The sequence below is a fragment of the Opisthocomus hoazin genome, chromosome 6 (assembly GCF_030867145.1).
Source record: "Opisthocomus hoazin isolate bOpiHoa1 chromosome 6, bOpiHoa1.hap1, whole genome shotgun sequence".
Classification (NCBI taxonomy): domain Eukaryota; kingdom Metazoa; phylum Chordata; class Aves; order Opisthocomiformes; family Opisthocomidae; genus Opisthocomus; species Opisthocomus hoazin.
Genome location: NC_134419.1, coordinates 10,927,840 through 10,987,398, shown reverse-complemented (window position 1 = coordinate 10,987,398; position 59,559 = coordinate 10,927,840). Strand labels below are relative to the sequence as shown.

Sequence of the window (59,559 nt, the reverse complement as noted above, 5' to 3'; positions counted from 1 at the left end):
CAGGGGCAGCCGCTCGCTCCTACCCCACGCTCTGCTGCTGCCTCCAAGCTGCCTGGCTGGGCTGGGGCGGAAGCTGCTGGAAAAAGCCCAAGGAACATAAGGAAAGGCCCGGGGCTGGCGCTGGAGCTCTTTCCTGCACCTCTCTGCGGGGCTGGAGCTTCACCGCACGGCAGGCAACAGGAGCTGCCGGAGCTGGTGCCAGAGGAGAAACCGCAGGGCACGGCATCCCAGCGTGATACCAGGGACTGATGTCCCTCAGTGCCACCTCCCTGGGCAGCGGGCACCAGCGCACCCCGGTACCAAGCCCCGAGGTGGGACAGCTCCCGCACCTCGATCCGTGGCAGGAGAAGGCTCCATCAACCAGGCAGCTCCAGCCACCCTCGAGATGACGGAGGATGCAGCAGCCCCCAGAGCATCAGCGCTAGGGCACAAGGTTGTCCTGACGTGACCCAGCGGCACAGCCCTCCGCATCCCTAAACCCACCTGGCTCGGCTTGACGGCAGCTGGCGCCGCTGCATGGCTCTTGTTAATTAATTCGGGAGGGATTTACCAGCCTGGACACAGGTGAGAAACAAGAAAACCTTGTCTGGAGGGGCACGGGCAGGCGGTCAGCAGCAGGGCAGGCACGGGGGGGGGGCTCGCTGCAGGGGGTAAATGCACGGGAAGAAGCTCAGCCTGATACACAGGCAGGGGGATGTCATCGAGCCCCTCTTTAATTTCGTCATTAACACACAGCTGGAAACAGCATCATGGTTAAAACCATCTACGTAAGGCACAGGGCTGGATCCTTACCCTGAGGGCCTCACACTCGGGGGATGCACGGCTGGGACGCGCTTGCAGCCCCCGCTGATCGCCCCCGTGTTTACACCCCAGGCCCCTCGTGGCACAGATCGTGGCACCAGCTGGGGCAGCTCCTGTTTTCCGGACTTGAGTTGTGGTTTTGCACACAGCCACGGAAATGGGGAGGATTCCCCCAAAGTGGGAGCTGCAGCCGCGGGGAAATCGGTGTGGTCCCACTGCCTGGTCCCTCCCAGGGTGGGGGAACCGATGGTTTCCCCAGTCCTCCGGCCGAAATGCTTCGAGTCCTTTCAAAGCTGAGAACTGAAATATCTCATTTCTGAGATGTCAAAAACTTTTGGCTCCTGTAGATTTTTATTTCTCCCCAGCAGCAGGAGGGAAGTGATGAATTCAGCACAAATTTGCGACGTTCAGTAACTTCCACCTGCATTCCTGGAGCCAGGTTCATCTCTGGCACGTTGCAGCGTGTCCATCCACCCACCGCTCTCCAGACGACTGGATCTCCAGACAGCTGGACGGATGCTGCCAGCCCAAAGCACACACGTGAAAGCCCTTTGCAAGGGGCTCACCTGGCTGGGGCTGCCCTGAAATCCCGTCAGTCCTGGGCTGGGCTGGTCCCCGTGGCTGGCACTGCTCGGGGCTTGTTACCCGATGCTTTACCAGGAGGGAAACTGAGTCACGGGGGGGACGTTCCTTGTGCCCAGTGGAGTCCCTGTGGGTGGCATTAACCCGAGTGTGCCTGGCTCAGCACCCACCTGGCCACCTCGCTGGCGGGTTGCTCAGGCTCGTTAGCAACTGCTAATCCATGCAGGGGGCTGAGCAGGCTCCAGCAAGCCCCGCTGGCGGGAGGGCTGCCGGGGTCCCCTGTGCCCCGCTGCGTGCGAGATGCCAGTTTGGATTTCCCCCCACCTATGCCCAAGCAGATGCTCATTTGCCTGTGGAGAGGAGCAGATGGCTGCTCCGAAATGCCTCCTCGGAGCTGGAGCCCTGAGCAGGAGGGTCCCGACGCAGGGGGGGGAGGAACGGGGAGGGCCGTGCCCGCAGTGAGCCCGGGCATTGCCCAAAGGGTGCCGAGGCCCGGGAGCATCAGCACGGTGGAAATCCAGCACTCGGATGCCCAAAATGTGAGCGCGAGCTGGGAAAGGCCTGAGGCTGGGAGCAGAGCTTGCAGCTTTTTCTGAAGGGAAGCCCAGGGAGGGGGGCTTGGTGCAGACGCCATGGCCGGCTCCTGACGCCAGACGTGAGCTGGCTCCCGCGCTCCCTCGGGCACGGGCTCACAGCTGGGCTGGGGTCGGGGGACCGCGGGGATGACCGCTTATGGCCGCTTCCCTGCTCCCGGCCTCCCAGGGCCGGGTTACTGGGGAGGAGCAGCCGTGGTACCCACACTCCGGTGAGAGGCATCCCTGTGCTTCGGGGAAGGGGATGCTGGGGGTCCAGCCGGGCTGCGTGCGGGCGGGGATGGGGACAGCGGGGAGGTGGTGGTACCCTGCCGGGTAGGAGGGATGCAGGAATGTCACCGGGCTCGTCCCGCTGTGGTCAGGCCAGGCCTTCCCGGAGAGCCAGAAAATCCAGCCCTGGCTCCCTGATGGGGCTCCGGTGAGTGATGCTGGGGAGAGGCCAAACCCCGGGCTGCGTGGCCGGGCGCTGGGGAGGCGAGGGGAGCAGCCCGCAGCTCGTCCTTTGGGTTTCCCCGTGGCTGGGAACGCTTGGGAATGACAGCGAGTGTTTACGTGTTTGCCAAAATTATTTTCGGGGAGGTGGGACTGTGTGCAGCGGGTAGGGTCAGGCCGGGATGGGGCAGCTGTTGGGAGAGGGGCGATATGATGGGGGTCTTCCTTCACATTTAGGGGTCAGCAGTTCCCCTTTGGGAGAGGACTGACGGCTCAGCCCCTCGCTCCGAGCGGCTTCGTGGCAGCAGTGGATGGGCAGCTGCTGGGGGGGGGGGGGGGGGGGCTGCAGGCAGCGAGGGGGAAAGGGTTGAAGCCCCCGGCTCCAGCGCAGGTTGCGTTAACACCCAGGGAACCCGGGAGTCTTGAAGGCTTCCCCCAAATGCCACTGGGCTTTGGCTGGAGCCCAGCGGGGCTGACTTCATCCCGCTGAAAACTATGATTATGGCCGGGCAGGGAATTTGCTGTGGGGTTTCAGGGAACCAGGCGCGGGGCAGAGCTTGCTGAGCGCCCGGAGCCTGCGTTTGCTGCCTGCTGTCGCAGGGTGAGGGCTCCCCAGCCACCCGCGTTGTTTGGCCTTGGTCCGATGACGAGCTGAAGGCACACATGGTGGGTGCTGGGGAGGGGACCAACCCCGAGACCCTGACCCAAAGGCATGCTGGATGGGTGAGGACCACCCCCACGGTCAGGCCTGGGGACTCAGCATCCCGCCCATGCACTGCTCGGCTCGCTGCTGCGGGAAACCAGCCCCGCTTCAGAGAAAACAATTTTTGGCAGCCCTTAGGCGATGGCAGGTCCCTGCTGACCTGCTCCAGCACTGGCATCTGTTGTGGCTGTCACTGTCCTCTCCTGCCGTCACCCTGCGGTGTCCCCGCCAGCAAAAATCTGCCTCCCTGTGCAACAGTCAGGGATGGCTTGTAAATCACAGAATCACAGAATCACAGAATGGTAGGGGTTGGAAGGGACCTCTGTGGGTCATCTAGTCCAACCCCCCTGCCGAAGCAGGGTCACCTACAGCAAGCTGCACAGGACCTCGTCCAGGTGGGTCTTGAATATCTCCAGAGAAGGAGACTCCACAACTTCCCTGGGCAGCCTGTGCCAGGGCTCCGTCACCCTCAGAGGGAAGAAGTTCTTCCTCATGTTCAGACGGAACTTCCTGTGCTTCAGTTTGTGCCTGTTGCCACTTGTCCTGTTGCTGGGCACCACTGAAAAGAGTCTGGTCCCATCCTCCTGACACCCACCCTTGAGATATTTATAAGCATTTTTAAGGTCCCCTCGCAGCCTTCTCTTCTTCAGGCTGAACAAGCCCAGCTCCCTCAGCCTTTCCTCATAGGAGAGATGTTCCAGTTCCCTCATCATCCTTGTAGCCCTCTGCTGGACTCTCTCCAGTAGCTCCTCATCTTTCTTGAAGTGGGGAGCCCAGAACTGGACACAGTACTCCAGATGGGGCCTCACTAGGGCAGAGCAGAGGGGAAAGAGAACCTCCCTCGACCTGCTGGCCACACTCCTCCTAATGCACCCCAGGATCCCATTGGCCTTCTTGGCAGCCAGGGCACACTGCTGGCTCATGGTTAAGCTGTCGTCCACCAGCACACCCACGTCCTGCGAGCCACCTCGCACAGCCGTTCCCCTGGGCCCTCCTCTGCCTGCTCCGGTTTTGGCCCAGCAGGTTGGAGATTCGGGTTTTGGGGAGACCCCTGCCCACGCAATGAGGCCGGCAGCGCGCCCGCAGCGTCACCCACCCCGGGATGATGAGGTCACTCAACACACGGTCGTACCGGGCGTGGGTGGCAGAGACGGGGCAGGGGTCTCTGACCCGTGGGGCTGGGCACGGCTGGAAAACCCCATGCAGAGACCCCCGGGACCACCGCCCTCGCCCCCCCACCCTCCAAAGCCCCTATCCCGGGGGTCGCAGCCTCCCGCTCCGCGGGGCTCTGTCGGGTGGAGACCCGGCGAGGACGCGTGGCCGCGCGTTCAGCTCCGCCGCGGCAGCGGGACAGGGACACCGCGTCCCCCCCCCCGCCCCACGCCCGGCGATGGGCGCGGGCGGCAGAGGGCAGCACCCCCGGGGACACGCGCGGCCCCGCCACCCGCGGGGGTGGACCCGACGGGGCGGGGGCGGGGGGGTCCAGCGGCAGAGGCGGCCCCGGGGCCGCGCTCGCTTAAAGGGCGGTGGCGGGGAGGGGTGAGGTGGCAGTGCGGGCTGGGACGGGACGCAGGGACCTGCTCTCCGCTCAGGTAGGCTGGGCGCGGGGTGTGGACCTCGTGGGTTTTCCCCGCCGTGGGGACCCCCCCGTGCTCCCCTGCCGGGGGGGGGGGGGGTGGGGGAGAGCCCCGCTCGCAGCAGGGCAGCGGCTGTGTCGGGGTGGGAGCTCCCTCTGATGACCTCTCTCTGCTCTCCCCAGGCGCAAAGATGGGGTTCTTCACCTTTATCAAGGTCATGATGATCCTCTTCAACCTGGTCATATTTGTAAGTGCACCCCAGCTGCCGTCTCTGCCCGGGGGGGGCCCGAGCCTGGCCACCCCCTCCTCTGCCCTGGGATACTGGGGTGAGGGGCTGGGGTCCGCGAGAGCAACTCCTGGGGACAACCCTGGCCCGGGCACTCTCCTGCTCCTCCATGTCCCCCTCGGCCGGGGACAGAGCGGTGGAGGTGGGCGGTTGGGTGCAGGTGGGACCCCGGTGGGGTGTGAGATCCGATCTCCGGCCTCGCACTGAGGGCTGAAGCTCTGGGCTTGAGGGGGTCTCTTGCTCCGGTGGCATGCCCTGCTCTGGCCAAAGTCCAGGGGACCGTGGTGGGCTCTGGGGACAGTGGCTGTTGCATCAGCCACCCATGTCCCTCCCTGTGCTGAAGCTCCAGCGAGGGGTGTTTTGTACCCCAGAGCAGGGGCGTTTGCTGGGTCCCTGCCTGGGGGGCTCCATCTCCGACAGTGACCTGCGGTGTTGGGGATCTCTAGAGCACTCACGGCCCCTGCTTCTGCCCAGGGCAAAGGGTGGTGGAGCTCCTGAGAGCTACTTTGGCTATGCAGGAGCAATGGAGCCACCTGGAAGGGGGTGCGGTGGGATGTAGGCTTGGGAAGGGGGAGTGCAGACCCTCCACACTCACCCTGGTGAAATGCTCCCTCCTGAAAGCTCCTGGGGCTGGTGGGGAAGGTTAAGCGGGTGGAGAGCAGGGCTCGGGCAGGCTGGAAGTAGCCTCGAGCTGACCTTGTCAGGAGCATGTGAGCGTCTGGGGCTGGGGGCTGCTCAGTCGCTCCCCTGGGTGAGTGGGCAGCTTCCTCGGATGGTGGAACTTGTGGCAGCATGATGGTGGCCAGCGTCTGAGCTGGGCATGTGGGCCCCTCTGGGGTCAGGGGGTGGCTGGTGGCACTGCTAGCTTGGCTGCCTGCCATGGGGGTTCCTGTCCCGCTCCTGGCACCGAAACCCCTTGGGCTGGGGAAGGGGGCAGCTGCGACACCGCAGCGGGGAATGTGCCGGTGGTGGGGTGTGTTTCGGGGTAGTGACCCATCTGGCCACCCCAGGTGTGCAGCGTCGACACCCTGAGCTGCCCTCAGTGGTCACAAAGTCTTGCTTCATTATGGCGACAACTTGTAGCGGGGAGAAACACCTGTGCCAGAACCTTTCCCAGATCCCAGACCTCGGCCTGCCTGGGAGCTGACACTGTCTTTCTCCTCCCAGCTCAGTGGCGGGACCCTCCTGGGAGTTGGCATCTGGGTCACAGTGGATGAACAGTCATTCCTGGATATATTTGGGATGCTCTCGTCTAGCGTGTTTCAGGTTGTGTATGTGAGCTACTTCCTCATCGCCATTGGTGCTGTCCTGCTGGTGATCGGCTTCCTTGGGTGCTACGGCGCCCAAAAGGACAGCAAGTGTCTCCTGATGATGGTATGAACCTGACTTATCTGCTTATCAAGCCTCATCTGAGCTGGGTCTCTGGTAGGGCAGATCTGAGGGATAGTTTTCTCTGTGGAGATGTGCTCCTTAGATTTTCCCATGTGGTGGAAGGCTGGGTGGACCTTGGAAAGGCAGTGCTGGACCCAAGTCTGCCCCAGGCAAGGGTGAAAGTGAGCAGAAGCTGATGCTGAGCAGAGGTGTCTCTTGGAGCATGTCCGGAGAGGTCAGCCCCAGGCAGGTGGAGGGCTGGAGGCCCCCAGAGTTGTGCTGCTTCTGCCTTGGAGCAGAGCTGAAGGCAATGAAGGACTTGAGCCCTGAAGTAGGGTCCTGCGGCCCTTGGAAAGCAGATGGGTTCCTTGGGGCCCTGTGGACTCTAGCTGTTGCTTTGACCTCCCTCCTCTTGCTGTATCCTAGTTCTTCTCGGTGGTGCTGATCATCTTCATTGCCGAAATTGCTGCTGCCGTGGTGGTTCTGGTCTACACAGGTTTTGTGAGTACCATATCTGAGCCTCGGGCTGGGCTAATCTGGGACTTGTTCTGCCCCTTGGGAAAATAGGAGACTGGGGGGCTGGCAGCGCTGCCAGTGGGTGGGGAAGCTGAGAGGTGGGCACTGCTGCAGGAGGAAGGGATGCTGGTCCCTGCTGGCACCAGCTACATGGGCAGGCTGGAGAGTGGAGGGAACAGGGGTTTCCACTGCCCAAAAGAGATGAGGGTTTGGTACAAGTTTCGCCTGCTTCTTTCTTTCAAACCCCTTAGTCCAGCACCAGCTGAGGCTTGACACCTCTCCACCTCTGATGGTAGGAGCCACACAGGGCAGGAAGTCCCAAATGCTGAGCAAACTCAAACCCTTATTTAAGCACTTGAGAAACCACCTGGGGAGAAAGGTGACTGCTTCCACCCTCATGGACCTTGCATCATTAGGCACAGGAGAAGTCAACTGCAGGGCAAGCGTCATTCCTGGCTCTCTCGGTTGTGCTGCTTATCAGATGACTCACTGTCCTAAGTAGCCTTGGTGCCATAAAGCATTGGTTATTGGGAAAGGGGCCAAGCTGTCCTCGGGCCAAAGGGACAGGGTGTGACGTGCTTGCTCGTGGCCATGCTGGGTCTAGTTAGCCTCCTCCCCATGGGCTGAGACCAAGACGGGGGCTCTCGGCTCTGTGGTGCTCCCCAGAACCTTCTCTGATGGTGTTTTTCTGACTCTTTGTCCAGGCGGAGACGCTGCTGACAGCCGTGGTGACCCCTGTGCTGAAGGAGAAGTATGGGGAGGATGACGGTTTCACGCACATCTGGAATGTCACCATGAAGGAGGTGTGCTGAGCCCTGGGGCCCCCATCCATGGGTCAGGATGCTCCTAGCACAGGCCTGGTGGTGCACACCTGGGTGGGCCAGCAGGAAGGGAGTGGGGACATCATCGCAGTCCTGGATGTGCAGAGCCATCACCACCCCATCAGCTTCCCAGGTGCCTGGGACCTACCCACTTAGGATCTAGAAGTCCCGTTGCTGGGGTGAGAGCTGTGCATGCTGGAGTGTGGGGCAAAACCCTGGTCCTGAGAAGGCCCTTGAGCACCCCTCCCAGAGCTGGGCTGAGCTGGGTGACCCCCACCATGGGGCAGCGGGGTCCAGATGGTGTCTGAGCCAGGAGGGAGACCTGCAGGAGGCTCTTCCCCATCCTCTCTCTCTCCCTCTTAGGTCCATTGCTGTGGCCTGAATAACTACACAGACTTCACCGACTCCCCCTGGTACCAGCAACATGGAACCTACCCGTTGCCCTGCTGCGACGACGAGCTGCCCTGCACCGGCGCGCTGGCCGCAGAAAAAAATGTGACGGTATGGACGCGCCGGCGGCTTTGCCTTCTGGCAGAACCTGGTTTGGGGTGTGCCCTGGCACGGGGAGGGAGACCTGTCCTGTAGCTCCAGCCCCAGCTCTGGACGCGGTGGTCCCATGGGCTTGAAGTCCTGGGCGATGCTGTGGTGGCCTTGGCTTGTCCCTGGTGGAGACAAGCAAAGCTGCTACCATCGCTCCCTCCTAAAGCAAGCTCTGCAGCGGGGTGGTGTGCCTGGAGCTGAGCATGAGCCCAGGCACCACTCTGCCTTTTTGGTGATTTCCCTGCCTCCTTCCTCCCCCTCCACCCTGTGCTTTGGCCTGAGAAGTGACTGTGATGAGTTGCCTGCTGAAGCCCCCAGACCTTCTCCATGGCCGTGCAGCTCTGGGCTGGAGAGCCATACCTCCGCTTCCGGGGAAGCTGTTACCCAGTGGTTAGGGGCATCACTGCCCCTTGCTCCTGCTCACCTGCGTGGTTGCCTCCCGCAGGGCTGTTTCGATCAGATCTTGGCAGAAATCAAGACTAACACAGGTGTGGTGGGTGGCGTGGCGGCCGGCATCGCTGCCTTGGAGGTGAGTGCCTGAGCATCGCTGTGCTGCCTCCTCCTTGTACCTGGGGGTGAGCGGTGGGGCTGGGACCAGCCTGGGTGAGGGCCATCATCTGCCCCAGGGTGGCTACTGAGCCTTCTTCCCTGGACACAGCCAGCTCTTCCTCGTCGTGTGTGCTGGGGACGGATGCTGTGGGCTGTGACCCAAACCCATGCTGGAGGGGGGGACTCTTGGGGGGTGGGGGCTGACTTGCCTCTTGCCACCCCCAGATCGCGGCCATGGCGGTTTCCATGTACCTGTACTGCCAGCTGGATCAGAAATGACCCCATGAGACGGGAGGATGATCCGCCCCCCACCCCGTGCTGGGGTGTGCCCGTGGCGTGCCGTTCTCTTGGAGGGGGACCCCATCGCTCCTTGGGCCTGATGCTGTCCTGTGCACTGTGATTTGTAGCTGTGTTTTGATCTACTGAGCTGGGATCTGTAGAGTTCGTGTGTATATTTTTGTACTGCTACGGCACACTGAGGCTGTACATAGAGATTTGGGGGGGGGGGGTTTGAAGGGGACGGCGGGGGGGAAGCCGCTTGGTCTGTTTGGGAGATAAAGCGGCACAGGAGCCGAGCAGGGCTGCTGATCCGGCAGCGGCGCAGCCATGTCTTGATGGGTGTCCCCATGGCGTCCCTGTGCGGGGGCTGGCACCGGGGCCGGTCTGTGACCCCCTGCGTCGCTCCGTGCGGGGCTGGTGAACTGAACTGGGGCTGGTGCCCAGCTGAGGTGTTGTAGGTGGTAACTACGCCCTCAGAGAGGGATGCATCTACCCCTACACCCATTTTTCTGCCAGCGCCGACCCTGTTGCTGTGTTGTCCCCTAAAAGAGGCGCTGGCTGGTCCCTGCCCTGCCCTGGCATGAAGCACAGCCCTGTCGGTCCCTGGCCCTGTGGTGGCCAGGGCTGCCCCGTTACCCCCTGACATTTCATGGCCGAGCCCCTCTCCGCGCTGTAAAGAAGAACAAATACATTTTTCATCTTGGATACAAATAATTTTCTGGAGTCGATCTCGGTGCTGCTTTCAATAAGTAGCGTCTGCCTGGGGGAACACAGCAGGGTGGGGGGCTGCCTTGCCTTCCCCCCGGCCCCATCAGCCCCACGCAGGCAGCCCAGCCCTGCCTGCAGCCTGCCTGCCCTCCGTCCGCTGCGGCTCCTCGCCCACTCGGGAGCTTGGAAACCACCAGCCCGGTGTTTGCACAACAGCCCGGGAGCGGCTGGGGCTGCCATCAGCCTTGCAAATCCACCCTGCCCTCCGCCAAAGCCGCCGCTCGCTCAGCAACGCGGGTTCGCCAGCTTGAAGGGCAGGGCTGGCTCCGGGGGGGTTGTACCGGTGTCCCCATCGGCCCCGGGAACCCAGGTGGGGTGCGTGGGGAGGGGGTCCTGCCAGCCCCATCTCCAAACCTCTCCGTGCCCCAGCTTGGTCCCACGCCACTCGTGTGATGCACCCACGGTCCCTCTACGTGTGGGGGGATGGTGGGGGTGTCATGGGTGGGCCGGGGGGGTTTCCAGCGACCCTCTTTCCCAGCGTCGCTCCCTCCCTGCTTTTGGCACAACCCCACCTTAAGCATCCACTTGCCGTGCCTCAGTTTCCCCATGTCAAAAGAGAGGCCGAGGCAGGTGGTTTGGAGGGTGGGTGCTGTCGAGGGCTGCTTCACCCCACGTTGGACCCCCCGGCTGTGGGGCAGAGCACGGTGGCAGTGAAGGACAGAGCGATTAGCAGCGGGGCGGGAGGCCAGTGTGCAAACAGCCTCCCCACGCACCGCTCTGCTCTGTGCCCGCCATGGCACCCCCTTATCAGCTCCTGCACCGGGTACGGGGCTGCACACGGGCACTGCCGCGGCCCCTCGGCGTCTGGCATCTCCCCAGCCCGTCCAGCACCCGGCGCGCTGGCAGGAGCTGCTGGGTGGCACTGGGATGGGTGCAGGGACTCGCTCCCCACCCCGAGTGACTCAGCCCCAGGGAAGTGGGTTCTGGCCCTGCCCCACAGCCAGGCGTGGGGGGAAGCTGCCAGAAAGTGGCCTTTGCTTCCTCCTCCTCACTGGACATGTGAAGGTCCCGGTTCCACCATAAAACAGTGACCTCATGAGTGACGTCAGGGGTTTTGTTCCTCTTTTTGCTCTCCGAGCACACAAGATCCGCCTGGACCCTGGCACTGCCCAAAGCCCTTCCCAGAGGTGTCATGGTGCCAGCAACCACACCAGGTCAGTTGGCACCAAGCTGGGCACTGCTGGGCACGCCTGGCCTGGCCGTGTCCCCTCTGCTCCCTCTTTGTGGGGCTGCCTTGCAACGCTGGGTCCTTGTGCCGTCACGGGGTGGAGTGGGCTGCCAGGCAATGCTGGGCTGGCCGGAGGCTCCTGGCTTCGCACCTTTTCCCTGCCGCAGGGTTTCTCCGGGACAGGGCAGGCAGTTTCTATGGCACTGAGTTTTGGCAATAAATCTGCCCTCGCCCTGCTGAGAGAACCCGAAGGACCAGTTTCTCCTCCCGGATGCGATTCCTCCCCATCGCCCTTCCCGGCTCCCCTGGCAGCAGCAGGGCAGCAGCCGGGGGTAAGCCAGCCTGGAGCAGCCTCCCCGGTGCTCCCGCTGCGCCCCTGCTCTCTGCTTCCCACTGCCCCGGCACCGCCGGAGCTTCTGGGCTCCCCAGAGGAGACCCCATCCCACCCAGACCCCACCAGCCCTAGGATGCGCCCCAGCTCACCACCCTGTGCCCATCAACCCGTGTGGGTGCCACCGGGCATCTCTGCACCTTGTAACCCTTAGGCTTGCCTGATTCCCCCAGACTGGCACCCCGTGGTGCCTGGTGGCACCCCAAAAGCTGACAGCTGTGCCGTCAGAGCACGAGGCCAAAAAGTCCCCGGGGGCACGTGGTAGCAAGCAGAAACTTCCTTATTGCCCCCAGGAAGGCACCCTTGGGCTCGAGGTGCCCAAGCAGCTGACGAGGGGCATGTGTGTGCTGGGGTGGGGATGGGGGGTTCCCCTTTTCCACCCATGACACGGGGTGGGGGAGAGCGGGAGGGTAAAGGCTCCCTGGCAGGGGCCGCAGGCAGTGCCTTGCCTGAGCCTGGGCCACCGCTGTCTGCAGCCACGCACCCTTCAGTGCTCCCTGGCCAGGGGCTGTGCCACCCACCGTCGGCAACAACCCCCGCGTGGGTGCCAACCAGCCCACGGTGGTGTGGGCAGAAGCCCTCCGAGATGGGCAGAGCCGGCAGGGTGAAGGGCAGGGTGGCTGGGTGGCTCTTCTCCTGGGTCAGGTTTGCCCCTCTCCAGGCTGGGGAGGCGATGAGGATGGCAGGGGAAGAGACTCGGTCATGCGGGGGGACGCTGGGCAGCAGAGCTGGCGTCATGGCCAGGGCCAGGCTCCGCAGACGGACCCTGGGGTTCGCTCTGTACAGGGAAACAGGGGTGTATGCTCCCACCCGCCTGGACCCCTGGGAACACTGTGGCATCTTCAGCCTTATTCCATCAAGCCCTGATGTGACAGGGACTGGCCTGATGTCGCTGTATTTCCGCCTCCTGCAGCAGCCTTGGACCTTGTCCTTGTGGGAAAGAGCCACTTTAGGAGCCGAAGCGGGGAATTTCCCCCTGCTGGGGAGCGGGATGGCTCAAGGCTGAGCTGCTCCCTCCGAAGTAATAAGGAAGGGGCTGGTGCATGGGCTGGGCTGGGGTGGATCTGGCTCCCCGGCAGCCTCCCACAGGGCAGCATCCCCGTGGGCACGGGGTGAGGACAAGGAGGGGCTGGAGCCCCTGGCCCTGTGGGGAAGGCAGATACCTGCAGAGCTGCCTTTTGCCTTGGCAGCCCCCCAGGGTGCTGGCTCACACGCTGCCCGGCCATGATGGGTGCTGCACGCCAGCCAAAGCCCCAGGGCATCTGCAGGGGGAGTTTGTCACCGGCATCACCTGCCCCGCAGCACAGAGGGAAAATCCTGCGTGGCACAGGGGTGCGTGCCGGCAGCGCTCAGCGCTTTCCGAAATGAGCTGCCCCCTCCCTTCTGGGAGTTAGTGGTGGTGGGGGACAGGGGTGTCGTGAGCGGGAGGAGGAATCGCAGCTCTTCAGGTTTGTGTGGATAAAAGGAGGGAATGGGAAGCAGAAGGAAACTCATCCAGCATCAGCTGCCCAAGGAGTGCCCGCTGCGGGATTTCCCCCGCCCGTGGTAACAACCCGGCCATGACGTTCCCGGACTGGGGAGGAGAGGACATCCTCGAAGGGCATGGGCTGGCCGGGGGAAAGAAGTGAGGCAATGCACTCTTTCCCCAGCACAGCCTTCCTCCCTGGCTCCCCTCCTCCTCCTCCTTGCCCCAGAGATCAACCATCCTGGGTGCACACCCAGTCCTGAGGCTGCTTTACGAGCAGCTCCGTGCCGCGGTTATTTGTCCCGGTTATTTGTCGGGATATCAGAGGTGGTGATGGAAGGGCTATTCAACAGGCAGCAGGCAGGAGCTGACATTGAACCTGGGGTGTTAATCATTAACACCGCGCCGGGCAGGACACAGCGTAATAAACATCACGGCAACAATCCCGGGTACCCAGTTGAAGATTAATTTGCTGCTGGGCTTTGCTGGGTACACGCAGAGGAGGTGTCAGCCCGCTGCTGGGAAGCACAGCAGGGGATGGGGATGGGTCAGGGCTGGGCTGGGCGCAGGGCAGGGACCCACCGCAGCTGGGACCGAGGGGAGAAGCCAAGCAGAGCCGCTTCCTGGGAGCAGTTTGAGCACCTCGGTGTTGCAGGGATCTTTATAAAGCAGAGAGTGCTGAAAATTTGGGATCAGGTCCCCGAGTGGGGGTGCAGGTGGCTTGGGCACAGCGTCTCTGCCTCCCTCCCACGCAGGGATGGGGACGGGGCCAGCACGCCCCAGGCACTGCCATCCCTCTCCAGCGCTGAGATCCCTCCATCCGAGAGGAACGTGTCTGCAGGGTGCTCTCCTCCATCTGCAGGGCACAGAGGGACCGATGTGCTGGGGGAAGGCTCAGCCTGGACCTTGTCTCCCACATCCCAGCCTGTCTTCGGAGCATGGGGACTCCCCACTCCCCCAGCACAGAGATCCCGGCCAAAAAAGCGTAATGCGTAAAAACAACCACCAGCAGAAATGATGCAAAATTCCCCTTCCCCCACAAGCTCCGGAAAGGTCAAGTTTCATGCCAAGGGTATTTTGCTTTTGTTTAATTATCAGCCAGCTCCTGGGACGCGGAGCAGCCCGGACAGGTTCTCCTTTGTACGGCTGCACAAAGCCGGGGAGGCCAGGCTGTGGGGGGCTGCGTGGGGCCCGGCGAGACCTGGGAACCGGCAACTTGGGCAGCACGTGCCAAGCTGGTGCTGCGTGGGGCTGAGCTGTGGGAGCTGGCCGGTCGGGCTTCCCAGGGAGGGCAGGCGATGGGCCAGTCGCCCGGCCAGCTCCTGGGCACCCAGGGATGCTCCAGCACCTCTGGGCTGAGCCAGGAGGTGAGTGGGATGGGGAGTGACCTGGCTGCCCTAACAAGCTCCCCGGGACTGAGCTCCTTCACACAAGCAACTTTGACATCACCATCACCTGGGGAGGACGAGCCAACGCTCTCCAGCAGCCTGGCACAGGCATTCCCCTTTGAGGTGGTTCACCTGCTTTTAGCATCACCCCTCTGTTTCGGGAGAGAATCACAGAATCAAGAGTCACAGCATGGTAGGGGTTGGAAGGGACCTCTGTGGGTCATCTAGTCCAACCCCCCCTGCCGAAGCAGGGTCACCTACAGCAGGCTGCACAGGACCTTGTCCAGGCGGGTCTTGAATATCTCCAGAGAAGGAGACTCCACAGCCTCCCTGGGCAGCCTGTGCCAGTGCTCCGTCACCCTCAGAGGGAAGAAGTTCTTCCTCATGTTCAGACGGAACTTCCTATGCTTCAGTTTGTGCCCATTGCCCCTTGTCCTGTCACTGGGCACCACTGAAAAGTGTTTGGCCCCATCCTCCTGACACCCACCTTTGAGATATTTATAAACGTTTATAAGGTCTCCTCACAGCCTTCTCTTCTTTAGGCTGAACAAGCCCAGATCCCTCAGCCTCTCCTTGTAGGAGAGATGTCCCAGTCCCCTCATCATCCTCATAGAATGCTGCTGTAAACGCAGCAGCTTGCAAACACTGGCTCCTCGAGGCGGGCAAGACATGGTGGGTCTCAAACCCGAGCCCACAGCACCCTGCATGGCTCTGCCCACGGGCATCGTACCCTCGCCTCACCCAGGGCTCCCTGGCAGGGGCTCAGCGCCACAGGGCTGAGGCCGAGGCCTCAACGGGGCTGCCAGGAGGCGAGAGCCTGCTCCGGCACTGCCAAGAGAAGCTCCTGGGACGGGGGCAAAAACCTCTGGCAAGGGGGTGGCCCCTAAAAGCTGTGCCTGGTGCCAGGGAGAGGCTGGCAGCCACTGAGGAAGAAGCCCAGCCCTGCTGCAGGGAGCAGGCGGCAGCTGGTACGGGATGCAGGTTGGGACCAGTCTGTCCCAGTGGGCGACGCTCCCATGGCGGTTTCGTTTGCCCCAGAAACAGGTGCACCCCCAACCTTCCCCAGGCTCCCTGCCCCACGCGGGCATAAACTTGGCAAGGTCTCTCGGGCTTCCTACAAACGTCACCCATGCAGGGCTGACCCAGCGGCTCGGCGGCTGTTTGTCCTCCTGGCAGGACCAAGCCTGCTCCTCACTTGGCTTCACTTCAGCCGTGCCTGCACCCACCCCACGGGGAGGAGCGAAGGCTGCTGCGCTGCAGGGTGGCTTTGCTGGAGGCCCCTCCTGCAGCCCCCGATTCCGCTTTGCCATCCCCAGCCACAGACAAGCAGGGGCTGAACAGCTCGGGAGCAGGGGGGAGGCCGACCCTGGTGTGGCATGACATGAGCTGGAAGGCCTCAGCTCGCACCGTGGCTGGCTGGTGGCCAGCTACAACGCCCCTTCCTCCTGCTGTGGCCTTGGGCAGGGGGTCCTCACTCCAAGACCCCATTCCCCTCAAAGGAAAGAAACCCAAACGCACCAGAGAGGCCTGACAGCTTGCTGCCCTCTCCCCAGGACAAGCGAGGGGACACCGAGCCGGGAGCTACGGGTCTGTGTTTCTCAGGGGACGGCAGCTGGAGGTGCCAGGGGAGAGCACAGGCGCTGGTGATGCCAAGAAAGAGTCCCCAGGCAGCCGGTCAGAGTTTCCATCGGTTACGGAACTGCAGATGGAAGCGATAAAGCTCGAGGAGGAAACAGCTCGCAAACCAGCGCCAGGCACTCCGGCACCGCACGGCACAGCTCGGAGGACCTCTGCCGGCACCGGAGCCGCAGGGCAGGAGCCCGGGGCCACTGCTAGCCCACGGCTAGCCCACCAGCTGGGCAGACACACCGCAGAGGGCAGGTGTCTGTCCTTTCCGGGCCATGCACGAGGCCAGCCATGAAACACACGAGGCTCAACAGCTTTGCAATGTTTACTCTTGAAAAAATAATTTGATTCCGAAAGCGGCAAGCCCTGGGGATGCCCACGCACCCAGCCCTGCCACAGCCACCACACCAGAGCCTTGCTGGAGGAACGGGGAGGGACAGGGAACAGCACCCAGCGGGCCCATCGCTGTGTGCGGAGAGCTCGGAGCCCACCGGGCAAGGCCTGCTGTTGCTGAGCAGGGAGCCATGGCCCCTCGGTCACAGCAGGGTGGGCAGCAGGGAGGGGAACTCGTGTTTAGCCATTCCCTATCTGCAGGACCACCTTCCCCAGCCCCAGGAAGAGCCGGGAGGAAGCCAAGCCCGAGCCCTGCCAGAGAAGAAAAGAGATTTAGTTTCAGAGGGAAGGGAAATGGGGCCTTAGAAACAGAAATGCCAAGGAAAAGGGCATGACAGGGAAGGGCTGTGGAAGCTTTTCCAAAGCAGGGTACGGCGAGTGAGCTGCTTTCCCTGGGAAGAAGCCGGGTCCCTTTCCCATCGCGCCGAGAGCCAGAGCAGAGTCCCAGCGCAGGGCAGCACTGGGGTGGCGGATGAGGGCAGGGCTGAACCCAAGCCCGGTACCGCAGTCTCAGGGGTGCCACCCTGCACCCTCTTGTTCCCCTCCTGCATCCATCCCCTCCCCACCGCTGGGACAGGCACGCAAGGGACCGCGAGGCCGAGTCCCTGGGGTCACACTAGAGCTGTGCTGTGTCCGCACAGGGCTCGTTCTGGCCAAAGAGGAGCAGAGCCCCCAGGTTCACGACTATTCCTACACTGGGCAAGGGAGGCAGGAGGGGAACAGAGGACAGAGTCAGGGCTACAGAGGACAAAACTCCCACAGCTATCCCCACGCTACCTGGGGGTACCAGCTCTCCACCCTGCTTTCCTGCTATCCTCCCCTCCCCATAAGCAATAAATAAATAAGTTAGTGTAGTGTAGACCCCCGACGCTCAGTTCACAGTGAGAAAATGAAGGAGGAGAGCCCCTGCGACCCCGAGGAAAGAGCTGAGCAGCAAATCCTCCTCCCAGGGCCAAGCCAGAGCATAGCATCCCTGCCTGAGGCTGGGGGACCTGGGCAGAGAATGGGTCTCTCGCTGCCGGGATGAGACAGGGAGGTACTCTGAGCAAGGGCTTGGCCCCAGTGGGGGGGGACATTAGTACCAAGTAGCTGTGGGTGGGAGGGGCCCCTGGAGTCCTTCCTCAGGCAGGGGAAGGTGATAAGGATCCCTCCTCCCCTCCATGAGGGGTGTACCACAGCAGGAGAGCCAGGCTGCCTAACCCCGCTCAGCTCACAGCTCCCCTGCTAACAACGTACCACGGTAAGGGTGGGGACTCGGGAACAAACCCCCTCTGCCTTCAGCAAGAGCTGGGGCACCTGGGCAGGGAGGAAGGAGAGACTGGGTACAGTACCACAGGCAAGGACCATGCCAGAGCGCAGCACCTCTCGCTCGAGAGGACCCCAGGCCATCCTGCCCCTGCAGCACGGGGGGATGTCTGCTGGCTGCTCCCTTCGCGCTCTGCAAGGCACTTTCAGTCCCTCGCCCACGACTCGGGGGGCAGGGCTGCTCCCCACAGAGAAGGTGGGTGAGGACGGTCCGAGCCGCAGCACACAGCTTGGTCCGCTTCCATCTACAGCCAGCTCCAGTTCCCAGAACTGCAGGGAAAGGAAAGGGGCACCTGACTGCCCTCCTGCTGGGTATGGGCTCTCCTCTCTCTGTCCACAGCAAGTTTGGCTCCTCTTCAGCATTCCCTTTTGCCTATGAGCTGGGCTGCACCAGTCACTGCGGCCCAAGCAGTGAAGCCGGCGTGCAGGGAGATGCCCAACCCAGCAGAGTCTTCAAGGTGCGTGCATTGTGCAGGAGACAGAAGAGATGCTGGATGATTCCCTCTTCACTGCCGGGTTCACCACCAGGCACGGAGCCAGCCAGGCAAGAGTTAATAAATAACACCCAGCTGGTAGGCTGCAGAGCTTCAACACGAGCATGCTGCCTTCTCAGGACTTGGGGACCAAAAAGGGAAGCAGAGGTGTTTCTTGAGGCCCCCTCTAGCCCCGAACTGAGCATCTCCTTCCTCCAGCCTTGCCCAGCCAGGGGGCAATGGGAGCAGCGTTAGTAAAGAGTCTGTGTTAAAAAAAAAGTTCCTGGGATGGGAAAGACCCTGTCCTGTGCGAGGAAGCGGGAGACCACAACAGGGGCTGGAGAGAGCCTGAGGTCTCATTTTGCAACCTGAAATGGGAGTCCGTGTCCAACCACCAGCCTCCGAGAGCTGCTGCCCACTCTGTCTCTGCACTGCGGAGGTCTCTGTCTTCTCCCCGTCCCCCTCGCTTCCCAGCTGCCAGCCTCACGTCTGCTCTGCTGCAGCAACCACTGGCACTGCCACCGCCCCCTCCTCCTTGGCTGGGGGCTCCATGTAGATCGGCGTCACCGATGAGGGCTTCTTGGACCTGCAGGTGAGGACACTGGATGGGAGCAGGCAGGGGTGGTGGTTTCCCTCAGGACCCCAACAGCACTGCCTGCTTCCCTGGTGTGATCCGCTTCCCACTGGGATATCCTCCAGCCCTGCGCACATATCCCGTCCCCCCTCCCACCACGATGATTCAGCAGAGGGCTGCTACGCCCCATGACTGGGCTGGGACAGAAGCTGGTGATGCAGTGCCCCGGGCAGGGGACAGTGAGGATGGAGGGGTATTACCCAGGTTGCTGTGCCCCCGACACTCACGAGTAGGGGGAGGCAGGGACCCCCACCACGAGGAAGTGGTTCTTCTTGCGGAAGAGCCGCCACAGCCCCTTGTGGTTCCCACGGACGTCCAGGTCCCAGATGTGGAGGCACTAGGATGGTGGGCAGGGAAGAAGAGGCATCAGAGCTTGGTGACCGACACCAGGGCCAGGTGTCCCCTGGCAAGGGAAGAGGCACCAGCCCTGCCCTCACTGGGGCACAGCAGAGAGGATGGCACCTTGACCAGGGCAGCACCCCTCCAGCCACCATCAGTGAGAGAACAGGGGGAACCCGCTCCCATTCCTGCCTCAGGATGGTGGGATTGACTGTCACCTCCAGGTGAGCAATGCAAACATCCAGACAAGCTCAGGCCCTGGGCTCCCACACAGGGAGGCCATAAGACTTATCCCCACCGAGCCAAGCATGTCTCCCAGTGATGCCGAGATCCGTGCAGGGGTGAGGATGGGCCACATCAGGAGCCTCACCTTGGCAAGCTGAGTCCAGGTGGTGAAATCTGCTTCCTGCTCCATCCTGATGAACATGACGTAGACCTTGCCCTCAGTGTCGGGCACAAAGGAGTCCTCGCAGGGGTTCTTGCTGTGGTCCAAGACCTCAGCCTCACTGTGGAACCGAACAGGGAGTGAGAGGGGATCCCACCTCCTCCCTGCTCCCACTGCAGGGTACTTCAGACAGGCAAGCGGTGGCTGGGGCTGCCAGGGCCACCTCCACCCTTTCTTTCGTCCTGGTTGGTTCACCCAGCGTGTCCCATGGTCTCCCAACCTCCCTGCAGGCACTCACCCCAGGAGGCGGTGAATTTCAGTCTCGTAGGCATCCTTCCTCAAGCTGTTGGAGGAGGAGAGAGCACAGAGGTCAGGGCAGAGTCAGACAGTTTGATCGGCAGGGATCATCCCAAGATGATCCAAACTTCAGACTGCCCCAGTGTGATACAAAAAGGCAGGATGGAGCCAATGAATGGAGAGCAGGGATGGCCACATATCCCGGAGGATAGGGCAGCAAAACCACGACCCTTCAACATGCCCGCCAGGTGCACAGGGTGGCCAAACCCAACCTCACAAAAACCACACGGACTCCGCAGTGGAGGCCAGTGTGCTGGGGCTGCAGGTTCTGGCTGTTGTTCCAGCAGAAAGGGAGACGTCCCCAGCACAACGGGACAAGGGTCAGGCCAAGCAACTGCTTCTTCCAGATCTCATTCTGACCAGCACTCACCTCTCCACGTTTTTAAGCTGGACATTCGGAACCGTGTTGAACTTGTGCTTCTTGAAATAGGCTTCCTAGGAGGAAAAGAGAGAGAGGGGAAGGAAAACAGGGTCCAGTAAGGAGTCTGCAGTACTGGGAGGTCACCTCAACCATCCCCGCTACCCGGAAAGCGGGCCAAGTCAGAGCTCAGCACCAGGACGGGGCTTGGGGGCTGAGGGAGGTCGCTCACGTGAAAGTAGCCATTCATGTTGAGCCCCACGATGCCGAAGTGGTAGGAGCGCGAGATGTCAGGGATGATGCACTCCCGGCCCTTCCGCTGCTCGGGCATCCGCATCCACATGTCCCAGTCCCAGAGCTGAGGAGAGGAAACTGCGACTCACGCTCGAGTTTGGGGACATGATTTGGTAGAGTGGCTGTCCAGGGACCTTTTCTGGCTGTCCACACCAGCTCTAGCCCCTTTGGCCCCAGCCTGCCTGGGCTGCTCCAGCCAGCTCTGTGGCTAGGTACGTGGTCCTCAAGTTACCATCTGTCCCACATCCATTCTGCTTGGGCATCCTTCCCAGTAGAAGCTCAGGGAGAGTCAACACCCCTCCAAGAGCTGTACCTACAGGGACTGGGTGATGATCAGGGACTGCTAATGGGCAGAGATGGGGGTGCAGAAGACAGGGTCCCTCTAGGGTACTCACCTTCTCCGGGGTTGGCCACTTTGGCTCCAGCTCGTCCTTGTATAGGCTCTTCCGGAGCACCCAGCCCAGGCCTGGCATGGTCTCCACGCGGTACAGGAGTGAGGGGTCCTCAGCCGTGTGCTCATAGCCCTGCGATTTCAAGGGCAGCACTCAGCACCCTGAACGCACCCCCACCCTGCCAAAACAGGAGGCATCTTGCTCCAGGGGCGCAAGCATGGGGAGCAGGGGACAGCTGCTGGGAAGCACGTGGCAGGAACGGGACGGGGATTTGCAGGGGCATGTCTGAACAGTTCAGGGCTGGGGAGACAGACCCACCTAGGATGATGGTGGGGGTTCACCCTGCTTCACAGACAGAACCTGGACCCCAGCCTGACACGAGAACAACACAGGGCAGAGGTTTCCCTGGTCTGCTGTCCTCCCTGACCCACCTGGTCGTTCCAAGCCGAGATGCAGTACAGGCTCTCGTCCTCCTCCAGAAGGTGTATGGACTGGCTCAGAAAGCTGAGGGAAGAGTTGCCCGGTCCCAGGTCAAACATCCTGCCCCCAGGCAAACCACGGCAAATTCTCCACAAAGGGACACATCACTCCCAACTGCTGGGACTGTCTAACCTATCTCTTGGGCTGCGATGGCTGATGTTGGTGTGAGATCAGGGGAGGGGACCCAAACAAGCTAAGCTACATCTCACCATGGGGAGGGGACAACATTGTCTCCTGCTCCATCAGAGTCCCTCCTCCTTATGAAAAAACTGGAGCCCCAGTAGGTTCTGTCCCTGCGCTCTTGCCATGGGGCAGTGCTAACCATGTGTTTACAGAACAGATCAGTGTCCCCAAAAAGCAAACCAGGAAGAGATCCCAGACCTCAGAGTCACCCTGCACTGAGTGCCAGGACAGTGGACTCAAGACTCTCTGCAGGCAGAGTCCAGCTATGGCTGTTGCCTGGGGACTGCTCAGCCTTGGACAGGTGAGCTACAACATGGCAGGGATCTGGCCTCTCCTGAACAGCCAGAGAGCTCCACCCAAATAGGAGCTCAGGGACCCACAGCTCTACCTGAAGAAGTCAACAGAAATGTCAAGGTCTTCTTCCAGAACCACAGCGAATTTAGCATCCTGTAGAGCAAGGAGAGATGTCAGAAGGATAGGACCAGGACAGACCAGAGACACCAAGCACCGTCTCCTGCCTGTGCTGTTCCGTGCCCCACAGGACCAGTTCCAGCTCCTGTGAGCTGGGGGTCACAGATACCACTCTCCCAGGGAAACCCTGCCCTGTCTTGCTCCCACAGGTGAGCAGCTAGACAGGGCGCAGGCAGAGGTCTTGCTCACCGGGAACAGGTTGAAGGTTGCAGTCAGACTGGCTTTGTAGTGCTACAAGAAAAGACAGATCATTGCCTGTGTTAGCATCACCCCTGAGAGCACAGGGAGGGGTAGCCCAGCACACATGCGGGGCTAAGCCTGCCTCCCTCGAATGCTATCCCAGATCCCACAGAGTAATTCCCCCAGGATTTGGGAAAGGTCTCTCACCTGGGAAACTCTGGCATTTTTAATGCTGATGGGAGTGTGCTGGATTCCTGAGAGGCCAAACAGCTCCACAACATCCATTGGCTCCTGCAATGGAAAGGTACAATGCCCAGCAAATGTGTGGGTCTGGATACGTTCTCCCCGCCCTCTGCCAGTGCCAGCTGCCTGGGATAAGAACATGACTGCAGGATCCCCTGCATGTGGCTGTCCTCTTGGGAGTAAGCGATGCTCAAAATGATGCTGTGCTGTAGACCCCACAGCAAGGAACTCTCCAAAGCCTCCTGGCCCTTCTGACCTTCAGTATCGCCCTAAGTTTGTTAGCCCTGCTAGTCTGCAGACCTAAAGTTGCATCCAAGAACACGAGAGGCCCAAAATTTCCAGTCCCTCTGTGGACAGTGCAGAAAGAAAACAGGTATAGCCAGGAACACCTACTAGCTCCTTAATGTCAAGACCATATCAACTACATTTTCTCTCACGGTTGCCAAGAAAGGGACCTCTCTGACCAAGCACATCCGCACTGGGGTCAGAAGCGATCTGTACTTGTGCTGACACATCTCTGCCTGTAGAAGGCCCCACCAAGGCCTTCTCCATCCCCTTACAGTCCCACCCTAACTCCTAGCCACAAATGAGAGCAGGAGCTCCCACTGCACCAACCATTCCCCCTTTCCCTGGTATCCACCATGGCAGCACAAGCATCCAGGCTGCCCCCTCATAACTGAGGGATGCTGCTCCAGTTGCCATGGCAATGGATGCTGCTATCTTTAACCACTCTGATGTGCTGCAGTAAGAGCCTGCGTAAACACACCAGCTGCCCCAGCCCCACAGCCTGGCAGTGGTGGGAGAGGCCTGCAAGGGAATGAGCCTGTTTCCTTCCCCACCTCCATCACAAGGCGACCAGACAATACCTCACGGGCTGCTGCAGAGAAGATAGCTAGAAAGCTGCTGAGACCTACTACGATCTCAAAGTCCCACAGCATAACCCGCTGCCAGAGAGCCAGGGTTTGCAGAGGGATCCTTCAGGGCTTTCTAAGGTTGAGCTGACAGGAAGGTCTTTGCCCTCTAAAGGGCCAGCTCTCCTCCACTTGGCTGCAGTTTTCACAAGCCTTGTGAAAACAGATTGTTTTGGGTCTCTTCACCTCTTACCAAGAGTGGAGCTGGACAGGCACAGCTGGACTGGTTTGTTCTGCTCCATTCGAGGGAGCTGGATACATGGTGTTAGGCTGGCGATACTCATCAAACAAGAAATGGGGATGGGGCGAGCCCAGCATGACCACCTCATCCCTGCACGCCAGCCCCTTTCTGGCATGGGAATGTCAAGCCCAGGCTTCGGGAAAGGCCAGGGCAGCTTTATCCACACCCATGGCTTGGCTAAGCTGACTGACTTTGCATAGGAGGAGCAGTGTGACCCACAGCAGGAAGAAGGGTGAAGGGGCTTATAGCCTGCCACCCAACCAAGGACTGGGCCAGCACCGCATACTCTCAGCTGGGGGACCAAGGACCCGGCTACAGGAATGTCTGGGAGTGCTCTCACCTCGTAGTACCCATCGATGAAGACTGTGATCATCTGCGGATTGACGCCCTGAGCCGACAGCAAGGAGCGCAGCATCCTGGGGAGAGATCGAAGGGCCTGAGCACAGCACAGCCCCAGTGGGCCCAGGCCATTCAGCAGAGGGTACGGATCCCCTGGGGTGGGGGAAAGTGTGCATGATAAGGAAACAGGACCTGCTACCCCCGGGCTCTTCCCTCTCCCATTGCCAAGGACCCTGGGATCTGTCCAAGCAGGTCTGCCCATGTTGGTCGTACAACTCCAGGAGGAGGCTGGATCCTGCCAGCAGGATGAAGGGGAGGGCTCGGGCCATGCCTGGTCTTGTGGCACGGGGCAGAGAAGCAGTGTCCACTGGAAGTGCTTACCTGTACAGGTAGTTGGGGCGGTTCCCTGCAATAACAGCTACAGGCACATCGAAGACTTTATTGTCTTTGAGCTGGAAGAGAAAAAATGTGTGTGAGTGAGGCTGGAGGAGGCCATGCCACTGAGAGCAGGACCTAAGGGGTAGGGATCGGCCCTGGTGTTGAACAGCAGAGCTGCACAGTCCCACCTCCAGCTCAGGACCACAACGACCAACCAGGACCCCATCCAACACTGCTGGAGACCCTGCCAGCTTCCCTCCTTCATGCCATCTCAGACCCAGCTCCCAAATCCCAACTTGCATCCACCTGGAGATCCAAACTCTGCAGCATTGTGCCAAGGACAGCCCAAAGGCCATCATAGCTGCTCTGTCTCCAAATGTACAAGCTCTGCTGCTCATGCCAAGATCCCTAGAGCCATGGTAACCCAGCAGCTCAGGGCACATGTAGGGCAAGAGAACTTCTCTTTCCCAGCATGACCTGACCACACGTATTCACCTTACCTTCGCTGGGGTTAAGAGCTTGCCCAGGGGCAGTTTTCACCACCCAGCTAGTGCTTAAGGACAGGGGTCTGCATCTGAGCTGCAAACACACCTGGTCCAGCCCAGCCCTCCCTCCTGGAGCCTTCCCTGAATACTCTGCTCCTGCACTCACGGGATCAGGGTTGAACTCAATGGGTGTGGGGTCTTTGCAGCTGCAGACGCTACCATAACCTTCTACTTTGCTGCAGAACCTCTTTCGGCGGCGGTTCAGCTCTGTGTCAGGCCAATGGCACTCAGCATCTGGAGGCACCAAGGAGAAAAAACAGACTGCTCGTCCCCACGGCCACCCCTCGTGTACTCAATGCTGCACTGCCACACAGACAGCTCTCCCTGGGCTCAGCCATCACCAAGCCAGTCTTTATTACTATGAACAAGCAATACTTCTGGATGCAGGATATAACCACAGGAGCCATTCAGAAGCCATCCCATCCCCTCTCTGAGCAGCAATGGGCCATGTTCAAGGGCAACAGTCAGAAAATACTGGACCAGACCTGGTTTGGAGAGGTGACAAATGGCCAGACCATGTCCCCACTTCCCTATCCTCACCCTTTTCAACAACCATGCCTGCAATTGCCACGAAAGCAGGAAAAAAAACCAGCTTGCCCCACGTTAGAAGTTACCATCAAACAGCCTTAAATCCGTCCCGAGATGTTGCCAACAGAACCAGGCTTTGACTCAAAACGAAGAGCAGCAGGCAGACATCTCCCAGAGACACCTGGCACCGCAGAGCAGATCTTACTTCCTACCTTCCACGGATGTCAGATGAACTTCTGTCTTCAGCAGTACAGGGTCACCCCACGTCGAGAGGGCAGGTGACTTGGCGTGCTTCTCCCCGTACACTTCCCCTGGAGCAGGGACACAGGGTCAGAACTGTCCAGAAGGGCCCATCCCCGCTGCATCAAGGTGTGACCAGGGGCTGTAGCTCAGGGTGGCAGTTTGGCACTTTTCCCACTGGCTTCTGATGAGCTGCTGAATGGACATGTTCTGCCTCCATTCCATTCCAGCCCTCACCCCCAGGAATGGAGCTGCTGCTCTCTGTGACTGGATCCCTGCTCATACAGCGTGTTGGGGATGGGCTGGGTTTGTCTTCAGCTGGCTTCTCCCCAAAAAAGGAGTCATGAACCCTCTCCCAGCCTGTGTTAGACTCACCTCCCTTCTTCCCCACAAATGTCCACATGTCTCTCCAGCTCAGGAATGGTGCAACTTGGCTCCCTAGGCTTTTCAGGACATTCTTGGCTGTGTCCTTGAGGTGAAAGGAGCCTTCATCCTGGAACAAAACACAGCCCTGCAGCTGAGGTCTGGCTGATGATGCAGGCAAGGAAAGCCTCCCACGAAAGGGGTATCGGGCCCACTCCTACCCTCGAACCAGCTGATCCAGAAACCTTCAAGAGCAGGTTCCTAAGGTCTCTGTGTCACTAAACCTGCCGGTGGCTCCATCATGACTCACAGGGAGGTCAGAGGAGTCATAGACTCCTTCCTTGAGACCAAACTGTTCTAAAGCAGGGCCATGTGTTCAGCAACACTTCACACAGCTAAACCCGAAACCTGGAGGAAGCACAGTGTTACTCACACAGCAGCCCAGAGCCAGCATAGTCCACAGTGCCCTCCCTAAAGCCTGGCACTGGGACCCAGAAGAGTCCCACCACACCCTTGTATTTCCTCATGTCCACTCTCTATCTAACCTCTTGTTTACTGCTGCAGGCTCTGATACATCTGCTTTTTGCTCTCTGGCCTTGCTGGGCTCACAGTGGTATCTGTAGTAACAATGTGGAGTGAGAGGACAAGTAAGGTGATCTAGTCAGGGGGGCATAACATGTGACTTTTAGTCCTGGGAATGCCTGACAACATTCAGGAGGCAATTGCCCAGAGGAGCTTTAGGGCGTCCTGACTCAAGGTGTCTTTTTCTTTTGAGAGTAAGGTCACATACCTTAATGGTGAAGATCAGGATCCGGCCCCGGGCAATCATGTTGAGGAAAAGTACCATGGCTTCATCCTCATGGGGAGAATAGGTGTCAAAGACCCTCTTGGCCATCACGTGACCCTGTTGGTATTCAAACGTCAGATGCATCTTAAATGCTACATGGCCAGGACATGCAGAATTATGGAAATCTGTCCTGGAAGCCGCAGTCCCTGAATAACATGATGAGCTACTTCTCTGGTATGCTAGGGAGCTAGTCCCTAGGCAAATTCAGCCCTTGGGCCTTCACACAGGACATGAAGTGTGCTGAGGTCCATGGGACAGCGTTACCCAACCTCGCAACTCCTCTCCTGCCTGCTGCCCAAGGACAGCTTGGCAAGCACAAGAGAAACACTGCAGGGACCCTCTGGGTGACCATGTCGTGCTCTGGAAACTGCAGGCAAGCAAACACTCGGGGACTTCTCTCCTGGCTGCTCTTTGCCTCATGCACCCAAGAGCTGAAGAGCAAGGACAAACACTGCCCGGTAAGGAAGACAAACGCAGACATGCGGGGATGCTTTACCGTAGCTTGATTTAAGACGATGACGTGGATCCCTCTTCCCTGCTCCCGGGCCTCATCTTCCAGGACCTGCAAGCGGAGAAGCAATGAGAACCACACACCAAGGCCTCTTATTCCCTGCCCATTCAGCACAGCAGAATGCCCAAACAAGGGGCAAATCTCCCTCCTGTGACATTTTGGCTTTACTCATGGCAGTGATGGATGCCAGAGTAGACGACAACGTGGGACAACACCTCCACAGTCCTACAGGCAGGAGGAGGATCCCATCTTGAGCTTCTTGCCAGCCACAGAAGCACTCTCACCACCCACTGCTTGACGCTTCACCCATTCAGCTCCACCCACCCTCTGCTCACAGGGACACTCAGCACCCGTCACTTACTGTTGTCCCATCCACAGCCACGTAGACCTTTGACCGGCTGGAGTATACCTCGACATCCAAGACCTTCTTGTTGCTGACAGGGTGCCTAGGGGCCTCCACATTCAGCATCTCGTCATCTACAGGGGAGAAATGCCCAGTCTCAACCAGCCAAGGCACCTCTGGCTTGTCCTTGCTTGGCACCAGCCCAGCCAAGCCTCCAGGAGGTCATGTCCACCAGATATCCCAGCCCACCAAGCCATGGGGCAGAATCTATGGGGGCAGCAGGTAAGGGGAATCCAACAGGGCAACGGGTCTGGCCCCAGCTACGCCCACACAGACTTCTGCAGCCAAACGTGCTGAAGCCTTGAGTAGACAGACCAGGAATGGGAACAGCCTTTCTATTCACTTTTATTAAACCCACATGCACGGATCCGTCTTTCGTGCTGTGGCTGCTCACAAGTTTGCCCTGACTTAAAAGAAATACTTTCCTCTCTTTGGTTTCCTTGCTTTCAAAGAAAAGCAAGATGCTGCCCCTCACCGTAGTCCTGTGCAGACTCCTCTTCCTCCTCATAAGCAGCTCTCCTGGTGTCCAAGATCAGCTTGATGTTCACAATTACAGTCACAAGCAGGAAAAGCACAGCACCTGTCTGCAATGCAATATGCTTTGTGTTACCAACTTGTAAGTAACAAGCCAAAGATCAGGCCACCTCCCTGGCAGAAGGTGCAGGGCACCCCAAGGAGATCTTGCAAGGGATCATAAGCATCTATCATTTCTCCTGTTTTCTTCTGGGAAAAGGCAAAGAGAAGAAATATCGGTGACTGAGTTTTAGAGTGAAATGCTTTCACCAGCTGGAGAGCACTGAACTCTTGATCCATGAGAATTAACCCACTTCTAATGTCTCCCTGCTTCCAGATTGGCGAGCAGATTGCTGCTAAAGTACTGCATTGAGGTTGAGGGTCTCTGTGTGCAAAGAGTTTGGTAACTCAGAGTTACAGCTCCCATAGTAAACTTAACCTCTGCCTCTCCTGCAGCATCGCTACTGTCGTCTCTCCCTCTGCAACCAGAGGATGTACCCAGGGTATTCAGAGGGAGAGAGATGCTGTGGGACTAAAGCAAGGCAAAGGCAAGAAGCTGAGGTCTGACTTCAGGAAACTGCACTGTGGCACAGGCTGCAGAGAACAGCCGGCAGCCTTCCTGTCTGCAGCAAACCAAGGCAACCTGTGTGGATGCTGACACACGGGGCTATGGGAAGGTCCAGGGGCTACGCAGCTGCCCATGAGAACTCCCAACACAAGCATCACCATTTTCCACGGCCCTGTCACTCCCAGACTAAGGGGAGGGAGGAAAAGACTGCCACATTTCTACAAGCACCTGTCTATTTATTAAAATGCATTTTGTTTTTCCTCTTCCCCAGTTTCAGCCTTTTTCCTAGTATTTGGACCCAGCACAAAGGAGAATTGTTTGCCAAAAGGACCTCTTCTGAGACACAGTCACACAGGAAAGCTTGGACCACCAACATCCCACTTTGGGAAGTGATCTGCCTGCAGGTGTAAGCTGCAAGAGCACGTCTAGCCACGGCCAAGAGGATGGTCTTAGAGCTGCAGTGCTGGCTAGGGATGCAAGATGGCCTGGGTTGAAAGACAAGGCCTCAGCTGAAGCAATTTCTCTTTACTTGACCCAGGCAGCTTTGTAACCCAGAGCCCTGGTGCTTCTTCATGGTGGCAAGGTGACAGCAGCACGCAGTGGCTGTGGAGCTCTGCATGAGGACAAAGTCTGTGCCCAGCAGCCACAGCCCTGCTCTTGGGCTGAGGAACAGCTCTAGCAGAGAGCCCAAAAGCTGCCCTGGACAGTCACTTGGCAAGAGAAGGCTTTGCTGTTGGATTTAAGACACAGAGCCCCAAGCACCCATTACCCTCAAAGCTAACACCGCTGCAGGCCTCCCCTACCAGCCTCCATGCCAGAAGGGTCCGTCCAGCTCATAGCAGAGCCACTATGGAGGCCCACATCTGATCACTACGTGCTGCTGACAGATTGCTGTGGCCCTTTGGCCGAGCCGTGCTATGGATGTACCAGGTGGTTTCCCCCAGCCACGCAAGCTCAGGGTCCTGCTAACTGGAGCATCCCAAGACTCAGCAGGGAGATGTCACAGCAACCAAGGGAGAGCAGGGGAGAGGTTGGTAGAGGCTGCTCATAGCCTGGTACCCCAACAAGGGGATGTTGAAACAGGTCTTGGGTGGTTTTGAGACTCTTCCCTTGCCCCTCAACCCCCCAACAGCTTGCTTCCTAAAAATCTGTGCCTTTTGCAGCTCTAGGCCCCTTGATTCTCTGAGGTCTGGTATGGGGTTGAGATCACACACAGGCCTGCCCTTGTTGAGAAGCACTAAAAGGATCCCCCCTCCACCTGGACAGCTATTGCCTCAAAGCTACAGGATGCTGTTACCTCTGCTAAGCAGCCAAATGGGTTCAAGAAGTAACTGAGGAAGAGGAAAATGAAAAAAAAGCAGCAAGACAAGAGATGGACAGGTAGGAAACACTATAATATAAACACCACTATGGCATTTTGGCTTGTTGATTTGCTGATGACTTAGAAGTATGAGCACCTTTTGAGATCTGTGCACAGAAAGCTTTTAATCAGGCAGGAACAGAGTCCTAGGCTCTCAGTGAGGAGCAGGCTGTGCCCGGGGGCCAGCAGCAAGGCCACCTTACCAACTTGCCCAGACCTTCCACACTGGTCCGTACTGGAGAGGCAGGGAAGCAGCCCCACAGCCCAGGTGACCTGAGCAAACAAGGCATGAGCAAGCAGGACCAGCAGCTGAGTCTAGCAGGGTTGGCTTAATCAGAGCTGCTGACAGAGGCTCAGGCACTGTAGACCTGGCCACTCCATAGCTGCAGCTCTAGTTTACATACTTTAAGCTCAATTTTCATCTGTGTTTTAGGCCACAGCAGTACCATGAAAGAGAGAGATGACAGCAGACAGGCTGCCTCCAGTGCAATGAGCAATGCCTACCTGAAAGACCAGGCCTGTTCCCAAGCCCCAAGCACCCCGGATGACGCAGGACTGAGCAGTCTCCTTCCCCAGGAAGGTGAGCCTTCGTCCTCCCAGGCACACACAAAACCCTCCCCTGCTCCCTCCCACAGAAACCAACTGCCAGATTTCACCAAGCTCTGCTCACCTCAGGAACAGCCCCTCTTCTTCAGCTCGCTGCCATGGGGCCAAACCGTTCCTGTCCTTGTGTCCCCAGACACCCCCAGGATGCTGGCTCCACCAAGGATGAGCTGTTTCACAGCACAAGCAACCAAGCCTGCGGCTTTCCCAGACACCAGCTGCCTCTGGAGCACGAGATCCCATTACTCAGCCCTATTTTCTCTGTCCACCTGCTGTGCCTTATACCAGCTTTAATTTGCAAACCCAACGGGAAAGGGGTGGTTTCCCAGTGCAGGCAGAGCCCTGCTCCACTCGGCATGTGTCCAGAAGCAGCAGGGGAGGAACTGGTCAGGTTTCTAGCCGAAAGCCTCCCAATTATTGTATCTCTTACCATAGCCGCCCAACAGGTCCATTTGCAGCTGGAAGAAGCTGCTAGACGTGGCAGACCCTTCCACACACGGGCACAAAGCCACTGGATGTAGCTTTCTGGGGGACCAGTTATGCCTCCCTAGCACGTTAGGTTACCTAGGACTGCCAGCAGACTCGCCTCCACCCACACAGCAGCTCCATAAGCTCGTAAAACCTATAGATTATCCTCCCTAATCCACCACAGGCCTGCAGCTGACTCACCTGGCACAGCTTCCGCAGCGCACGCTGGTTCATCAGCTTGTACTTCCAGGCAAGGTACCAGCTCCGCTTCTTGTGGGGCTTGACGACGGGGTTGGGTTTCCACTCATCCATAGTCATGGGGGCTGTCACGGGGGCAGCCGCGGGGGGAAGGGGTCAGGATGTGCTCCACTCCGCTCCCGTGTCCATCGGGACTCCCTGCTGGGGCGGGAAGGGCACAGGGTGAGGGAGGCAAGCGCCTTCAAACCTCCTCCCCAGCAAAGACAAGGCCTGGCACAAGCGGCGGCCGAGAATGGCACTCAAGTACCACACACAGAAGCCCCACAGAGCCCCCCTGCCTGCCAGCACCCCCAGCCCCGCAGAGAGCGATCCAGGAGACCAGGTTTCACTGGAGGACTGTACGCAGGGCGACAGCAGCCCTTGAACTCACGGGCCAGTGAGGACCTGGGCTGCAGGCCAACCCCTTAGCGAGGCTGCTGCGGTGTGGGGGGTCCGCTCGCACCCTCTGGAAAAGAAACGCGGCCAAGAGGCCGGAGCCGGCGGCAGGGCCCGGACTGGCAGGCGTTATGGAGGTGCCGCCACCGGCCTGGTGGGTCCCTGGCGGGGACAGGCACCCTCCCCACTCGCAGCAGTGGGGCTGCGAAGTGGCACCACCCCCCCCGGGGCGCGATGCGGGGGCCCGGCGGAGCCAGGGGCCTGGCTGGGACACGGGCCTCCCGCAGCGGGGCTGGGGACCGCACAGCAGCCTCCCGAGCGGGGGGAGCAGGCCCGGGGGGCCCAGGGCCCGCCGGGGAAGGACCAGAGGGAGGAGGCGGGGACCGCAGAGCGACCCAGGGCTGCGGGGAGGGGTCGCGAAGGGGACCCAGGCGCTCTGGGCGGGGGGCGGGAGAGCCAGGCGGCCCGGGGAGGGGAGGGAGGCAGGCGCTTGGGGAGCGCGGAGAGCCCGGGGGCGGGCGGTGCGGCCTGGAGGGTGCGTGCTGGCCGCGCTACTCACGGTCTGGGCGGGGAGGCCGAGGCGGGGCCTGGCCGGGCTGGGCCGCGCTGGGTTGGGTTGGGCTGGGCCGGGCCCGGCTCGGCGCTGTCTCTCCGCGAGCCCTCAGCGCCGGCGCCGCTTCCGGCGCCGCAGGGGCGTGGCCGGCGCCAGCTCCGCCCCTCCTCCCAGCGCCGCTCTGCGCTCCCCGGCGGACCTCGCTGCTCCCGCCCGGCAGCCGGGTGGCGGCAGGTGGAGGCGAGGGGCGGGGCCGGGGGCGGGGCCGTCGCGGCGGGGCGGGGCCGGGGCGCGGGCCGGGGTGACAGCGCGGCCGCCGCCCCGCGCGGCGCCGCCGCCCCGCCCGCATGGAGAGCGGCGGGGAGGCGCTGCCCGCCGACCTGCGGGAGCTGGCGGGCAAGGTGGGGCGGCGGCCGCCCGCCGGGCTGCTGCGGGGGCTGCGGGCCGAGGCCGCCCCCGCGCCGCCGCCGTCGCCGCCGCCCGCCCGCGGCGCCCGCCCGCCGCTCGCCGACCGCCTCCGGGCGCTCCGCCTCGAGCTGGTGAGTCCCGCGGCACCGGGGGCACTGCTGGCCACCCCCCCCCCCCGGTGACTGCCTGCCATCCCCCCCGGTGACTGCCTGCCACCCCCCCGGTGACTGCTGGCCATCCCCCCAGTGACTGCCCGCCGCTCCCCCCGATGCCTGCCCGCCGCTCCCCCCGGTGACTGCCCGCCATCTCCCCCCCCGGTGACTGCCCGCCATTCCCCCCCCCGGTGACTGCTTGCCATCCCCCCGGTGACTGCCTGCCACCCCCCCCCTCCTAGTGACTGCCCGCCGCTCCCCCCGGTGACTGCCTGCCATGCCCCCCCCGGTGACTGCCTGCCATTCCCCCCCCCCCGGTAACTGTCTGCTGTCACTCTGGTAGACTGGGTCCCCCCCTGGCAACTGCCTGCCGGCCCCCTGATAACTGCCTGCTGACCCCCCCCGTAACTGCATCCCCCCCCCGGTAACTGCCTGCCATCCCCCCCGGTAGGCTGTATGCCCCTTGTAACCGCCCCCTAATAAGTGCCCCGTGCTCTGCCTGCATTTTGGGGACACCCCCCCGCCTTTTGCTCTTTCCTGTATAGGCTGACAGCCCCCAGTTTGTACCGCTCCCTGGCCCATGCACTGTCCCCCCCGGGGTCCCACGGACCCCCCTGCCCACCTCCGTCCTGCCCCTCTCACCCCATGCACTCCCCTGGCGCTGGCTCCGGTGGGGACCAGGGTGCACTGGGGATTGGGATTTAGGGCAGGGACCTTCGCCAAGGGCATGGTGTTGGGTCCCCGTGCCCCTTCCCCGGGGTGTCACCGCCTGGGTGACAAGGCACAAGCATCACCGGCAGCTTTCCTGGGGTTCGCTCCCCGCTGGGGCTTCTCCGGTGGCTTGTAAAGGGCTGGGCTCCAGTGAGGCCTCTCCCGGGGACCGTGGGAGTGCCGGCGGAGGGAGCAAACGCTGGCGATGCCTTCGCCCTTGGGAAACGTGGCGAGATTGGGCAACGGGTGCGAGCGCTGCGGGGGGAAGGGACTCTCCCACACACAGACAGACGCGCCGAGCCGGCGGGAACGAGCACCGTTTCCATAGGGAAACAGGGTAAATATGCCGGCACCCGCGCCTGCCGCCCGCGGGGCTGGGCACCCACCCGGACGGAGTCCTCTGCATCCATGCTTCGCCCGGCTCAATATTCCCCATCGGTGTCAAAGCTTTCGTCCTCCCTCTGCCGCCGGATTCCAGGCTGCACTCTGACCGGAGGAGAAAGGTCTGCGAGCCCCGGGTTGCTCGGAGGAGGAGGAGGAGGAAGCAGCCATGGTGTTTGCCCTGCCCGGGTGCAGGCAGGGTCAGCCCATGGTCTGCAAGGCCCGGCTTTGGCTGCGCATCGGTAACCTCGGCTCAGAAAGGCTTTTCCTTCCTCTGCCCTGGCTCTTCTTGCCGGTCGGCGAAGAAGCAGGGACACCTCGCACCCAGGTCAGCAGCCTGGGAACAGTGCCTGGGTGCCCAAAACCCAGCACGGGGCTCCCCGCGTCTCCCCGTCCCCGTGAACAGGAACCGAAATTCCCCTCCCAGCAGCAGAGATCAGCAAACCCAGTGCTCGGGGGAGAAGCCGGCCTGCGAGCGGGCGGTGGGAGGAGGAGATGGCAAATTCCTGCTCTCACCTCCTGGTCCAGGAAGATGTATTATCCCTAGGGCTAGATGTCTTCAAGGGAGAAGGTGCCTGCAGGTTTCTTGCGTGCTGGGGAGGGGGATGCTCTCCCCCCTCTGCCTGCCCCTGGAGAGGGTGAGGAGGAGTGTGACCGTCCCCTGTACGGCTGCTCTTGGTACGAGGTCGGTGCGGTGTCCCCATCACCACGTCTGGAGGGATATGGGGAGCAGCTGGAGCTAGGTCTCCTCCCGCTCTATCCTTGCCTTGCTGGAGAGGGGGTTTCTTGGGGTGCAAGGAGGGGGGCTGGCCTGAAGTAGTGGCAGATCGACAACCAACTCTTTCCAGCAAATGATACGGAGAGCGGGGAGTGTTTCCCCACATGGCAGAGAAGAATGGGGAACCCCCCCCATCAGGGGTTCCCAGCCTTCCTCCTCCCGCCTCTTCTCCCTGCCAAGGCCAGAGGCTTTAGCAGCGCGTGCGGAAAAGTCCATTGTAGGCAGTTTTTGAAATAACTTGCCTAGAAAGGAAGTTTCTGCACTTCAGAGCTGGCTCCTACCCCAATCTGGGCACGTCGCTGCTATGTTTTCTTTGAATCCAGTTTGAGGAGCGCGGGGAAGGGATGGGGGGAGGGGGGTGCCGTCGGGTTTTTACAAATCTTTGCCCCTTTTTTTTTTTTTGCGTCCTCTCGACTGAGAGGCCTCACGTGCCGAAACCCTGGCTGGAGTTTTCCCAGGCCCCTTCCTCGGATGCTTCTGTTGCTGAGGCTGCTGTGGGATCGGAGACGGGGGTCTCGAGAGACTGGCGGGTCACCCGTGGGCGGGCGGGTGACTCTGAGGGCACCGGATCCTGGGGACCGGGCGTGAGGCTTGGGAACCATCCCGGGGGACCCTGTGGGTTTCCGCCGCAGCTTGCTGGTGCCGAGGACGGGGTGTGTTTGTGAACAAACCCGTGGGCATCCGCAGCTCCCGGGCTGCCCGTACCTGTCCCGCAACGGGTTTCTCTCCCTCTCCTCCTGCTGCCGCTTATTCCCTTTCCTGGCAAAATATTTGCGTCCCGCGCAGGGGAAATCCAGTGGCTTTCGGCGGCCAGTATCACACAGACAGGAATGTCTTGGCACGCGGGGCTTTCCGTTAGGAAAACAGATGTTTCTGCAGCAACTGAAGTTTTGCAAAGAGCTTCCCCCGGCTCGGAGGGGCAGGAGTCGGCGAGGCGAGCGGTGTGATCAGCAATGCCTGTCCGCCCCCACCGTCCTCCCCCGTTTTGGGAGTGATTTGGGTCTCAGGCTCCAGATCCTGCTGTGTCGTGTTGTCACCAGGCTTAGAGCAGACCCTGGAAGGAGGGAAGTAAATGCATGAAGGGACCTGGCTGAAACAATCAAGGGAGGTGCTGATAGTCCAGCCAGGTCTGAGCAACGTCCTGGCATGTTCCTGCCTGGTCCTTCCTGCTCTGCCTCCCAGGGCTTGGGGGATGCTCTGGGCTCAGATCTGCATCCAGCACCTCCAGTTCCTTGCTTACCCCTGTCCCCATAGGAGACAGTGACAGTTGCCCCATCTGGAGTGCTCCGTCCAGTTCTGGGCTCCCCACTTCAAGAAAGATGGGGAACTACTGGAGAGAGTCCAGTGGAGGGTTACAAGGATGACGTGGGGACTGGAGCATCTCTCCTACAAGGAGAGGCTGAGGGAGCTGGGCTTGTTCAGCCTGAAGAAGAGAAGGCTGAGAGGGGACCTTATAAATGCTTATAAATATCTCAAGGGTGGGTGTCAGAAGGATGGGGCCAAACTCTTTTCAGTGGTGCCCAGTGACAGGACAAGGGGCAGTGGGCACAAACTGAAGCAGAGGAAGTTCCATCTGAAGAACTTCTTCCCTCTGAGGGTGACGGAGCCCTGGCACAGGCTGCCCAGGGAGGTTGTGGAGTCTCCTTCTCTGGAGATATCCAAGACCCGCCTGGAAAACGTCCTGTGCAGCCTGCTGTAGGTGACCCTGCTTCGGCAGGGGGGTTGGACTAGATGATCCACAGAGGTCCCTTCCAACCCTGAACATTCTGTGATAAGGGCCCTGGATTTATTTCCCTGAGGGGGTTGGTGGCCGGTGTGCGCCATAAATTGTTGGTCCCTGATGGTCGTGTCCCCAGGTCTTGGGCAGGGTCCCCTGAGATGGTTCCCTTCAGGATGTTCCCCCATGCCATGCTGTTCACCAAGCAGTCTGGGAGACCTTCAGCCACGATGGTGACACCTCTGCCAGGGTGTGCTGGGACTCGGGTCCCTTGTCCACCAGGGTCACCTTGGTCCCCCCCAAAACCCTTGTGCTTTCTGTCTCCCTGCCAGGCTTATCTGCGAGCGGTCGACGTGAAGATCCTGCAGCAGCTGGTGGTGGTGAATGATGGCATCGAGGCAGTGAAGTGGCTGCTGGAGGAGAGGAGCACGCTGACCAGCCGCTGCAGCAGCCTGGCCAGCAGCCAGTACAGCCTGGTGGAGAGCCAGGCGGCCTCGCGGCGGGGCAGCTGGGACAGCCTGCAGGACCCCAACGACAGGCTGGACAGCATCTCTGTCGGTAGCTACCTGGACACGTTGGCCGATGACATGGATGAGTATTCCCAAAATGCCGCTGAAACCGCCACCGCACCCGTGCCGGGCAGAGCCCTGGTGAGGGCGGAGCAGGATTGGGTCAGGATGGACCCCGAGAGGGGGCTTGCAAAGCAAGAGAAGGGCAGAGCGGAGCACGAGTGGCCCCACGTGGACCTCTCCCCACCCGGGCTGCCCCAGGATCACCGGTTTGCTAAGGAGCCCCAGGTGGCCAACGGGTATTTGGGCCAGCAGCCGCCTTCTCTGGAGCCGGGCAGAGACACCAAATTACCATCGGGGACTGGGGAGAGGCTGGGGAAGGGGAACCCGGGTGGGAAGGCTCGGAAAGCCGAGGCTGACCTCGAGAACTGCAAACTGAACAGCAAACTGCACCTGGAGTACGATGCCCACTGGCGCTGGCTCCAGTCTCAGGACGATGTGACCTTCTTGTAGCCCGTGGCCACACCTTCCCAATCCAGCTCTCCAGTCTGCTTCACTTGTCTCTGCTTGGGAGAGTTGGGGTGGCTGGGGAGGGGGGATGGGCTGGCTTGGTGGTGTTGCACCGTTCCTCTGACCCCCCGTCAGTGTTTGGCCCTAAGGGACAGGGTGCCCACCCTGCGGTGAATTTCTGGGAGAGGCGGGATGAGAAGGGTCCCTGTAAATTTAACCCTTTGCTCTGTGGGGGTGCTTGCAGGCGGCTGGTCACTCCTCTGTTGTCCTAGATGTTGGTGGTGGGGAAGGGTTGGTGGGGAAACCTGGGACAGCGGGACTTCTGGGACCTCTTCCCTCCAATCCTCAGCCTCCTGTCTGCAAAAACTGGGGACCCTTCCCTCAAACCGGCTACCCAGGGAGGACAGGAGATGCTCCCATGCGTCTGCAGCTCAGTGGCACCAGTATGTCTGGTGCGAGGTGCAGGGCAGGACCACCAGCAAGGCATCCCTGTGGGATGTGCTCGTTTCCATTATCGTCTTCAAGGCCAGTGTCCATCTAGTGTAGAGTTGACCTGGGGCACCTGGGTTTTGGCCGCAGGCACATGGTGGATGCTAAAACCCTCTACCCTGCATGTGAAGCCCTGCCTGGTTTAAACACCTCCATGAAGCCAGTCTGAAGCGTGATCAGGGCGGTCACTGTAGCTGCTCTCGTTGGGCTGGGGAGCCTTCATCTGTGCCCTGTGGAGGAAGGATGATGGCGCAGGTTTCCCTTCCTCATGTGATTACACAAGAAGGGCAAAGCACTAGGTGGGAGATGGAGATCCTGAGTGGAGATCCAGTCCTCCCAGTTTGTTCTAGACTGTCTTCCACCTCGCGACCAAGTCCTGCAGAAACCCTGGGACGTGGCAGCGTATGGCCAGAGCATATGGCAGAGCCTGCAGAGCTCAGACTCAGAAAGGCTCGTGCTTTCCCCTCACGCAGTGCGATGGGGATGACGGCTGGGATTCTCCATCTGTGTCATGAATAGCACCAGTTCTCTGCCCCCTACCAGCAACCAGAAACATGAGGCTCCTCTGCTGGGGTGGATTTGCAGCGACCCTGCCCTGAAGACATCTTCTCTGCCCATTTAGCCTTGGCTTCTGCCTGTGCCTTTTACTGTCCGCCCACCATGCCTCCCAGCACACCGCTCGCTGGCTTGTAGAGCATGGCTTGCAGCTGGAGCTGTCTGTGAGCTTGGGCAGGACCTGCTGCCTTCCCCAGACGACACGGGGAAGGACCTGGGCATCCTGCAGTCCTCTGCTTCAAGGAGAGGGGCGCTTCCACACATGTGGACAAGCCTGGAGGGTTGTGGTTTCACAACTCGTGGGTGCATCTGTCCCCAGCCGAGTACCATGATGGCTTTTGTCTCACCGTGGTGCTGTCATTCCCCTGCCTGCGTGGGTCACAGCCTGGCTCTTTCCTTGCTGGGGTGGTGGGATTGGGGACAACATCTCCTGATGGCAATGGGAAGCCAAGAGAGAGGGGCGACCTGGCTCCGGCTCTTTCTAGATGCGAGATGGGAGCTGGCCATGGTTAGGAAGGTGGTTGGGGGCACGACAGGTTCAGCTTTGTGTCTCTGAAGCAGCACCTTCAATGGCAACTGCCCTCTGTGATGAGACCCCTGAGCACCTTCCCTTCCCCTGCAGATTCTCAGGGCTTCCCTGGATGGACATGGAGAGCAGGACAACATCTAAACTCCCAGTGACGGCACCTGCCAAGGACTTGGGGGAATCCCAGCAAACCGGGACTGTGTTGCCCTGCGCGAGCGTCCCGCATGCCTGCCCCGAGCAGCCATGCTTGGCTTGCTGTCACCAGCGAGCAGCTTGTGGCTCCCTGCGTGGCTCTGCCGCTGCCACTGGGCCGCCATGTACTCCAAGGCTGGCTGTCGCCCAAGACTGGCTGTCCCCTGCTTTTCTTCTAGCCCTGCATGCCACAAATCAGCTGAGGGTCCCGGGGGGAGAAGGGGTAAGTCCTCCAGCGCTGTTAAAATCATTCTCGACAAAAAATAGCTGGCTTAATAAATACATTTCTCCCAGGCCATGCTGTCAGTGCTTTGCTGAGCTTATGGGGATTTCTGTGCGAAGGCGAAAGGCTCGGGGCTGAAATGCCCCGCAGCCGCCGGCAGCTCTGCAGGCAGGGCAGGTTTAGCCCCGAGTCCTGAAACAGGCACAGACCACGTGTCCGGGGATCTGTCCCTCCTCACACCAGGGCGATGACACTCAAAATCCCACTTCCTGAAGCAGCCAGGTACTGGAGCACGTCTGCTGGGAGAGAGGATGCTGGTGAGACTGGGTCTCCGGGAGATGGGGCGTCTTGAGCTCAGCTGAACTACGTCTCCAGCTACAGACGGCAGCTTCGCCCTTCCTACCCCAAATTTCCAGGGCAGATCTCGCTAGAATGTGTTTGCCAGTCCCGTTAGCTGTGCTGGGGTCTCTGTTTGCTTCCCTTGTTCTGCCTCCTCCACCCAGGACGTGCAGGGGGGGTCTGAGTGTAGGGCAGAGACTTCTCCAGCCCAGCCCGTGGCGGGAGCAGCCACAGCTCTGATTTCAGACTGTTGGGATTTGCTCCTGGGTGGGTCCCTCTACAGCCGCTGGAGCCAGCGCTCATGCAAACATCAGCCTTTCCAAAGCAAACGCAAGCAGCTTATCCAGCCCTGCCATCCTGGCCTCAGCATCCGTTTCGGCTCCTGCCTCTGAAACCACGAGCTTTTGCAGATGGAGAGGTGGGTGCTGGAGCCAGCAGGGCTCGGCAGGATTTTCCCATTTTCTACCAGGCTGATGTAAAAAACAAAACAAAATAAAGAAACCCTTAGAAACAAAATGCCCAGCCCATTCCTCTTCCAAACCTAGACCCCAGCGGTCGGACAGGTGCGTATCACCTCAGCATCCCCGGCGAGCCTTTGCTGGGGCTTTCCTGGGCATGGACTCTTCAGCCCAGCTTGCAGGAGCCTAAGTTGGCCGTAGCCCCCAAAACTGGTTGTTTCCCCAGATCCCAGCCCTTGTAGCTGGAGGGGTGGATGAGACCTTCTCACAGCTCACTTGCCATCCCCCGCCCTGTTGTTGGGCTGCCCGGACGAGGGGTCACCCACCTCCAGGCTTTGCCCAGGCACACGCAGAGCCAACGTGTCCCAAACCCACCCTGGGGAAACACACTGGGGACCTCCGTCTGGCTGAAAGGTGGGTGCAGCAGCAGGGTTCAGAGCACCCCTGGGTGGCAAACAGCCCGCAGCATGGGTCTGCGGCCTCGCTCCTTGCCGCTGCCCGGGGAGGAGCGGTCTGCCTGCTCCTGCCTGCTGCTGCCCTTGGACTGTTCTTGGGCTGTTCAGTGCTGGTACTGGGTAAGAAAACAAGCAGATAAAGCAGGCGGGATCCCAGCCGATGCCAGAAAACACCCACCTCTGTTACAATAAAAACACCAGCAAGCCAATTTTTTTTTTTTAAGATATACACAGAGATTAGACTATCTTAACGAAGCAGTAAAACACTTTAACAGCTCCCCTTGCTAGTTATTAAAAAGTCCCCTGGGTTTTCCCCTCCCTGTGCGCAGCTTGGCTCTGAAAGGGCCTGTCCCCTGAGCGCTGCAGCCATTTAAACAATTTATGTTAGTGCCTGCGGGGAGGCAGCATGAAAATAACCTTTTCCCTGGGGGTAAGAGCCTGGTCCCCATGGTCGGAGGGGAGGTGACATCCAGTGCCTCTGTCAACCACCGTGGCCTTTGGTCTGGCAGCCCCATGGCCCCACACAACCCCGTGGGCTTGCTGGTGTGGGGTGCGTCACCATGGACCTGGGGAAGGGGTGCAGGGGATGTGCGGGTGCAAGTGCAGCTTGCGGGGCCCGATCCTGACACCCCCACCCTCCTCGGGGCTGGGGTGGGGATGCTCCCCTTGTCCCTCGTACCATTCCCTGTGCATCGCTCAGGGATCAGATGCTGGGAGGAAAACTCTGTGTGTTGGGGCTGCTCGGGGCTGCTCTAAAAAGCACCCTTTGGGCTGTGCACCAGCACTGGCTTGTCTCAAAGCTTGCCTCGGACCTCCTTGCCACAGCCCTGCCTCTGGCACCCGCTGCTCAGAGAGGAAAAGGTAAGAAAAGGTCCAGACGAAGCAAGTCTCACCCAGGGCTGACAGCGTCCTGCCTGCCACTTCCCCCAGGCTGAGAACCGGCTGCTTTGAGGGGTGACCTGCCTGAAAATTAAACCCCTCGAGAGAAAGTTTTCAGCCAGAGCGGTGCGATGGAATGACCTGGTGACACCAGTGGCAGTGGGGTTGTCCCCCAGGCCAGCCCAGCCCCTGGTGGGAGGGGGGCATTGAGCTGGTGCACCCCAGGGCACTCTGTAAGCCTTGCTGGGGAGCAGCGCTGCGAGCAGAGCCCTGGGCTCACACTGCCTGACCCGTTGCAGGCAGCGTGGGGCCAGAGAGGACAACACATGGGGCAGGAAGCCCTGCTCTCAGCCCGGTGGTATTTTGGCCGCAGGGGTGGGCTCCTGGGCAAGGCTGAAGTGTTGGCGCTGGTCAGAGCAAAGTGGGGTTAAACCAGCCCAGCAGAGGGTTTTTGTGTCCTGGGTTTCGAGCTGATTTCCAGCTTTTCCTTCCCACTGGCCCAGGGTTGCAGGTCTCTGAGGCAGGAACCTCCTACAGGTTTTGTGCAAAGAGGCAGCCGAGGAGAAGGAAAAGATGTCACCCGGTGCCCATCTTCTGAGGAAAGGGCTTGCAGCGTGTGCTCAACCTCTATTACACACCAGAGGAGCCACACCAGGCCGGGGATGCTCTGACTGCCCAGGGCAGCTCAGGGACCAAGTGGGAGTCTCATGGTCACCTCTTGCCTGCTCCCCACCTGTGGGACCCCCCTGACCTCCCTCTGAGTCTGCTCTCAGTGTCAGCGGCTGAGTGACCGGCAGGGTGGCGAACATGGGGACAAAGCCGGAGCGTGAGCCAGGAACCTTTGGGAACTGCGTCCCGGGGCTGTTCCCTGCCTGGGCTGGCAGCGGGCCAGGCCTTTGCTTTGGAGACTAATCCTCCGGCTTTAGAGCTTCCCGGCGCTCCTTGGGAGTGAAAAACAAGTGTGATTGCTTGGGGCCTCGTGGGCGCATGAGCATGGGTGGATGACGAGGATGGGCTTGGGCTCTGGGACGCCAGGTGCCAAAAGGGACCGGTGGCACAGCTCTCCCCTTCCTCCTCCCTGAGTGGTGGGCACCCACCCTAGCCCATCAGGGTCCCAGCGGTGCCACCTTCTCCTTCCCACCTGTGTGACCCATCGCTTGGTAAGCAGCCTCTCCGCCCCCCACGCAGGGCTGGGACCTGGGGATGTCCCCGCTCAGTGCCACCCCAGGGGTGACACCAAAAGCTGCGGATGCCCAGGAGATGTGAGTGCTCCTGCCACCACCTCCTGCCCCCCAGCCCTGCTACGGTCCCCGGCGGGGAGGGAAACAAAAATCTGAATTGCTCTTCTGAGAAATTAATCTCCTTTCACTGTCTTAGTGCAGCCTGACCTAGAAGAACATCCCCCCCCCCCCCCCCCCCCCCCGTTGTTTTTTTTTTCCCCGTGGGATGTTTAAAGGGAAAAATACAGCAAATGTGTTGCAAAGAGGCTGTGGGAGACAGGGGCCAGACCTGCAGCAGGGGGAAAGTGGTGCAGGCAGGGGCTGAGCAGTTTTAGGCAGGATTTCCCCTGCTGCCCTCTCCTGCAAGAACCCCTGGTCCCAGGGGCTGGAGAAAATTGCATCTGCTGTGGGCAGGAAAACAGAAGTAGTAAAAGGTTAAAAGACGTGTTGGGTATTCCCTGGCAGGGTGCAGAGTCAGGGGGGCTTTTGGCTGGAGAGAAGTAAAAGATGAGCTGCTTAAGAGAGAATTTGCACGGCAGCTGGGAGGGCAGCACGGTCTGGCAGGGGAGGGCAGGGGGGTGACGGGATACGTCCCTGCTGGGGACACCGGTGCAGGACCAGAGCGGGATGTCCCCAAATGGGAGGGAAGCAGCTGCAGTGCTCACCGTGCTCCCTGCATGGCTGTGGTTCTGGGAGGGAACCAGGACTGGGGCTGGGTGTGGGGACGGTGCTGGCCACCAAGACAGGGATGGGAGGTGGAATACGCCTCTCCCAGGCACCTGCCCCTGCCCGACCAAACCTCCCGCTGCCCCATTTCACATCCCTTTTCCCCAGTCCCCTCTGTCCCCAGGGATGAAGCCTGGATGGCCCAAGTGCCATCCCTGTCTTTGCGGGCGCAGCCCAGGTAAGGGAAACCAGCCACCCCAGCACCGAAACCACCCCGACAAAATGCCGAATGTCATGTTTTGGGGGTTACATCCGAGCGTGGAGCTTCATCAGCCCTCAAAGCTCATCAGCTGCCCTGCAAAGGGCTCTGTTCCTGCGCTGTGGGGCCAGAAGTGCTCTTCCCCGCTCGCTCCCTGGCTCAGTTTCCCTCTTGTTAAAGGTGGAGGGGATTAGAAAGTAAAGAAACCCCCAGCCTCCCCCAGCTCCTCCTGCTCCCAGGGACTTTCTCATGGCTGTGCCAGGGGGTTGGTTTCAGCTCAGCAAGTCTTGGAGCAGAGTGGAGAGGCCAGGCAGTTGTCCCGGTGCTTATCCACGCGTCTCTGTACGTCTGTCTGTCTGTCCCTCCTTGTCAGAGTGTTGTGACTGGGAGAGGGGTGCAACACTTGAGGTCCTCCAACGCCTTCTGCAAAGGGGTTTTGAGTCCAGAACCAGTCGCAACCGGGATCTGTGCCCTGGGAGAGGCGACACTGGGAACCGAAGGGGTTCAAGGCAGTTTTTGGGCAGCAGCCCCCATTTCGGAGGCTCAGACTCTGGCCTTGGGGAAAAGGAGGGTGCAGGTGGTGTGAGCAGCAGGGATTACGGCTGCTATAAAAAGCACCAGCATCTCTCGCCCCTGTTCCCTAAGGCGCTTGGGAGACGAAAGAGGGACTTAAAGAGCAACCTCCTGCACTGAAGAGGTGCAAGGGGTTGGAGCAGTTGGAGCAGCCCGGCACCCTCATCAGCCCCCTTCGCCCCCTAAACCTCCCCCGGGCAAAGCAGCCTCCAGCACCTCTTCCCACGGAGCTTCTCCCTGGGCCCCTGATATTGGATGGCCAGACCCCGTCCCCTGCTCGGAGGGGGACAGCACAGCCCAGAGCGAGAGTCCTGGTGGGTGGGAAGTGCAGATGTGGTTGCTGTACTATTTGCACTGGCATCCAAACAGCTCTCCCTTCCCCATCCTCACAGCCCCACTCAGCCACCTGGTCCTGTCCTGCCACCCTGCTTCAGAGGTCCTCTGAGGGTGCTGGAGATGTCCTCCAAAATGCAGCCAGCTGCAAGTACTGCTAGCTGGACCGAAAGCCACTGACTTCTTGGAGGGACAGGGTCTGCTTTCAGCCAAAAGCCATGCTCTGCCTCCAGTGTCTGGAGGCAAAATGGCTCCACAGCTTCTCAGGACTCTCTGACAGGCTCACAAGCATCCTCAGAGCTCAGCACTAGTGCAGTGTCTGGTGACATGTTTGGGGACAAATTAGGGGGAAGGCAGGTGCCAGGTGATAGCAACGATGCAGAGATGGGGGGATGCAAAGGAAGGTGGTGTGGGAAACTGCTGTCCTGCGCAGTTTTTCCCCGGGATGTGGCAGGCTCCAGCGGGGTCAGTGGAGAAAGCAGCTTACAGCCATGGGGTCCTGCAGAGCTCCAGCGCCAGCCTGGTTCCTGGCGTTGACCGGGCAGGACCCTGTGGCTCAGGGAGGCGGTTGGTGGTTCCCACCGCCGTGTATCTGCCATAACATTACCTGGGGGCTCGGTCGGTCTGGGAGATGGACACAGCATCAGGATCCCTCCCGCATCCCTGCAAAAGAGGGGCTCCCGAGGAGGGGTCCTGGCTCCGGGAGGCCGAGGAGGGAAGTGAGCCCCTTCCCAGCCTTGAGCGGCCGGGTGGGACCCAGTGCAGGCGGCCACAGGAGGGAGCTTGGCTCCTTCCTTCACCTCCTGCTCGGAGGCCAGTGGCCTGGGGTAGGTGACAGCCACCCTGGCCCTGGGTGCGAGCTGCTGCTTGGTGCAAGAGCCGCTCCCCATGGTCAAACCGCGGCCCGTGGGACCCAAGATGTCTCGGGAATGGAGCAAGAAACCGGCTGGAGCGGAGGTGGCTGCCTCCATCCGCAGCGAAGCCCCCACCTTATTTCCAGCAGCTGGTGGGCAATGAGCCCCCGATGCAGAAGAGCTGCCGGGGCTGTTGCCTGCAGCCACATGGGGAACAGTCGTGCCTGGTGACTGGCACGTCCCCATGGCAGGGACCAGTCCCTTCGAGAGCAGTGTCTGCGCCGGACACATGGTCGCACTGCTCCCCAACAGCAGTGGCTGGAGGCACCTGTGTGGCCTGGATGCCCAGCCTCTAGATGTTGAGAGGGCAGGGGAGCAGGGAAACCACCCTCCCCGTACTATATTCTGTCCCCCAGGAATCTGGACCTTCCCAGTTTCCTCAGCCTGCAGCCAGCTCCAGCACTGCAGCCCCGCTCCCAGGGGCCAACAGGCGCGGGACCACCCACAGCATCCCCCACAGCTGCTGTGGCATCACTGCCTGGCTCCCCTCGTCAGCCCCAGCGCAGCTGCCAGAGCAGCCGTGTTACAAACCCAGGGCCAAAAAAATGGGAGAAAAATGATGGTGGCAGCGATGACGTGTCTGACTGGAAACGGTTAATTACTGGGGGGAGGCTTGTGGTACTGTGCTACTGCCTTTGCTTGCCAAGCTGACAAAGCCCCAGCGTGGAACCTCGGGTAATGGCTCTCATTAAAAGCCATCAGAACGGGAGGTTGAAACCGCATCCATTTTCCCTAACCACTTTCAGAAGGGGAAAATGATGCTCTGGCCCCTGTTATTAGGGGTGCGCTGGGTACCTCAGGCTGGGAAAGGCAGGGCTTGTTTCCCTGAACGCAGAGGCAGAAGTCCTGACCTCTTGCCTTCTCCTGGGATCCAGTCTCTGGGCCATCAATATAGCCTTTTTTTTAAGTTCAGGAAAGACGTGGAGATAAAAGGGATCTTCATAAGTAAGAGGCACCGGGACCGAGGAATGAGCTTGGTCCCAGTGCCTCCACTCTGCTATACAGAGCAATGATGAAGCCTGGTTTAAAACCCTGAGTGGGGCAAAAGCTGCTGCTGGGTTCCCCTGAGATTCTTAAAAAGGGGGGGAGCAGGGATCTGCCTGGAGGCTGTGTGGGAAAGGATGCCTTTGGGCAGAGAGAAATGGCAGGAAGAGAGAAGGGCAGTTTCGGCTGGCGGGGCCCTGGCAGGGAAAAGGAAGGCACCCAGTGAGACAAGGGAGGTCTCCTCCCACCACCAGTGCATGCACATGTGGCTGACCCCAGCGAAGAGCCAGCAACCCTCGTGGTGGCAGCTAGTTTGGGGGTGACGTGGGGGATGGCCATTCTGCGATGAGTCTGAGGGATCCTCACAAAGAGCTGGGGTTTCCTGCAGGTGGGTCCTTGCCCTCCCCTCCAGCAACTGTCCTCAGAGAACAGGGGTGTGCCATGTCCCAGCAGGGCTGCTCCCAGCCAGGGGATGATGGGCTCTATCAGAGCTGGTGGTGGAGGGAAGGTGGTGGCCCTGGCCTGGCATGGGCATGGGGGAAGAAGGCTCCCTGGAGAGGTGAGGCTGTCACCCTGCTGTCACAGAGCCATGGGACGCACCTGCTGAAATGGGCTGCAAGCTGGAGCTGCAAAAACTAAGGAGAGGAGTGATGGCCCAGGCAGGTCACCAACATACCGCGCTGGATTTGACACCTGCTGACCTCCCAGTGCCTTTCTGCAGCCCCTGGCTCACGCTGCAGTCCCAGCTCCCTGCTGCATCCTGGGTCTGTTCCCAGAAACGCAGACATTTCTCATGCAGCCTTCTCGTCTCCTTCGCCCTGTTCACCACCCCGTCCCCGTGCTGTGGCACAGCTGCACACCAAAGGACCGCCCAGCTCCTCTCTGGCTCATTTCTCTTGCGAGCGTTGTTTGGTGGGTGTATTTTGCATTTGCTTTTTTTTGCTATTCACAAGGAAGAAAGGGAGGTCACGAACCCACAGGCAGACGTCAGGGCAGGACTGACAAGCCCGGGAGAAGGGGCAATGCTGCCTGCCCCAGTAACGTCCTTAGAGGTTGGCAAAACCGGGGTGAGGAGGGCTTTGCTCCATGGTGCTGGCTTTGCTCATCCCTTCCTCTCGCTGCCTGGACCTGGAAGGCAGCTGCTGCACTGTCCTGCTGCACCATCCCACTGCTCCATCCCACCACTCCATCCTGCTGCTCCATCCCACTGCTCCGTCCCACCGGGCCCTGCCACCACGCCGGTCACGTCTGCTGTGGCAAGTGGCAGGTCTCGCCGATGGCAATGACCACGTCCTGGGGCTGGCGGTCCCGGCGCCGCGGCGCCTCGGGCATCTCGCTCATCTCATTGACGCTGTTGCTGATGCAGTTGATGTCGCTCTTGTTGCTGTTGTCATCTGGGCTGGGGCCAAAGATCCAGTCTGGAGGAGGGAGAAGCACAAAATGAGCCCCTGCTTACCTCTGGCTGACCACAGAGTCAAAGCTGGCTGGGAAATCACTGCCCCCTGCTAGACCCTACCCCTTGCTCCGGGTGTTCACACCCCAGGAGGGTCTCTCGCCCACCCCTGCCCCTATGGCCCCCTCTACTCCCCCAGTACTGGGGTCTCTGCTCTTCCCAGTTCCGGGATGATTTTCAGGCTGCTGGATTCTGGAAGCCCTCCTGGCTTAGGCGAATGAAATCTCCCTGCTAATCCCCAAAATGAAAATGTCTCCGAAGTGAAGTGCGCATCTGGGGTCTCGAGCAAGGGAAAGCAGTGTATTTCCTATGGTGGGTTTTTGCTGTAGGGAATGGAGGGGATAATTAAATAACTGTGTGACATACAAATGGGGCTGGAGGCATGCCTGGGGATGTGGCTTATCCGCCCTGGGAGTGCATCACAGCCACAACGGGCTTCAAACTTGCCATGGCAGTTTCGGGGCTGCACTTCTGGCAGGTCGCTGGAGCTCGGGGACATGGCTCTGAGCTGATCCGGCCACTCTCACAACCCTTGGAGTGATGGATCCCCCTCCAAAATACAGTGGCTGCTGCTGGGCAGCCGTGTGACTGAGATGTCCCCTGCAGCATGAGGGGCTGTGGTTCAGTGCAGGCAGGTGCTGCCACTTCTGAAATGTTTGGGTTTTTTTTCAAACTAGTTGGTGTGGTGAGAGGCTGCAGCTCTTTGTGGAGGAGGCAGGCTGCCTGGTGGAGCAGGGACAGAGAAATGCAATCGCAGAGAGATGTTGCCTTCTTCATGGGCTGTGGAAAAAAGTTTTTCAGCAAAACTGAGGCAAATGATGGCAAATGCCAGAGTGGGATCCCCGGGATGAAAGGAGATGAAGGTCGCATTTCCTGGGTCACCGGTGGTGAGGAGGAGAGATGGGAAATACCTGTGGTCCTCCCTGTGCTCAGTGTGTGCACTGTAGGTTGAATTCGGGGGCTTTTTTGAAAGCCACGGAGCTTTTCCTTCTTCTGTGAAGAAAACCCAAAAGTTTTGTCATTTTTGCAATGCAATATTTGACTTTCTTCTCCAGCCTATAGCCATTTGGCCACACCATCCCCAACGGCTGGGGCATGGCTTTTGGGGTGACAGTCATACTGTGGAGCCAGGGCGGGTGTCCACCCTGCCACTGGGACCGGACAGGGAGCAGAGGGGCTTGTGCCCCACTGCCTGGCGTGGTCTGGCTGGACATGGGTGCAGGCTCCAAGGAGGAGAGAGCTCCCACCACACCGGGCACAGGTGGTGTGTCCAGAGAGTGACTGTTTTTTCTTGTTTTCCTTTTTTCTCCACCTCCCTCACCGTGCCAATGGGGTCTGCCAGTTGAGCGATGGGAAGGGCAGGAGAAGAGCCACTACAGCCCACACAACTACCGTGGTGCTTGCAAGAGCGATTGCGGAGTTCAGCAAAGACATGGTCCAAAGGCTTCTGGGGAGCCCCAGGGTCTGCCCCAAGTCCCAGCCAGGGCATTTGTCTTTCACTTGCATGGTCCACAGTCCCCACCAGAGCCTGGGCTCCCCACGACAGCCCTTCCCTGAGGAAACCAGCTAGGAAGCTCATTTGGGTCTTTTTTGCTTTATAGCCTCCATTGTGCTTAGGTTTACTGGATGTAGACCAAACCCAAACACTTCACCGGCTGCTTCCTGGCCTGGCCCTGCAGCCCAGGCTGGCTCTGCACCAGCTGGACCCCCCCCTCCTGTCCCCGAGACCTCCCAGGCTTGTGCCAGCCCCTGCTTGGCGTGAGGAGGATCCAGGAGGCAATAACAAGATTGCCTACTACAAATACTAGTAAAGGTCTCGGCTTGTTTTCCTTGACATCAGAGGTAAAACTCCAGTGGGAGCAGGTGCTGGTCCAGCAGGGAAGAAGGGGAATAACCTGTAGAAAAAGAGGTGTCAGGTCCCCAAATATCCTGGGAGCCATCGGGTCACGGTTGCAATGCGAAGCAAAGACCATGGATTTGCATGCCCATGAGCAAGGGGAGGTGGCGTTTGGTGGCCAAGCAATGGACCCACGGGGACATTGGCAGGAAGGAGAAGAAGCAAGAGCTGGTGTGATCAAGGCAGAAACACAGAGCATGGGTGTTTTGGGAGAGTGCTGGCGGGGCTCAGCAAAAGCCATTTCTGTGGGAAAAGGGTCACGGTACGTTGTCACCAAAGGGGATGTGGCTGGCTGGGGCGCCCGGGGAAAGCGGCTTGCGTGAGGCTGCCGCAGTCTGTTTCCCAGGTAAGTGCGGGCTGGATTGTGCACGCTAATCCGAACCGTTGCTTCCCTGGGAATTATTTCTGGAGCCTGCTGGATCTAATTACCCAGTAATCTGCAGGAAGATGTAATTAGGCTGTCATTAGAGGGTATTTACTGCGATGCCTTTATGATTTGACTGTGTAAGTAAGGAGCAAAGTAATTACACAATTACACATTATTTGTGGCCATTTATGGCCTGTAACTTCAGCATGTTGCCATGTGCAGAAGAGGGGAGCGAGGCCCCGTGGAGCTGGCAGTGGATCTCCTGCCAGCAGGACCCTGGAGGAACAACCATAAAAATGTCAGCGCCCTTGTCTTCCCCACCAGCCACCACCGGCCGGCTCTGTCCCAGCCATGCATGCTCCTCCCCAGCTTCTCCCTCTGGCTCCTTCTCAGCTTGCTTAGCCTGTGGGTGAGAAATTGGGGTCCCCCTGGGTCCCCCACGGGATGTCTGGAAAGGAACAAGAGGGAGGAGAAAGGACACCTGCACATCTTTGGTCCTGATGTGACTAAATCTTGTTCTGATGCGGAAGGACCCTTGCAGGAGATGGGATGCACAACCTCACATCAAGCACAAGCACGCATTATAAACCTCAGATAATGCACCCTGTGGGGTGTTGTAATGAGGTGATGGAGCGTGGTGAGGTGCTGGGAGCTGAGGGACAGTGGTGACCTGCTGAAGGTAGCTGAAGCCCTTAGCATCACGACAGGTATTTCCCTCTCCAACCCTTACAGCTGGCAGGGGGTCTGCATGACCAACAGAAAATGGACACAATTGGCACCGAGAGGGAAATGAAATCCTCTTTTGGACCAAAGTCATGCTCTCAAAGACACGTCTCAAGGACGCATGCTCTAGCCAGAAGGCAAGAATAGGCAGGCTGAACCAGGGCACCTAATGGACCTGGGACACCAAAGGGCAGAGCTGGGGTGAGCAAGGGTCCCACAGTGCACTCCTGCGGCAGTGATATCCCCAGACCCAGGATGGTCACACCTTGGAGGTAAGGAAAATCATTGCCTGCCCCTACCCAGCACCTTGAAGGAGCCTGTAACACATGTTGCAAAATCAGGGCATGCACACTGGCACGTACAGGAATGCCTCAGATAAAGGAAAGGGACAAAGTGACTTTCTCAGCCAGACTGGGGGAGCAGCATCTAACCCACAGACACCTCTCCCTGCTTGCTGGGCACTGCCAAGGCTCAGTGTATCTGTTGAGGTCTTGTGGGGCGAAAGGCGAGGTGGAAGGTGCTGAGATGGGGTGAGATCAATATGGAGCGATTGATCCAAAGCAGCTGGAGAGATGAGATAGGGTAGAAGACTGGGTAAATCAGGAGCTGTGGAATAGTATCTCTCCCTAAATAGCAGAGTGATGTGGCACAAAGTGCCCCTGCACCTCCCTGGCTCTGTCTGTCTTTGATAACATCCCTGGAAGCAGGACTCTTGTGGTGTGCTGATCAAAGGGGCCAGAAAAATACTCTTCTGGGCTGCCCAGATTTCACAGCATGTTTTACCCCTCCTCACACCAACAGCAGAAGGGACTGTCCTTGCTTGGAAACCCCTTACAGTGCAGGCAGCTGGGAGCAGCCTCCTGCTGCCTGTGTGCACAGAGGCACGGGGATGCTCTATGTCCAGTCTCGTCGTGAGATGAGAGCACAGTGGGATGCCTTCCAGAGGGACCTGGACAACCTCGAGAATTAGGCCTGTGTGAACCTCATGAGGTTCAACGAGGCCAAATGCAAGGTCCTGCACCTGGGTCAGGGCAACCCCTGGTATCACTACAGGCTGGGGGATGAAGGGATTGAGAGCAGCCCTGCCGAGAAGGACTTGGGGGTACTGGTGGATGAAAAGCTGGGCGTGACCCAGCCATGTGCACTCACAGCCCAGAAGGCCAACCGAACCCTGGGCTGCATCCCCAGCAGTGTGTCCAGTAGGGCGAGGGAGGGGATTCTGCCCCTCTGCTCCCCTCTGGTGAGAGCCCAACGGGAGTCCTGCATCCAGCTCTGGAGCCCTCAGCACAGGACAGACATGGACCTGTTGGAGCAGGGCCAGAGGAGGCCACAAAAATGATCAGGGGGCTGGAACACCTCTCCTGTGAGGAAAGACTGGGAGAGCTGGGACTGTTCAGCTTGGAGAAGAGAAGGTTCTGGGGAGACCTCATTGTGGCCTTTCAGTAACTAAAGGGGGCTTATCAGAAAGATGGGGACAGGCTTCTTAGCAGAGCCTGTTCCGACAGAACACGGGGTAATGGTTTTAAACTAAAAGAGGGGGGATTTAGACTAGATATAAGGAAGAAATTGTTTACAACGAGGGTGGTGAAACACTGGTACAGGTTGCCCAGTGAAGTGGTCGATGCCCCATCCCTGGAAACAGTCAAGGTCAGGTTGGACAGGGCTCTGAGCAACCTGATCAAGTTGAAGATGTCCGTGGTCGCTGCAGGGGGGCTGGACTAGACGACCTTTCAAGGTCCCATCTAACCTGAGCTATTCTATGATTCTATTCTACAATCCTAGGATTCGATTCTATGATTTTGTGATCCCAGTGGGTTGGCCAGGTCCCCTGCATTCATTGGTGACAGTGCGGGATGTCCGTGAGGCACTTCAGCCACTGGAAAAGAGAAGTCCCTGACAGACAAGCAGAGGGAGGTCAAAGAAAGGGCTGAAATTTAAATGAAGGCTGATGTGTGAGACATTCACACTCCATGCAGAGATGCAAACAAGCAACGGAAGGGGAAACATGTTAGATGAACCATCAAACTTGTGCTCTAGATTTACTTGCTTTAAATGGAGCTGGGTGTGAAAACAGCTGCTAAAAAAGTCCTTTTCCCAGCAGCAGGAGCAGGAGACCTTTTTGTCTGAAACAGGTCCCGATCCAGCAATCGCCTCATGCTCTGCAGCAAGGCAGGACCAGCTCCAGCCAAAGCATTCCCAGCGGACACGAGTTCAAGGGTATCCCTCATGTTTGACACAATGCAGCAGTCGCAGCTGGCCATCGTATCTGTCTCATTTGCAGGACAGACTCTGCTTATTCATGAGCAAAATCAGCAGATATCTCCCAGGTTTGTTCTGCTGGAAAATCTCTGTTTGCCTCTGGCAGCAGTAATTTTTTAGCAAGAAATCTCCCTTTCCCACCAGACTCATGTTTTGCTAATTTAACTTGCTGTTGGAGTCTGTTCTTCCTTCCCTGTTTTGCAGAAATTTCTTAGGTTAGCCATGCTGGCCAAGCCAAAACTGTCCTGCACCCCGAGAAACACGAGCACGCTGCTTTGCCGATGGACTGGTGAGGACACTGCCCCTCTGCAGAGCTGTCAGCGGCATGAAGGGTCTGATGGGAAAGGGGGTGACATGGAAACGGCATTCACTGAATTATGATATTGTCTTAAAAATAGCTTCTCTACACCAGTATAACCCTGGACCAAGCCTGCATTTAATCCTAGTCCTGCCTGCCGGGCAGCGTTGCTGCTCTGCAGAGCCAGTCTTGGGAGGTGATGACTCAGGTGTGGAACGTGGGAGGCAGGGAGTGGGAGGCAGGGATGCTCCTGGGCATGTTTAGCTGCTCTCCGCATCCTCCAGCCTTAGGCATCCACCATGGAGGCAGAATGAAGATGGCCACAGGGTGAGGAGCCCTGCTCGGTCTCAGCTCGAGGAAGACTGGCACTCGCAGAGGAGAAAGGCACAGTCTTCACCCTGGGGACCTGACGCAGCACATTGCCGGACCACGCGATGGCAGGAATGGATGGCGCATCCCTGAGGTCAGCCTCCATCGATCGCTGGCACCATGTGCCGGGAGCCATCCCGTTGCTCATGCTTTGTGCCTCAGAGGTCTGGCTGCAAAAGCAGCTGTGCTAGAGTGGGGCCACCTCTGCCTGCTTTTTGCAGGGCCAGACCGCTGTGGCCACTTGTCCGGCCGACAGCCACAGCCCGCAGCCACGTCGATGCCAGGGGGGATGCAGGGATGGGGCATCTGCCTGTTCTTACTGTAGCTGTGTTATAGAAAAAAAAATAGTCAAAATGTATAACGAGTTGCTGTTTTGCTTCCCGATAGACTATTCATATATAGATTTGTTCGTATAACTAACTTGCTTGGTGTTAGTGGCTAAATTCACTGAGGCCTTAGGCTGCACATTGTGAATCTGCCACCTGAGTACTGTGAATTTTCATTGAACCCTTGCCAAGCTCAGTGAAGGAGGGCCCCAAGGACTCAGTTCCAGCTAGAAGATAAGGAAGTTCAGTCATCCATTGACAGCAGCAGGGCCTCTCTGAAGATAAGGGAAGGATCTTCAGCCTGCCCAGCTCGGGTGGCGGGTGTGAGACTCCTGGAATGGTGTGTGAATGCTCAGGCAGCGGCTTCTGCCTTAACAGCTGGGAGTGGGAGTTAACCAGGTGAAAGCCATCCTGTGGCAGCCACTGCTAGACATCAGCACCCCTCAAACAGTGGCTAAGGAACCCCTAACGCACCTCCATGAGCCAAAAGGGAAACTGAGGCTGGGGGTTAGTGTCAGAGCTATGTTAGCACCGAGGTGGGGAAACAGAAGGGAACCTGACCTGGTCTTGTCTTTTTCCCTTAGCTTTGAGAGGCAAACGAATCATCCTCAAAACAGAGCCCAAAAAGAAGATGTAAGTCCTCTCTGATGGCCCTGAGACGCTATCCGCCATCCCTGCCACAGGCTGAATTATCCTAAGAGCCCTGCGGTTCTGCGTGGGAGCAATTAAAAGCGGATCCTGAGTCCCTGCAGGATCACCCAGCAGCTATTTTCAGCAATGCTACATTCATGCACAGTTTCTTTGTTCAAGGAGACGCTTTGCTAAAGAAGCCTGAAATGTGGCATGTGGAGATAAGGCTGAAAAATAAAAATACTGCTGGTGGGTCAACAGGGCAAAGAAAAGAGAGACCCCGTTCCGAGACTGGCTTAAGGTTTTTAGCAGTCCTGAAGCCATTGACCAGCACAGTCCCGCTAGCGTCAGCGATCCTGCCCTGCCTTATGCCATCTGGACAGGAAAAGTTTCCTCAGGGTCTCCTCTGCAGATGAGCAACACAGAGGGTGACACCAGCAAAGGTCTCCCTGCAAAGCATCAGCTCCCACGCAGACCAGCAGACCCTTCCCGTGTGGCAGCGAGATGCTTTCCCAGGGACCACACGTGCTACAGTCTCCATGGCAACAGCTTTGTTTCCAGTCAAACTTTTTTTTTTACCCTTTTTTCTCCTTTTTTTGTGTTTAAATCAGGGCGATATTCAGTGAACTGCTGGGGACGGAGCAGGGAGGGCGGGCTGATTCCCAAGGATTGCAGTAATTAGGCGCTTTGTACGTTGGCGACAGGCTTGTCATTTGCCAAGCCGGCACTTCGCCGCAGCGCCGTCTCCGGCAGCTCTCCTGAGCTAAGCCGCTTTCCAAATACTTCGACCCAGTTTGTCTTAACTGGTAGCCAGGTCTGAGCTGTGCTCACACAGGAGCCTTCCTCCCGCCTCATCCCCGCAATCTTCCCCAAGTGGAGATGCCCCACGAATTTTGGGAAAGTTGCAAACTTGAGGTTTTGTCAGCTCAGAGCAAGTGGTGACGGACTGGAGAGAAATTAAGGTATTTTGGCCTTTCTTTGGCCAGGTGTCTCCACGACGAGTTCAATACAAGCTCTTTCAGAGCCCTTTTATCCATACTCAGGTGCTCTGGGGGATGAGGACAGACAAGATCCTCATTTCAGCTGAGGGGAACTCTGCCTTCCACCCTCCAAAAATACATGTTTCACTCTCCTCCGTTGCAGCCTCCCATGTTCCGCTCCTTCCCACCCCAATGGGCATCACAGCAGCATTCACATCCCCCCAGGGATGCCTGGACAAGCTCTAACTGAATTTTTAAGAAGTGGCTGTGAGACAGAGGTCGGTATCTCAAATACCCATTCAGACTGTGCAGGGAAAGAGCTCGGTAGCATCCTCACCTTCTTCACCGTTCCAAACCAAGCCCAGTGCCCGCTTCTCGTGGTCCCTGTGCACACACGGCAGTGGGTGATGCTTTGACTCCCCAAGCCGTGTCCTACAAGCTGTTATTGAGGAGTCCAAATCATCCTTGACGTTTCTGAGTGACTTTTTAAACTAGCGATTAACTATTCGCACTTTAATCTCCCTGAAACAGCCTCCAGCCCTTTGGCATCTTATTTTCATCTTTCTCTGTATCCTTCTAAATATGATTAGCACAGAAACGCCGATAGCAGAGGTTGGAGCTGCTGCTGAGTATATAAATCCAGGCATTGTGTTAAAGCAGCTAATAGACCAGCTTCTTATTTACCATCCCTTGGTCCCTCTGTCCTGTCCCTGAAGTCATTTTATGCAAACTCATTCTAATGAAACATTCTCTTTAAAGGCTGCTGCTTGGCAGTGTTAACAAACATGGTCTCGCATGCTCTTCTCCGAGGACTGGCTCATTTTAAGCATATAAATGGTGTGAAGACGGGCCTGGAGTGCTAAACAGGATGAGCTGGAGGCAGCCTTCGGCACCGAGGGGAGCTGCTGGAGTCTGGGAAATGCCTTCTCCTCTCTGTCTGGATGGGGCAGAAGCTCACAGCTGGATTTCTGATCCAAACTTGGAGAGATGTCTCCTCCAGCCAGGGCGGGGAGGATGCTCTGCTGACAGCAAGGGCGTTGAGCTGCGAAAGGGCTTCTTCCAAAGTGGCAGAAAGTGGGGAGACCCCAGGACAGTCCCTGTGCCTGTCCAGCTTAGGGCTATCCCTGGTGCTGTGAAAAGCTATGGAATTCCCTTTGCAAAAGGCTTTGTGAGGGAAGGGGCACCCTGCTGATCCCATCCCACACTGGGGCAAAAGCAAAAGGTGCCCAAGGTCACCAAGAAGCGTGGGTGCCGAGCTGCAAATAGCATGGCCGGGGCACGGGTGCCTCCGACCGCAACTTCAGCTTCTCTCCCTGTCTGGGGGGCACAACATTCACGCGGATGTTGGCCCTGTTCTGCAGTACTCACTCACGGGGTTGTTTTGAGCACCCGCACCCATGCTCTCCTGCATCAGGGACCCCAGCAATTGGGGCAGGATGTGTCCGCTCGGCAGGGGCACTGTGACTGGACTGGCTCCTGGCTCAGGGGGTTTCTAACCTGCTCCGATCTGGCCCTTTGAGCACCTCAGGGCAGGAGCGTGTGTATTTTTAGTGCTGTCCCTGCTGCCTACCTTTGTTGGGAGGGCAATGCTAAATCAGATGAGCGGCAGAGCTGGGAGATGTTACAGCCCCAGCAAGCTGCTGATTAAGTGTTATATTTAACACTTTAAGACAGTATCTGTTCCCTTCCAGCTGGGGCGAAGAAAGACTCCTCAGCAGCAGCTCCCTGTCGTTTTCCTGGCTGAGCCTCATGTGAGACCCTGAGCACTGCTCCCTGCCAGGAGGTTCAACCCTGCTTGTTCCACATATCTCCTCCCCACATACCTGTGTCCCAGATCTGCTAGCCCCTGCCTGGTTGGGACCCCCTGCCCGAAGGTCTTGGCTTGCCCTCCCGTCAGCAAGGCAGGGGGACTGCCTGCCCCGCAGGCACAGGTCGGAGTTTTGGCTGATGTCTATCATCTCCTGCATCCCAGGAGCAGGGAAATAAAGGGGGATCGTGAAGGAACACATGGATTTTGCTCCAGATGAGTGTGATCTCCCTCCCACCGCAGAGACGGAGCCTGCAGGGCTTCATTCCTGGCTGAGGGGCAGGCTCAGAGCAAGGGGTGTGCAAAGGGATTTCAGCCCCACTCTCCTGCAGAGGACATCGCTCCCCACAGCTTTCAGGGGGGTGTATGCACGTCTGAAGGAGCCAGGAGCTTAAATTCCTCTGCAGATCCCTCATGGCTCCCTGCCCAAGCTGAAAAACTGCCACCAGCTCCCTGCAGCGGGGCCCTGTACCCCAAAAGGACATGGTGAGCTGGCTGCCGGGGTGTGGGGGCCAAAAGTCCCGGGGATTCAGAAGGCAACAGGGCACATTTGCACTCCCTGGCACCGTCAGCCTTACAAATTATGGGGCAAACAGCAAAAGTACCGCTGGGGGCTTGCCACAAGCAGCCAAGCACCTCTACCTGCACATCTGCCTGTCCACGGCGGCCGCAGGCAGCAGAGAGTTTGAGGTCTCACCCCCGGTGACGAGGGACCTTGTTCATCAGGAACAGGGTGAAACGAAAGAGTCGGGAAGCCAGTTCTCATAAAAATGCACACTCTTTGGGCTACCATCTTACAGATTTGTTGCAGCAGCCTCAGAGGCTGTGATGGTTGTGCTAGGTGCTGTACAAGGCAGGCAGACTGCTGACCTGTGTCTCCTAGGACTTTGGATTCACTGGTGTCTCATAAGGGATTAAGCTCGTCTTTAACAATGCACTGGTGGGTTGTTTTCCTGCACTCAGATATCTGTTGCCATCAAACTTTTCATTTTGGAGACCTCCAATCCAAGCTCCATTGAAACTGGCCAATGGATTTTACGATTGTTCGGCAGCACAGATGTATGCACATACAGGTTTATACACACACGCACACGCTCAAGCCTCATTTCTGTAGGAAAGGAGCTAAACCTAAGGATTTTCTCTGGGAAACTGATTGACGTGCAGCTTGGTTTGGAGAACCCAGCACATCCAATAAACTCACATTCCTGTAAACATGAAAGGGTCAGGGCTTGATCTAAAACCCACCCATATCAAAGCAGAGATGCCAGCCAACAACCCCAGGCTTTGCACCAGGTTTTTTTTGGCCGCATGCACACAACGCGTGATGGCTGCACTCACCTATAAAGTCATGAATGAGGTCCTTGATGAGATGCCCAACAATGGCATATGCCACTGCCACCACCACCAGGGCTGCCATGAGAAGGTAGAGGACTGCCTTGGGCAGAGGAATGGCATCTCGAGGCGGAGGTTTGTACTCCTTGTAGAGCTGGTCATTGTCCGAGTATGAGTACTGGAACAAGTGGTCCAGGCCAGCCGTGAAGTTGCTTGAGTTCATGGACTGGCTGTTGGACAGGTAATTGTCCTGCTCGGGGTCTTGCAGGACACTTACCACTGAGCTGGTCGTGGCTTCCACTTGCTGTACCAAGTTCAGAGTCTTGTTAACACTGGGGAGGATCTGGGAGAGGAAAGTGCTCCAATCTTTGATGGCACTAATGTTGCAAATAATCATAATTGCAATGAGGAAAGACAACTCCAAGCCCAAGAGATTTAAAAGGGAGAGAAAAAGGCGTGAATTGCCGTGCTTACACCAAATCATGTACTGCAAACTGGGCAGAGAAGATCTTGATGGAGTAGGCTTCTCATCTGCAAATT

General features: G+C 59.0%; 4 protein-coding genes across 6 annotated transcripts in view; 2 read left to right on the top strand and 2 right to left on the bottom strand.

The window, feature by feature from the left end:
• The first annotated feature begins 4,667 nt into the window (after positions 1 to 4,667).
• Positions 4,668 to 9,265, top strand: TSPAN1 (tetraspanin 1). The gene is made up of 8 exons (XM_075424047.1): positions 4,668 to 4,703; positions 4,871 to 4,935; positions 6,142 to 6,348; positions 6,772 to 6,846; positions 7,566 to 7,664; positions 8,046 to 8,183; positions 8,668 to 8,751; positions 8,997 to 9,265. Exons 2-8 carry the CDS (start codon positions 4,879 to 4,881, stop codon positions 9,048 to 9,050), a joined length of 714 nt encoding a protein of 237 aa, XP_075280162.1. The 5' UTR covers positions 4,668 to 4,703; positions 4,871 to 4,878; the 3' UTR covers positions 9,051 to 9,265.
• A 6,900-nt stretch (positions 9,266 to 16,165) lies between these two features.
• Positions 16,166 to 32,451, bottom strand: POMGNT1 (protein O-linked mannose N-acetylglucosaminyltransferase 1 (beta 1,2-)). Of its 3 annotated transcripts, none has more exons than XM_075424573.1 (22): positions 32,354 to 32,451; positions 31,363 to 31,557; positions 28,125 to 28,233; positions 27,608 to 27,723; positions 27,232 to 27,297; positions 26,679 to 26,792; positions 25,901 to 26,018; positions 25,498 to 25,596; positions 24,864 to 24,991; positions 24,216 to 24,286; positions 23,836 to 23,911; positions 22,308 to 22,391; positions 22,110 to 22,151; positions 21,838 to 21,896; positions 21,218 to 21,290; positions 20,790 to 20,918; positions 20,333 to 20,458; positions 20,113 to 20,177; positions 19,684 to 19,728; positions 19,371 to 19,506; positions 18,889 to 18,998; positions 16,166 to 18,613 (listed from the first exon to the last, which is right to left on the bottom strand). In XM_075424573.1, the coding sequence occupies exons 2-22, from the start codon at positions 31,477 to 31,479 to the stop codon at positions 18,511 to 18,513; spliced, it is 1,986 nt and encodes a 661-aa protein (XP_075280688.1). In that variant the 5' UTR covers positions 31,480 to 31,557; positions 32,354 to 32,451; the 3' UTR covers positions 16,166 to 18,510. The 3 variants fall into 3 exon arrangements, with proteins under 3 accessions (XP_075280688.1, XP_075280689.1, XP_075280690.1); XM_075424574.1 differs by having other exon boundaries at positions 31,363 to 31,560; positions 32,354 to 32,442; XM_075424575.1 differs by lacking the exon at positions 32,354 to 32,451 and adding an exon at positions 31,790 to 31,808.
• Positions 32,452 to 32,694: 243 nt separating this feature from the next.
• Positions 32,695 to 39,571, top strand: LURAP1 (leucine rich adaptor protein 1). Its single transcript, XM_075424571.1, has 2 exons — positions 32,695 to 32,886; positions 36,827 to 39,571. The coding sequence occupies exons 1-2, from the start codon at positions 32,695 to 32,697 to the stop codon at positions 37,514 to 37,516; spliced, it is 882 nt and encodes a 293-aa protein (XP_075280686.1). The 3' UTR covers positions 37,517 to 39,571.
• A 7,725-nt stretch (positions 39,572 to 47,296) lies between these two features.
• Positions 47,297 to 59,559, bottom strand: part of SMIM44 (small integral membrane protein 44) — a 13,499-nt gene continuing 1,236 nt past the window's right edge. The window contains exons 2-3 of the mRNA XM_075424078.1: positions 59,026 to 59,559; positions 47,297 to 47,996 (exon numbers count right to left, since the gene is read on the bottom strand). The exon at positions 59,026 to 59,559 is cut by the window's right edge and continues 501 nt beyond it. Of these exons, the coding sequence (XP_075280193.1) occupies positions 47,821 to 47,996; positions 59,026 to 59,503 (654 nt within the window). The 5' untranslated portion in view covers positions 59,504 to 59,559 and the 3' untranslated portion in view covers positions 47,297 to 47,820. The remainder of the gene's footprint in view (positions 47,997 to 59,025) is intronic.

Excerpts from the sequence above, each read along its gene's own strand:
- TSPAN1 (XM_075424047.1), top strand. The coding sequence starts at position 4,879 with ATGGGGTTCTTCACCTTTATCAAGGTCATGATGATCCTCTTCAACCTG. Across the intron at positions 6,349-6,771 it reads GCAAGTGTCTCCTGATGATG|TTCTTCTCGGTGGTGCTGAT; the intron begins GTATGAACCTGA and ends GCTGTATCCTAG. Across the intron at positions 8,184-8,667 it reads CCGCAGAAAAAAATGTGACG|GGCTGTTTCGATCAGATCTT; the intron begins GTATGGACGCGC and ends TGCCTCCCGCAG.
- POMGNT1 (XM_075424573.1), bottom strand. The coding sequence starts at position 31,479 with ATGACTATGGATGAGTGGAAACCCAACCCCGTCGTCAAGCCCCACAAG. Across the intron at positions 28,234-31,362 it reads CGCTGCGGAAGCTGTGCCAG|ACAGGTGCTGTGCTTTTCCT; the intron begins GTGAGTCAGCTG and ends ATTGCATTGCAG. Across the intron at positions 21,291-21,837 it reads ATTTCTGTTGACTTCTTCAG|CTTTCTGAGCCAGTCCATAC; the intron begins GTAGAGCTGTGG and ends CTCTTCCCTCAG.
- LURAP1 (XM_075424571.1), top strand. The coding sequence starts at position 32,695 with ATGGAGAGCGGCGGGGAGGCGCTGCCCGCCGACCTGCGGGAGCTGGCG. Across the intron at positions 32,887-36,826 it reads GGGCGCTCCGCCTCGAGCTG|GCTTATCTGCGAGCGGTCGA; the intron begins GTGAGTCCCGCG and ends TCTCCCTGCCAG.